Source organism: Sminthopsis crassicaudata, chromosome 1 (genome assembly GCF_048593235.1).
Source record: "Sminthopsis crassicaudata isolate SCR6 chromosome 1, ASM4859323v1, whole genome shotgun sequence".
Classification (NCBI taxonomy): Eukaryota; Metazoa; Chordata; class Mammalia; order Dasyuromorphia; family Dasyuridae; genus Sminthopsis; species Sminthopsis crassicaudata.
The window spans coordinates 233,419,148-233,491,236 of record NC_133617.1 but is presented as its reverse complement, the minus strand read 5'-3'; the positions used below and the strand labels follow the sequence as shown (position 1 = coordinate 233,491,236).

Sequence of the window (72,089 nt, the reverse complement as noted above, 5' to 3'; positions counted from 1 at the left end):
ATGAAAAATTAGATCAAAAAAGAAAAAAAAAACACGAGAAAGAAAAAAAACAACAAGCAAACAAACACTACCACCACCAAAAAGAAGGGAAAACTATGCTGTGATCTCACATTCAGTCTCCACATTTCTTTCTCTGGAGGTGGATGGCTCTCTCCATCACAAGTCCATTGTGTCTTGAATCACCTCATTGTTGAAAACAGCCATGTCCATCACAATTGATCACATAATCTCATTGTTGCCATGTACAATGTTCTACAGCTTCTACTCACTTCACTTGGCATCAGTTCATATCAGTCTTTCTAAGCTTTTCTGAAATCAGCCTACTTGTCATTTCTTATAAAATAATAATATTCCCTTACATTTATATAGCATAATTTATTCAGCCATTCACCAACTGATTACCACTACAAAAAGGGGGCTGCTACAAACATTTTTTGTACATGTGGGTCCTTTTCCTTTTTTATGATCTCTTTGGGATACAGACTCAGACTGCTGGATCAAAGGATATGCACAGTTTGATAATTTTTTGAGCATAGTTCCAGATTGCTCTTCAGAATGGTTGGATCCATTCACAACTCCACCAACAATGTATCAGTGTCACAGTTTTTTTACATCCCCTCTAACATTTATCATTATCTTTTCCTGTTATCTTAGCCAATCTGAAAGGTGTGATATGGCACTTCAGAATTGTTTTAATATGCATTTCTCTGATCAATAGTGATTTAGAACATTTTTAAATATGATGATTAATAGTTTTAATTTCTTCATCTAAAAATTGTCTGTTTATGTCCTTTAACCATTTATCAATTGGAGAATGGCTTGATTTCTTATAAATTTGTGACTCCAAGCATTTTCACTGACCTCATGCCTGCAAGTCTCTCCCTCCCTCCTGGCTTTCCTGGCTTCCTTCAAAGATCCAGCTAAAATCCTACTCTCTACAGGAAGTCTTTCTGATCCCTCTTGATCCTAGTGCTTTCCCTCTGTTTAGTTTTTCTAATTTATTTTGTCTATGGTTTATTTGTACATAGATACCTTAATGTTGTCTTTTCCATTAAACTGTGAGCTCCTTGAGAGCAAGAACTATTTTTTATATATCTTTGTATTCCTAGCACTTAGCACAGTCTCTGGTGCATATCTAGTACTTTATAAATATTTGTTTACTGATTGTTTTTGTTCCTCCTGATGAATTTTATTATTTTTTCTAGTTTTATAAATTAATCCTTTGAAAGTTTGATTGAATAAGTAAATTAATTAGTTGCCTTGCCATTTTTATTACCTATCTACCCATGATCAATGAATATTTCTCCAGTTATTTAAATCAATTATTTTTTTCCCTTAAGCATATTTTATGGCAGGTAGGTGGCACAGTGGATAGAGCCTTGGGCCCTAGAGTAAGGCAGATCTGAATTCAAATCCAGCCTCAGTAACTTAATAGCTGTGTAACCCTGAGCAAGTCACTTAACAGTGCTTAACTCAATTTCCTCATCTATAAAATGAGCCAGGGAAGGAAATGGCAAACCATTCCTGTATCTTTGCCCAAAAAAACCCCACAAAAAAACACCAAAAAAACCCCCTCCAAATGAGGTCACAAAGAGTTGGACACAACTGGACAAAAACAATTCACATAGTTCTGCTATACATCTTGATAGGTAAACTCTTAGGTAATTTATATATCCCCTGATTCAAAACAGATGTTTAGTAAGTGTTTTTTGGAAAGGAAGAGGCAAAAAGGATACAGGAGAGGAAAAGTCTTCATTTTTCTTTTTGGACAAACTTTTTTTTTCCTATTTTGCTATGGTTCATAGATTCTATCATCTGAAAATGCAAACAAAATCTTTTTGCTCTGGTTCTTAACATCTTGCTTCCCACAGACTTGTATAATATTTATTTTGTATTTTGACCATATAGTTTATTGGGGCTTTCTGAAGGGAAGACCAATTAATAAACTTTATTACAGAAAATGAATACATTCCAAAAGGTCCCTAGATACAATTTTTGACAAGAATATAAACCTGGGAGAGATATTTTAACAACAATTGCTATATTAAGCTCAGGGTTTTGGGGGTCTGTTTGTTTTCCCCTAAAAATCAGACCTCATTGAGAGAAAAGTAAGAGAAAAGGAGTTAGATGAGAGAAGCAAAATGGGAAAAGAGTATTAGAGACCAAAGTATTAGAAGCATGGGCTGACATTGCAAAAAACAGTCAGACCAAGCTTCATCCCAAGACAAAGCATTACAAAACATTGCAACAGTCCTAATGGGGTTAGTCCCTCTGATAAGCAAATGTTTTTCCTTAATGCCTAAATTAGCTTCAATTTTGAAGAAATCTAATTATCAAGTGCTCATCCCAATAGCCACTGCTTAAATTCTGCCTTCTCTTTGAAATTCATTATCCTATTGGTCTTTAGAACCCCTCAACACACTTTCTAAAATAAGCGGTTCACAGTGAGCTTCACAAAATATAGGTTTGGAATAAGTGGGAAACTTAAGTCAAGTGAAAGTTCCATAGTGATGCCCTTTATTAGAATGTTCTGTCCCAAAAGGCTTGTAGATTACAATCAAAAAATGATAACTCTAGGATGAGAGGAATATTCAGAATAGGATTAAAGGATTCAGAGCTGGAAGGGGCAAGTCATCTGGTTCATCACCCTCACTCTGCAGCCCTGATGGCCACAGGGGGAACTTGTTGATACAGGATGCATGGGTGAAGAATAAACAAGACTGAAGCACAAAGCAGGGCAAGGCAGGCCTTGGCTAGCCTTCAAACCTGATCAGATGTGAAACCAGACGTGTCAATATGTCCCCTTGTGTCAAGCTAGGCCCAAGTCCCAGGCCCCATTTCCAAAAGACTGCCTTTGGATACTATGTTCTACTCTTGATACTTGCACCTTGGGATGAGTTTAAGTCAAGTATGTAAATAGAATTGTGATACATGGGGGAATAGTCCTATCCTTTCTTAGTCCTAGATGTTACCTCTGGAGCTCAATATCTATGAGAAGGAAAAAAAACAAAAATGAGGGAAGGTTGCAAAGAGAGAAAATGAAGGGCTGAAGAATATGACTCTAACCATGCACTCAATTCCCTGAATGACCCTGGGTTACAGAAAAAAAAAACAGGCTATACAAGTATGCTCTGACTGACATTGTTTTATTGAAATGTTTTGTTTAAGACACTTTCTTGTTATGGGCCAGAACTTGAAACAAGATGATAAGTCAGTGGAATTGATAGAGACAATGATTATTTAGCATGGTATTTAACAGTTCTCTAGTTCAGTACACGTACTTAATACTTACTAGAGTTCTACAAGATTCACACCTTTAAGAGAGCATATATAAGCTAGGAGCCTCAACCAGGATTCAGTTGGGGAGATTCAGAAGCCAGAGTTCAAGCTCTAGGAACCAAGACTACAAGAGGGCCTCTAAGAAAGCTAACCGGGCCACAGGAAAGGAGACAAGACTTTGAAGGAGATGATAAAGGATTTGGACTTTGATATCTGGCTGCATTTGGGGTGATTACTCAACTGAAATTAAATGCCCTAGGACTTTAGTGCCCTAAACCACAAGAATCCCACCTATTTCCAGGCATTGACATTATCTATCACCATCCTCAAAACACTTAAATATATATATATATATATATATATATATATATATATAGTTATATTATATATATATATATTATATATTTATATTTATATATATATATGTAATATATATAAATATATATATTTATACTTAAATATTATATATATATATATATATATACATACATACATATAGGCCATTTCCTTACCCAACACTAACACTAACCTCTGAATCAACTTTTATTTTCCTCATATTTTTAGTAATTAAAAGGGGAAAATATTCTAATTGAGGGAAGAATGTGTTATATGGACTCCCTTACAGATCTTAAGTGCCTTGGTATAGATGGGGAAAGGTACATCACAACTCCCACTTAGTGGCCGTAATTGCCCTATCTAGAAGTAATAACTGACTGGTGACTTCCTCCCAGAATCCAGCAGGCTTGAGAAGAAGTCAGTGAAAAAACTCTAGGAGATGACTATGAACCACTACATAGAAATCCCAATCCCTCTATTTTTGTCCGCCTGCATTTTTGATTTCCTTCACAGACTAATTGTACACTATTTCAAAGTCCGATTCTTTTTGTACAGCAAAAAAACTGCTGGAACATATATACACATATTGTATTTAACTTATAATTTAACATATTTAACATGTATTGGTCAACCTGCCATCTGGGGTGGGGGGGAAGGAGGGGGAAAATGAGAACAAAAGGTTTGGCAATTGTCAATGTTGTAAAATTACCCATGCACATATCTTGTAAATAAAAAGCTATATTTTTAATACCTTTAATAATACCTTTATTTAATAATACCTTTAAAAAAGGTATATTTTAGTACACATAGCAAATGAATACCCAATTTGATCAGAGAAGGGGTAAAAAAGTCAAAACCTATTCAGTGAAACTAATCTAAAATCTCATTACCTGTTTTTCAATACTTCTGAAACCTGTAACTCATAGGCAGGAGAATGGTCACTTTTTCACCCATCCACTCCATCCAAGTAAACGCAGATTTGCACACCATCTTAATACTATTCATATAACAACTATTTAAATGGCAGAGTAGCTTAAAGCAGATACTCCCTTGAACTCCTTCACTGCTCAGGTTTGATTTGGTTTTAAATTAAAGAGGAATGGGAAGGGAAGAAATGGTTTTCTTTATTCTTTCTTTCTTTCCTTCTTTCCTTTCAGATTAAAAAATATATATTTATTTATATAATATTTTCCCCCAATCACATTTAAAACATTTTTTTTATATTTGTTCTTAAAACTTTTGAGTTCCAGATTCTCTCCTTTTCCCCACCCCAGCCCTCATTAAGAAACTGCAAGTGAAGTCAAACAAAAAATATTTCCAGAAAAAGTCACATTGTGAAGAAAACATAGATTGGCCACCCTGAAAAAAGTAAAGAAGAGAGAGGGAGGGAGAAAGAGAGAAAGAGAGAGAGAGAGAGAGAGAGAGAGAGAGAGAGAGAGAGAGAGAGAGAGAGAGAGTGTGTGGGAGGGACAGAAGGAGGAGAGAGAAAATGCTTCATTCTGTATTCAGACAGACACAATCACAATCAGTTCTTTCTCTGAGTATGATTAGGATTTTTCATCATAAGTCCTTCAGAGTAGTGTAGATCATTGTGCTGCTGAAAATAGCAAAATCACTCAGCACTGATCATCCCAGAACATTGCCATTACTTTGTTCAGAGTACATTTCACTTTGCTTGAGTGTATGGAACAGTTTCCAGGTTTTTCTGAGAGCATCCTGCTCATCATTTCCCATGAACGATAGTATTCCATCACAATCACATACCACAATTTTTTCAGCCATTCCCCAATTAATGAGCATCTCCTCAATTTCCATTTTTTGCCTTGAGGGCTACTGATAGATAGATAGATAGATAGATAGATAGATAGATAGATAGATAGATAGATAGATAGATTTTCCTGAGGCAATTGGGGTCACACAGTTAAGAAGTATTAAGTGTCTGAGGTCAGATTTGATCTCAGTCCTCCTGACTTCAGGGCTGGTGCTCTATCCACTATGCCATTTAATCGTCCCTTATAAATACTTTTGTACACATAAGTCCTTTTCCTTCTTTTAAAATCTCTTTGGGGATTCATGCTTAGTAGTGATTGTTAGGACAAAGGATATGCATGAAGTTGTAGCCTTTTGGTCATGGATCATATATTTTGATCTATTTATCTACTGGGGCATGGTGGCCCTTATTTTTTTTTTTTTTTCTTACAAATTTGACTTCCTTCTCTCAGTTTGAGAAATGAGGCCTTACCAGAGAAACTTGCTTCAAAATTCTTTTTACAATTACTATTGCTAACTGTATTCCTTCCATTTATTCTATTTTCTCTCCCTCCTTTTACCCTGTCCCTACTCAGAAGTGTTGTGCTACTAACCACTCCCTCCCCCAATATGCTTTCTCTTTTATTACCATTCCCCTTGTATTCTATTCCCCTTCTTTCCTGCAGGGTAAGAGATATATATATATATATATATTGAATATGTATGTTATTTCCTTTTTTTGAACCAATTCTGATGAGAATAAGGTTAACTTACCCTCTCTTTTCCCTCTTCCCCTCCACTGTAAAAGCTTTTTCTTGCCTCTCTTTATGACAGATAATTTACCCCATTCTACTTCTCTTTTCCTTTTTTCTCCCTCTCCTTTTCCTTTCTCCCAGGAGAAATGGTTTTCAAAAGCATAATGCTTTTTATTTTGCTTCAAAAGACATTCAGCATTCTAAACATTAAAAAAAATAAACACAAAATATCCCAGATTGTATTTAAGAACACACTTTTTATTCTTTTTTCTTGCATCACTGCCATGGCTTTCTATTTGACTGAAATAAGACAGAACTCTATAATTTGAATTTAAAACTATTGCCCTTCAACTAAAAAAGAAAACTAAAAATCCAGACACTTTTCTCATGGCAGGTGACCACCCCAGACACCTAAGAACAGAAGCTGGTTGCAATTTCATTACATATACAGAAAGACAGCATTTAACTTAAATGGACACCCACTATACTGTATCTGCACTCTATCCTCACAGTGTAAGCTTTGGGTTGCAGCCTCATGGAAGTGGTAGATGAGCCTGATGTCCTTGTTAAGTCTGGATGCCAAGAATGTGTCGAGGGATGTGGGATTTTTTTGTTATTTTTACAAACCATAGTTATGTATAGAATTATAAACCAAAATTTTCTAGCCAATAACCATTTAATTAAACACAACTTTACAAAATTAAAAGCCTGAAAACAACAAAAAGCACACAAAATGAGAATACAAGAATCCTTTTTCATTTTTAAAAATGTTTGGAAATATGGACAGCTTTGATACAGTTTCTGGGTGCTCTGAGATACCCACGGCCACTTCATGTAAACTAAACACAATGTCTTTCTAGAAGCACTTTTGAGAAGCTGTGATCAGAAGCCAATCAAACCTAATATGGGCAACCACAGTATCACAGAGAGGTGCTTCATTTAAAGCATCCTCATCTTCCTCTCTTCCTTGTCTTCCACATCTTCCTTCTCTACCTTTTCCCAAGCAACATCAGTAATCTTCTTTGCCTCATCAAACCTCTCTTTCAATTTATAATCCATGACATTCTTCTCATATTTCTCCTTCAGTTTGGCTGCATCATTATTATTTTACTCAATAGTACCTTATTTTTACAACTACACATAAAGATAGTTTTCAATATTCATTTTTGTAAGATTTTGAATTCCAAATTTTTTCTACCTTTCTCCCTTCCTTTCCTTCTCCCCAAAAAAGCAAGCAATATGATATAGTTTATGATGAGGTAAAATAGGGACCAGGAATGGTAAATATGAAATAGATTCAGGAGAGCAATTGTTTGTATAATTGATTATGTAAAAATGCCATAATAGAGATTCAGTTCTCAGGAGCAACCATGTCAAGACATCTATACAAGTACAAAGGAGTACTATTTATTATGTGAATTAACAAGAAGTTATCAAGGAAAGGGGATTTAACAACTAACAAGGGGAATTTTCTAATTTGCTAAATCCCAGGTAGCTATCCAGGAGCTCATCAGATTATATGTATAAAATCATTTAAAATATATTTTCATGTTAGCTATATTGAGAAAGAAAAATCAGAACAAAAGGGAAAAACCATGAGAAAAAAACAAACAAACCAAAAAAGTTGAAAATATATACTTTGATCTGTATTCAATCTCCATGACTGTCTTTCTGGATGCAGATGGCATTTTCCATCCCAAATCTGTTGAAATTGTCTTGGATCACTGTATTGCTGAGAAGAACTAAGTCTCTGCCTTATTATTATAAGGTTACTTCTCATTGTTACTCAGATTGTTTCACATTTTGCCAAGCTTCTTTGCCAAATGTCCAGTGGTTTGAGCAAGGTTTATAGACTTGATCTTGGGATGAAATTCTGAACAGAACAGGAAGAAAGAAGTCAGATGGTGGCTGTTTAAGTGCATTAGGATCCTTCTTTTTGCCACTTTTCGCTGATCCATAGTTTTTCATTTCTTGATCATATCATACCTTATTATCTTTTGCCATTTCATCAAACTTGAATTTCTCTTTCCCTGGCATAACATTCCACCTCCTGGATCACATTTTAGAAAACTCTACAAAGTTAACAGGAACCTCTGAATTCTTCTTATGTTCTTCTTTGAAAGTCTGCACAAAGCCATGTGGAGCAAACATCTTGCCCTTTGTTTTTTGGGGTCACCTTTAGCCATATGAACTCTATATGGTTCACTAGTTTGACCATCTAGTTTTGCTTATGGCTAGGCTATAACCTTTGACTTTCGGCTTCCAACTCAACTCTTGATCTTTTGTTTCTTTTGTTTCTGCTTCTGACTTTCTGGACTTTGATACCATGCACTGACATCTCATCCTACAACTTCTCTCAGATCTGGGCTCTCCTCATCCTGGTATATTTTTTTATCTTTGCTATCTTCTCATCCCTCTAAGATACTAGTCTTCTTCTCTCTTAGTAAGTTACTTCCAGGTACTTCCATTCCAGGTACATTCATAGATGAGTCTTCCTGAGTACAAATCTGACCTTAATCACTTAACCCAGTTTGCCTTGTTTCCTCACCTGTCAAAAGAGTCAGAGAAGGAAATGGCCAACCATTCTAGTATGGTTGCCAAGAAAACCCCAAATGGGGTCAGAAAGAATTGAGGTACTGAACAACAACAAACCTACATTCTGGGGGGTCCGGGGCAGCCAATTTTATTTCCCTATAGGTTCTGCTTCTGACATTCTGACTTTTGCCTCCCAACCTCAATTTTTTAGCTTCCTTTAATGCTATTTTCCTCTTCTCTTATTACAATGTCTTCCTTTTCCCCCATAATGCTTTGCCTTATCTATTTATCTGGCTGACCTCAATCTCATCATTTCATTCTTTTCCCTTAACTAATTTGACCTCTTGGCTTCCAGTCTTGTGAATGATATTGGTCTTGGTTACCCAAGATCTTGTTTTTACCTTGACCTATACTATTTTTTTCTATCTATCATTTTCATTTTCATCCTCAATGTAGGAACATTGATAGTTGGAAGGTAAAAAGGGATATTATTTTCTGATTGTCTTAGTTCTTGAACTTAGGCCTTTTCCTGGAGGGAAAACTTTTAAGAAGCAAATTACAAAAGAGACCCACATTTAAGCAGGTATGTCAATATACTTGTGAAATTGCCTTAGGAAGAAATGGAGAGGAATCAGGTGTCCAGGTAATTTGCAAGAATAGCCAGTTAGACAAGTAATATTAAACAAAGCAGAGGGAAGTCAAAACCAAAGGTTGAAGAGGATGATGTCTCAACTAATTTTCTTCTCACTGGTCTAGATTTAACCAGGCAGTCACCTGGCTTTTTCCTCCTTTCTCCTGTCATTTCATTGCTTGTTACTAGGGTCAGGACAAAGCATTTGTATACCTTAAGGAAGCTTTCAAAATTCATTATGTATCACCATACTCTGGAGGCCTCGAGTCTTTATTAAACAGTGGTCCTCAAACTTTTTAAATAGGGGGCCAGTTCACTGTCCCTCAGACTGTGGGAGGGCCAGATTATAGTAAAAACAAAAACTTACACTCTGTCTCCTCCCCTCAGCCTATTTGCCATAAACCTGCATAAACGTCCTCACTGGGCCGCATCTGGCCTGTGGCCCATAGTTTGAGAACCCCTGAAGGACATATAATTTAGCATCAGTACATACCCATATACTATGGAAAATTTGATTTTCTGAAATTAAACTTAAGTGCATTTAAATAAAACAGAATTAAAAATAGACTCATTGTCACCCCTTTGTCTACCTTTAGTCTCAGCCCTGCTTGTTCACTTTAGACTGGAGAACAGAGTTTTTATAACTGAAATACAACAAAAGCAGTAATAGGGGGATGTTATGGGTCAGAACTCTGTACTTGAAATAGGATTCTTACAAGGGGTTATCAGTGGAATTGATAAGATAATGGTTATTAGTTTAGCATGGTGATTAATAGTTCTCTAGTTCAGTATGATTGATTTAATCTTACAACAAATAATGATTCCCTAGTGATTGGCTTATACTCAGCATGATGAATGGATTTAATTGTAATAGAGTATTTAAGAAGGTCAAAGTCAGATCTGGAGAGGACTAGGAGACAGGCTGGAGCACAAGCCCTCGGACTGAGACAGACTCAAGACAGAGACTGTCATGGTGGTCCTCTCCCCCCCCAAACCAAGACTTATTCGGGAGGACCTGGGCTAGCCCAGGCCCCAGGCAAGGAAACTAGATTGTGAAAGAGATAATAAAGATTTTAACACCTGCACTCTGCTGAACTGAAGGCTGGTCCAGAGACCTCTAGAAAAACAACCAGAACACTACAAGGGGAAGGACAGGTAAAAAGTAAGGAGACATGAAATTGATGTTTATATTCAAAATATGTGTGTATTATATCTGTGCATATGCATATATCCATACAGATATGTATTCTGGATCTTTAATCTAGACTCTTATCTTCCATTGATATGAATGATTAAAGGGTTAATATTTTTAAGGATGAATTATTCTTTCCCTTTACAACTGTAAGTACATCAAGGCATATCTCTATCATCCCTTAGGCCTGAAGGTTAAGTTTTGCTGTAGTCTGTTTACCTTTAAAACAAGATTAGAATGTTATTCAGAGATATACAAAGTCACATAAATATAAATGTTCTTTCCCTTTAAGAATGTGTTAATTCAGTTAAGCTTATATTGATGCTTGAGACTTGGACTAAAGGTAACACATTTAAAAAAATTGCCTGAACTAAAAAAACTGTTTAGACAAACTGCTATGCTCACATCTAATATATATATATATATATATATATATATATATATATATATATATATAATTTTCTTTTTAATCAGTGGAATTCCTGCCATTTTCAGGAGTTACCTGTTATTTGATCTAACCTGGATTTTTAACACTTTAAAATTTAATTTACAATTTTCTAAGGACTATTTTATAGGGTGTCCCAAAAATGCAAGTATTGTTTTAGTTCTAATAGCTTTTGCTATATCCTGTATAAAATTTTGCTCAGAACCCCTACAGAATGGGTTAACCACCAAACATGGAAACAGCTCCTAATGTGGGTTTTTAATCCTTCCCTGGTAGCCTTTTCAGATGATACTTAATTAAATTTCCGGGCTTTATTCTTGTGGCTATAAATAAACTTAGAAAATTTTACTTCCAAACCTTTTCCTGTGGCTACATTAGATGACCAGACTTATCACAACCCGAAGATACACTAAGTGTGGATATGACACCCTGAGCGCTGAGATGCTTAGTTTTTGGAGGTCGTTGGTTTTGACCCATTTTGTCTATTTGGGAGAACAGACCGGGACTAACTTCTGATCCGTGCTTGTGATGCAGAATATGGAGTTGTTCATGTTCATATTTCTGAGTGACATTTCCACCGCTTCCTCCGTTCTCGGCCCCCCCCCCCCCCCCCGCCCCCAGCTTAAGTCTTTCTCTTCACTTTCCGCCCCGACTTTCCCAGCACTTTCCCCCTCAGTCGCTCGCCCATCCCCGGTCTCCGGGACTTGCCCCCTGGCTCCCTAAGCTCTCCCCCGGCAGGGTTAACACCCTCCGAACGGGAGTTGCTCAAGGTCACAGCCGCGTATTGTTGTCGGGAGGCCGGGAAAGGGACTGTAGCACGACCTTTTTATTATTTAGGAGTGACCCCGAGTTGACAGCCTTCAGCGGAGGGCTTTAACTGGGGTCGGTTTCTGCTGCTCCCCGCCCCCCGCTTCTCCAAGCCGCTCCTCCCCCATCCCTCCGGTCAGCTCTAGGCTCCTGCCTGCTCCTCTGGAAGGTTCCTCGGTGGAAGGCGGGGGCGGCTCCCCGTAAAGCCGGGGAGGAGCCGGCGGCGACCGCAGCAGCAGACAAGGGGGGCGGTGACGGGTGGCCCCAGTTACGTCTCCTCCTCGGCTCTGCCCGCCCCGCTCCAGCAGGCGGAAACGGCCCCTCTCCTCGGCAGGAGCCGCTGTTCAAGCGCCGGCCGCCGGCCCCTCGCTGCTGCGCGCCTCCCTGCTCCAGCTCCCGGGCTCCGGAGCTCTCCATCCTCCGGGACCCGGCGCACGATCGGCAGCGCGCGGCGCCGCGGCGGCCGGCCATGGACCTGGAGATGCTGTCCCGGGAGTTTTCCCTGTACCTGGAGCACCAAGTCCGAGTCGGGTTTCTGGGCTCGGGCGTGGGTCTGTCCCTGGTGCTGGGCTTCAGCGTCGCCTACGCCTGCTACTACCTGAGCAGCATTGCCAAGGTGAGGTGGGGGCGGGGAGCCACGGGGGAGGGGGCGGCTGGCACGCGGGGGGCCGGGGGCCGGGGCCAGGCAGCGGAGCGGGGGGCTCGGCACTGGACGGGCCGGGAAAACTTGGACGTTCCACACCGGGACGGAGGGACTCCCGAGGGAGGCTACCTGGTGTGAAAAAGACGGGAAGATGCCCGCGTCTCCAAACTCCCGGGACGCGCGCGGGAGCCGGAGCAAATGCGGGAAGAGCCCTCCCTCCGCGCCCCATCCCCTAAGTTGCCCACATCGGAGCCCTCGGGGGCTAAGAAGCAGCAAGCTTAGCCTCCTTCCCGAGAATGCCTGACCCCGGCTGACCGCAGAGCCGCCCCGCTGGCTGCCAGCCGGGCTGTCACCGGCCGCTTTAATTATGCAGGAGCGGAGCCACGGCTCCGGGTGCTTCTCCGAAACTTAGGGGAGTTTGCCGCGGCTTCCGCTGCTCCGCTTAGCGGGGCCGTTTCAGAGGTAAACTTGCAAGTTCCAGCCTCCGCGAGTTCTGTGCTCCAGGCCTCGGAACGAAGGCAGACAAAGAGAGCCCGGCTGTGCGGGAGCGCCGAGTACGGACGGCGCGGCTGGTTAACCTCTCGTTGATGTTGCCCTTTCCCAGAAACCCCAATTGGTGACGGGGGGTGAGAGCCTGAGCCGCTTTCTTCAGCACCATTGCCCCGTAGTGACGGAAACCTACTATCCCACCATCTGGTGCTGGGAGAGCCGCGGGCAGACTTTACTGAGACCTTTCATCACTTCGAAGCCCCAGGTGCAGTACAGAAAGTAAGTACATTTACCGGGGGTTTTCCTCCGTAGCCATCCTTGCAGGAAGGGACCCCACCCCCTCCAATGCCGGGGCTTCCGTGTTCAGTAAATATAGTGTGTGGGATAGAGGTGTGTGAATGAAAGGTACCCGGGCCCAGAAATAGGGGCCACAAATCAAATGGTTTCCGCCATTCTACTAACATTTCGATTTTACACCGAATAGACGATTTCCGGAATTAAAGAAGTGTTTTTGTACCTGTTTTCCAAGAAGTGATTCAGCTGTCCCAGAGTACCTAAGTCCTTTGGTGATTTGCACCATAGAAACAGAAAGACAGGCGGTTAATGATGCCAAAAAATGATGCAAAAGGTGCTATTCACTGTGGGCTCTGAGATATGAGCCTCACTATGCTAGTGGATGAATGGATTCTGATAGTAATGACCTTCAGGCATTAAAGACAGTCCAGAATGTAGCGGTAACCAAGAGACAGAGATGGTGCCTATTATTAATTTCCCTGAGTCATCTAGTCCTTCTGGAGTTCCTTTTGTTGCCTGGAACTTGGACTGTTTGGGAGTACAGCATGAGTTCATTGATGCTTTCTGATAGATACTTAAAAATATTTTAAAAGTGGTATCTGATACTCCATACTGATGGGAGATAACAAGGTTAAGCCGAAAGCATCCTTAGGACCAGGAACCAGAGTCTGAATTATATTTTCCTAATTCACTGACCTCCTAGATGAACTTAATGGAGTTGGAAATAATACTAGCTATTCGTCCATTTCATAATGATGGGGAAATAAGATATTAGTTATTATTATAATTATTATTCCATAGCATCTTTTTTATTCTGGCTGCTGAAGATAACTCAAAACCAAACGTTATTAATTATTATAATAACTTTGTATTGAAAGCAAGTGGCTTTTATGTGGCTTCTGCAGAAGTGCAGAAAAGCATAACCATTTTTAAATGAACTAGTAATATTAATCATAAGATTAAGATACTCTATAACATTAATTTAAGCGAAGAGGCAATAGTTACAAGTATAAAGACTACAAAAGAGAATCATTTTTTGTCTTTTGAATTTGTTTTAAAGTGAGCTTATTAAAACAGCAGATGGAGGACAGATTTCACTGGACTGGTTTGATAATAATAAGAGTACGTGTTACTTGGATGCTAGCACCAGGCCGACCGTCTTATTGCTGCCGGGGCTCACAGGAACAAGCAAAGAATCTTACATCCTTCATATGATCCAATTCAGTGAAGAACTGGGATACAGGTACCATTAAGTGTTTTATTCTAGCTAAATGAAGTAGATGAAATAACACGATGATGATTGATGCATATTTCATAGACAGGCATAATTAAAACAGTACTTTATACAAGATGCTTTCCTCCCTACCTGTAAGGTTATTTACTTTAGAGTTGCCTGATAGAGGAGCAGGAGTAGATGATTGGCACTGTAGGGAACCACATTACCGCCCTTTGAGAACACAGCTGAATTCCTAATGTTTCATTAAATGCTTGGTTTAGAAAGGCACAACTTCTTTCTCAAGAGTGGGACCATATACCAAGTATGTAAAAACACTTAAAACATTAGAATTTGTTCCAAGGTCATTCTTATTGTTTCAGAGATAATTCACCTCTTTTATGTCTGACCAAAGGTTGTGGGCTTATGGCAAGTGCTACTGCAGCATTTTTTTTAGTAGCTACACTTAACCCAGTTTCCAGGCATGATTTTATTGTGTCTTGCCTTTAAGATGCCTTGGCAACAGCAAATTTTAAGTCCTGTTTCTATTTATCTCTGCCTCCTAGAGCAAAAATATTCAGTGAATTAAGTTGAAAGGGACTTGTGGAGGTGTGGTTAAGTCATTTCAGCACATTCAAATTCACAAATTTAATCCTTGTCAAGGCTAACTTTAAAAAGGAAGGATTTGGATCTCTTCTATGAGAATATAGTATATATGTAATATAGTGCATATTAATAATTTATATAATATATAATTGAGCAATGCTTTATCCACCTCAAAACAATTATACTAGGCAAAAAAAAGGATGAACTTGTCAATAAAAATCCCCACACTAGGGGATTCATAAACTAGAAAAAGAAAATTCTTCATTTAAGTTGTATCAACTGGTTGCTTGATTTTTTTGGGTAGGGATAGAGACTGGACTTGTGATTTCATTGACCTAGAGTATATCTGAGTAAGATTAGTGCTTTCTTTGCTACTGATAATACTTGAGCATTGCCTCTCCAAGTACTCAAGTGAGTCCTCAAGGGTTATATCTGTATATAAGGGACTTAGGGGCAGCTAGATGGCAAAATGGATAGAGTACTGGGCCTTGGAATCAAGACGAATCATCTTCTTGAGCTTAAATCTGGTCTCAGACGCTTACTAGCTGTGTGACCCTGGGCAAGTCACCTAATCCTGTTTGCCTCAGTTTACTTAACTGTAAAATGATCTGGAGAAGAAAATGGCAAACCACTCCTGCATTTTTGCCAAGAAAACCTCAAAAAGACTTCTTGAAGAGTCAGGTACAACTCATCAACAACAACAACAGAGCTCAGAAGCAGCTTTTGAATCCAGTGCTTTCTAGCTTTAAAGTCAGCTTTCCGTTGACTATGCTTATGCTACCTTGTACTTTTTGACATATAAAATATATCTTGTGCACCAGATAACATTCTTAGAATCTGTATTAGTTTTAAATACCAGAATTATAGTGGAAGGGAAATCTTTGGTTTTGATTGCAGCATCAATTTATTCATCTTTAATCAATCAGACTGAGCTGTAATGGTGTGTCTAAGGCTTTGTTAAACTTTAGACTTGGACAGAAAGCACTAATAAAGCTTTTTGTAAATGATGAAATTGCTACCTCTGGCTAGGCCTGAATCAATTTAAAATCTATTTTTAAAAAAAGTCTTTTGAGACTGGACCCAAGCCCTGAGTTGTCACTAGGCAAAGCTTCCTTCTGTCACCTAAAGTCTCACAGATCTTTGTCAGGACCCCGAGGCTAAAAATATTGCCTTGGGCTTCCAAAGAGTTAGAAAGATTCTAGCTTGCTTATGTCTTATGTTTATATTTCCAGTCACCAAATACTTATTGAGCACTTACAATGTGCAGTGATCTGGACTAGGCACTATGGGGGAAATTTAAATATACAAAGATATAAGGAAGAGCCCCAGGTCTTAAGAAGCTTATAATTTGGCATGTAAAATAGGGGAAATTGAAATAAGCTGGACTCTACTTCCTGTAGCTCTAGACTATCCAGAAGCTATTTTTAGATTAAGAGACTTTGGATCTTCATCTGAATCAGTACTTAGACCTTTACCATCAAGCTTACTCAGTGGCCTTTAGTTATAACCTCACCTATTAGCTGTGAGGAATCTCAGAATCAAGATCAGAGTCAGGTAAATAATAAAAATGCTACCTGGGTTTCAAAGGTCACTGAGTTAAAAATAGCTTGGAGATTTGGGAGATGGTAATCTGAAGCTCTTACATAATAATAGTAACTAATAATGATGATGATGATGGTAATATAGTGCTTTAAAGTTTTTAAATTATTTCTCTCATTTGAGCCTCATAACAACTATGTGATGATATAAGTGTTGTTATTACCCCCACTTTATCTAGAGTCATATATAATAAGTTTCTGAATCAGGATTTGAAGTTAGGTCTTCCTGATCCCCGGTTCAGCACTTGATATTACACTGCACTTACTTAGGAGACAAACTAGTTCCAGGCCTCTGACTTGTTGAAATTGAGGAACTAGGTATTATTGTTACCTGTAGAAAACTCCCTATGTTATTATTTTAGCAAGCTGCCTGGGATATTAAGAGATCATGTCATTTGTCTGGGGTGGAGCAGTCTATAGAGGTCAGAAGTAGAATCTGAATGCATTTTATCCAAATTCTGAGACTAGCTCTCTATTTTCTGTGTTCCTGACAGCTCATCTCATTGCCAGGTGTTACTGGGCTGTATTCTATATAGCAGAATACAATTAAGGCACTCCCTGACCTAAAGTTTAGAATTTAAGGAAATTGATGAATTCGGTTGTCATTACAGCACTATTTGATTCATTACTATTTAGATGTAATTTAAGTATTAAAAATAATTTAGCTCTTAGCTTGTGGAATAAAAGTCTAGATTTAAAAAAGATAGAATTTTTCTTTTTTAGTTAACAAATTTCCTATACCTAAACTAAACACAAAAACTAATGCCTATTATTTTCAAGCTTATTGTATTTGAATCCTCTTTAGCTTCAACTTTTAATGCTAAATTTCTATGATCCTATGAATTCTACTAATTTAAAACTTTTAACAAGTAAACTTGGCTTGAATTTTTCATACTAATAATGAAATAAGGGTTTATTAAAATTGATTTTAAAATGATGTGTAGAATTTCTGGCCTATATAAGAGAGAACAGCTGTTTTGAATCTCTTTAGAAATAGCAATTTAGATTACAAATAGTTGATATCTAGGTTAGCTATAAATCCAACTTCACTATTCCATCTATCTCTACAAATTATTATATGGAATTGCTTCCCATAATTTTCCATAAATACTGCAGAGAGAACTTTTAACTTTCTGCAAGAAGTGGAGCTGAACCTTCTTTGAGATCTTTTAATATTTAAAGGATGCCTTTTCATTTATTATTTCTTGCTCTATGACTGACCTATGTGGTTTTTTTCAGTCATAGATTTCCTTAATGATGGCTCTTATGCTACTCTTTATATACAGGTTATTCTTGTCATTCAGTTGTTCAGTTTTGTCTGAGCAATCATGACCCCCTGGACCATACTGTCTATGAGGTCTTCCTGGCAAAAATCCTGAAGTGGTTTGCCACTTCCTTCTCCAGCCAGAGTTATTCTTAGAAAATAATAGAAACATATTTCCAAAGAATCTATATTGAATTCTTTTAATCTAACTCATATTAATATATATACTTTTAAATAACATAGTTACTTTGAAAATACTTTTCAAAATAGGGAAGAAAGGAAATTCTTAAAGCATCTGAATGCTAGACTGCTGCTGTTCTTAATTTAGCAATTTATTTAGCTACTTGGATGTGTGATCTCATGAGTGAAGGTACTACCACTTGTACAAGTCACAGTCTCTTCACACTTTATCATCCTGTGTGATTCTTATCTGCATCTTTTTCTAAGTCATCCATAGAATATCTACCAGTTGTGCTATAGGCCTTTCTTTGTTTCTTTTAATATCTTAATGGTGTCAGTTAGACTCTATTGCTTTTCATTCTTGTTACATGACCAGTCCACTTCCTTTGTCTTTAATGATGTCTCACATCACATTGTGGATGTAAATTTGCTGCTGTTCATATCTGCCCTTCTTTCAATCACTCTTAAGAACATTCATTAATCTTTGAGATTCTAGCCCTCAGTTATTTCAAGAATTTGAAGGACTCTCATGAAAGAGAGAGTAAATTTGTTCTGTTCTGCGCCAGAGAGAAGGAACAAAAACAGTGTGTATAAGTTTCAGAAAAGCAGATTTAGGCTTCATGTAGACAGAAACTTTCAGCTATTCCAAAGTGGAGCTGCCTCAGGACATAGTGAGTTGTAAGGCAGTCTGGGTTAGTATATAGAGCACAGGATCTAGAGTAAGGAAGACCTCAGTTAAATCCTACCTCACACTAGTTATTTGACCTGTGACAAAACATTTAATTTCTTTTGGCTTCGGATTCCTCATCTGTAAAATGAGAGCACTGGACACTATGATCTTTTAGGTCCCTTCCAGCTCTAAACTTGTGTTTTGTTATCTTTCATTAACATTCTTCAAGTAAAGTGCTGGGTGGCCATTTGCTTGGGATGTCGTAGAAGATATTCTCAATTAGTTGGCTTGAGATTCTGTAATCTTAGTTGAATTGAGCACTGAGGCCTTCATTGGTAATTTTAAAAGTTTCAATAAATTATTGAGAATGGAATTTGGATCGCAGGAGTTGGGCACCTGAATACTACTGTTAGACTGGGAATACAAAAAAAGGTTAAAAAAAACCCATGGTACTTGCCATTATAATTATTATTATATATAATTATATATTACATATTTATGTATAATTATACTATATAAACATATTAGATATATTATATAAGCATAATATATAATATTAGATATATAATATACAAAGATATTATAAATATATAATGATTATATATAACTTCTAATATAATAAGAGAGACAATAGTTAGGCTATAGAGATGCAAAAAACCAGGCTTATATAAGACACGTACAATGTATAGATTCTCAAAAGCTAAGCAAAACAGTTAAAACCCTGATAGTTTCAACCAAGTTAGAAAGGATTTAAATATAATGCTAATGATAAACTGTGTTTGCTGTCTGAGGATCAACCTAAGTACAATTCACCACCAGTAAGTTGATTCCCAGGTAGTGAATTCCTCGGCGACCCATCAGAAATAAAATATAAAATGACCAACAGTGTTATGTACTTTCCCAGTGATAGAGGCAGAAGGGAAAATAGAGGATGCTGAGATTTATATTGTATAATCTACAAACCTTGGTACTTTGTAACTGAAATGTGTCTGTCTAACAATTAACAAGCCGATAGACTACTGGAGAAACTAAAGTACATCCATAACTGGCATTATGTCTGAAGAACAAAGAAATGAAACCAGAATCAGAAAACATAAAGAATTTGGAGTAAATGGAAGGATGGCTCATAGGTTGGTGAGTCCCTTTCTTGTCCCATCACTGTTCAGGCCTTTGCTAAACCCCAATTCTGGCACCATCTGCCTTTTCTGCTCCTACTCACACATTGCTAGAGAAAGACATCCAACCATGCTGCCTGAATCACTACGAATATTAATTTGTATTTCTAATAATCTATTATTATTATCTAATCTCAGGTGGACCCTTAGTGCAACAGGATAATAATTCTACTTCTCCTTTATCTTCTCCTTAGGACTTTCATACCACTTCTTCCTCCCTCTTCCCAAGAGCTGAGGACCTCACCTCATACTTTATTAAGAAAAAAAGGCTATTTGTCATTACTTCTCTCATCTTCTCTACATCCCACAATCAATTCCCCTCATCCCTATATGGACAAAAATCCCAAAAATGAAAAGGAATTGAATCAATCTAAATAATTGCCAAAGTACTTAGAAAGTACTTGAGGCAGGACTTGTTCCATCTTGAAATTTAATAATCCCAGTGCCTAGTGAGCATTTAATATGGGTTCATTGAACTGAATTTTTAAAAAGGGATTAAAACTGTCATTTCATCTAGACTCGGTTTTTTGAGAGGGAAATGTCTGAATTGAGGTGAATCCTTTGTAAGGATTCCATGTCACATAAAGTCAACTTGCTATCTGCTCCCTAGCAGAACAATCTGCTTAAAGAATTATAATCAATCCCTGAAAAAAAAAAAAACAAATAGTTGATTTTAGAATATGTAGTTTATCTGAGTCTTCGACTTCCTTCTGCTTTTTTCCTTTTGGCCATTTTCTGGTAGACAGAATAATTATAATTATAGATGAATTCAAATCAGTTAAGATTCCTGCACTGAAAACAGAGTTGGCAGAAAAATAGGTTGAAGCTAGTCGATAAACTAAAGTTTCAGGTATCATGAAGGCCACTGATTAATTGCCACTATCTCCCAATACTATAGATTTTCTGTTATCACAGACTATCTATAGTATAAATTATTTGACTAATCTATCTTTGTTTCCCCAACTGAGACGATGTGGTTCTTTTGAACTCCATCAAAGGGATTATCAATCTATTAATGTGGAGGACAGATAGTCCTCCTTTTTATACATAGTTATACATAGTTACCTATGTATAAAAGTTTGCAACATACTTATCTCATGGAGTTAGATAACTTGGACTACATGTTTTGGGAAAAGCTACATACTATTATGTTTATTTTAATTGTCTAGCTTTCTGACAAAATAAAATAAGAAATGTTCACCTGCTCTCAAGACTGATGATCAAAGTAATCTGACTCCAGTTTACCTTACTAAATTTATCTGTCATTGCTACCCTTTTTGTAGTCTCACTTTAGTGAGATTGGTCTGCTCAGTATTCCTCTAGCATGCTTTATACATTGCTACTTTTCTGGGTGGTTGCTGTTTTTATGCTGTTCTCTTTAACTTAGAGTGCCATCCATTTCTTTTCTTCTTCATCCTTCAAGACATTCTTGCTTCAAATATCTGTCCAGCTCATAGATCTCTCTTCCTTCTTTAAACTCACATTATTTCTTAACAATAAGACCTATCCAGAAGGGCTAGATCCCTTTTCAAAGCATATGCTGATAATTCCATGATGACTGAGGTTGTCATACCATAGCATCTTAAAAGTAGAGGACTTCATGTTTTATATATGTTTTGTACATCATCTAGTTCACTGAGGCTTTTTTGAGTGCCCACAATAAAAAACTATCTTTCAGAAAAGAATTAAAACCTAAAATGACATGTGAACAGACAACTAAATTCAAGATGAATTTAAATAAGGACAAGAATAATGGTTTTCCTTTAATTAGAGCTTTTAGATGGCCCCAGGTTCCTTCTAAGTTTGAGATCACGTGACTTTTAATGGATTTGTGTCAGTTTTTGTGTTTTTACTTAAACCTTAAAAGTTACATAAGAATTAGTCTTTATTATTTTTTGCTTTATATTCTTTAATTAAAATTTTTTTTCTGGTGCATATATCTTGTCACCACTTCCACTCCCCACAGTATAATTACTGTAATCTCCTTGATGATTGAGACCATGTCCTATATTTATTTGTACTCCTGTCACAATGTAGAAGGCCTTTGTTGAAGGCTGAGTGTCATCATATTTCCAACTCTGGAAGAAATGGTAAAGCGTTGAGCTTGTTTGGTAGCCTGGTTCTTCTCCTACAAGAGATTTTAATCCATTCCTGAAATATAAAAGAAAATCCTGTTTGTAACCATTACTGCACTTCAATCCTTTTTTCCAGTCAACTTTTGTCTTGTCCCACTTTCAGATAGTGGTATTGACACCATGGCAGTGGGTAAATTCCTTATTTAAAGCTTTTTCACTCTTAAGAATCTTTTTAAAGAGTATAGCTGTGACAAATGGCATTTCATAGATATATAGGGTTTACCATTTATAATATTATTTCTTCAAAATAGCAATGAAGTAGATATTTGAAGCGTTGTTGTCTTAATTTTACAGTTGTCTTAAAACTGAGCTCTGGAGGGGTTAAGGGACTTATTCAAAGTTACAAAGCTAAGTCAGGTCTTCTGGATTCCAAATTTAGCATAGTTAGATTTGGCCACATTGCACCAAAAACCTCACAAAAGAAAAAATTGCTTTGTAACTTGGAGAGTTTTCTGCAGTTATACAGTAATTGATTTATATCCAGGTGAAGTTTGTTTCCCCATATATTTGTAGTATAATTAGATTCCCTTAAATTAATCAACATAAATCTGATTCTTCTGACCATTTGTCTTAATGTTTGTTTCTTAGATTCTAAAATATTTATGTTGTTTCCATCTGAGTCCTACCCCAGTTTTCCTTATCAGATTTAATTATAGGGCTTTCAAAAGCATATGCTGGTAATTTCTTGATGACTTGTCATACCATAGCACCTTAAAAGTAGGGGACTTCATTTTTTATATATGTTTTGTACACCATCTAGTTCACAGAGGCTTTTTTTGAGTTCCCACAATAACAGACTATCTTTCAGAAAAGAATTAAAACTTAAAATGACTTAGATGGGTTAGAGATGTGAACAGACAAATAAATGCAAGATGAATTTAAATAAGGACAAGGGTAGGGTGGTTAATTTCAAGAGAAGTAAACCATACCTACAAGATGGGCTTTCACATGAGTGTAATGGAGGAGAAACATAACTTTTTCATATAACACTTAAAATAAAATAGCATGATGCTGGGTCATGCAGTGAACAGAGTGCTGGGTCTAGAACTGGAAAGACCTGAAATAGAATCCAATATCAAGACTTATTAAATATCCTACTAATTGGTGGAAACAAATCCCTTAACCTCAATTTTTACAACTGTAAAGGGAGATAGTTATAGAACCTACCCTTGGTATAAGGATCAAATGAGTCAATATTTAGCATAGTGTCTGGCACATTTTAGATGCTATGAATATACTTATTTTCTTTCATACTGGGATCCAAAAAATAGTCCGTAGAAAGCATAAACTTTTCCATATTCCTAGATATTTAAGATCTTTACTAGAAAATTTAGTTTTGGACAGTTTTTTAAAGGGCCTAAATTTGTAGGGCAGGTGATAACTGTGGTAGGAATTCAGAACAGATTGGGCTTATAATAGAAAAGACTTGGTTATCCCCAGTACTTCTCTCTGTCAGGTCACACTATATCAGGGATGACTATAGAAATCCTGATGAACCAAAGAGTAGAAGGGCAGTTATATTGTCATGTACAACTTCCCATATTTTTGTTTTGCGATAGTGTGCATCTCATTAGGAAACCTACTGATAAATCACAGGAAGAGGATGTTTGTTGGACTGTGGAGAGTTGCAGTTACATAATAGAAGTCAAAGTGGCCCTTGAAGAAAGTAGCTGATTTCCAGGCATGGAATTTTCAGGCCTTCTAGGGCTGTAAGGATGCGGTTCCTGAAAAACAAGAGAAGGGAATTGTAAGGGTCCTTTAAATGAGCGGCGCCACAGTGCCACAGGAGATTGAGTGGCCCAGAAGTAATCTCTGTGGATATAGGACTTCCCTGTGGGTGGGATCTTGGCCATATTGAGATAGCTTCGTAATGGGTGACAACTCTCTCGCTGGTTGGGGGTGTGTGTGACCTCACAGGCCCTTTAGAAGCCTACTGCAGACAGCAGTCGCTCTCTTTAACCTGGCTCCCTAACTTGGGGTAGCTGAGCCAAGCAGATGGATAGCCCAGAGAGGTAAGGAGTTTGGTAGTGAACACGTGGGTCTTCTGACCAGGTGTTCACTAGGGAGTTATGGGAAAGTCAGGGCATTATGTGAGTAAGTATAATAAAGGCTTTTAAGATTACATGTGGCTGTTATTGAGTGTGTTACTGGTTATTAAACTATATATTCAAGAGATCGTGGCCAGAGACCTTTGAAGGCCTCAGAGGAGGCGAGCCTGATAGAGTTGAGACGACAAAGGTCAGTGGGCAAAGGTACTCTGTTGAGCCTAGGACAGACTGGTAATTGTAACTACCAGGAGAGCATGTTACAAATGGCGCCTGAACATGGGGCATCAGAAATTATCAGGTTTTGAAAATATTTAATATTCAGAATTAAGATTCTGAAAGATCTGGTAGAAACGCCACTTAGGAGGGAAGGCAGACAATATGGACCCAGGTAACTCTGGGATCAGGCTCAAGGATACAGCTGAACATAATGCTTATATAAAGAGGTTAAAGAGCCATATGGAAGATCTTTTAACAAAGGTAACCACTGAAGAACAGCAGGAAGCTTGTAATCAAGCTCTGAGAAGGCTACCCCCACACCCATTAAATATAGCTCTGAGAAGGAGAAACCTAGAGCTAATGTGTTTGTATGACAGTATAGAGTATAAAATGCAACAACTAGAAGTAGAGTTGAAAATAGAATGGCAAACAATTAAAAAAGAGTTGCTGGAATTGCAGGTTAAACTACAGGTTGAGATAGAGAAAGAAGAAAAAGCTAGGTTACTACACAAACCAGTGGCTGAAGCTAAGGAGGGAAATAAAAGAACCACATGGACTTCAGTTGGAGAAATTCTTCTTAGCATTTTGTTGGTTTACCTCGTGCATTATTGTTTTAAGGAATTTATTGATTACTCTTCCAGTGAGAAGAAGTTTAGTTCTTTTTATGTGCAAAGCAGCAGGTTGGATTTTAAATCAGCCTTTGGGGAATTTTCCAATTCCTCTTCCTCAGCCCCACCTTCCTGGGCCCATTCCATTGGCTTCTTATAATCCTATTAGTAAAATCATTACTGCACAGACTATATCCCCAAGATCTTCTCTTCTAAACAAGAGAAGGGAATTTTGGGATATGCACAAGATGTGGCAGTACATATATGTGATTGCAATTTTTAAATTTTGATTTTACATTTTTAAACACTTTTGATTTTACATCTTTAAAGTGTTTTGATTTTACATTACTATTTTGATTTTATATTTTTAAGTTATTTTGGTTTTACATTTTTAAATTCTTTACATTTTACCTTAGCAATGCACTTCGTGCATACACAGAAAGTGCAGCTAAGTGACAGACTGACTAACTTTTGTCTGACTTTTGTTCATCTTTTTGACAACAACTTTGTTTCCACTCTGATGTGGAAAGGCCTGGATGGCATTTGGAAAGGCCCAAGTTGGGCCCTGGGTATATTCCTTTCATTCTAGGTGCAGATCTAGCAGCAGAGTTCATCCCTACAAGAGACATTTATAACCTGGGAATCCAAGAGAAGAACCAGACAACAGCCCAGAGGGACCAGCCAGATGTCTGCAGCCCTCCAGATGCTGATGGCAGCAATGTCCCTCCTGACCGTGACACCAGAGACAGCAGACAGTTCCAGTGTTACAGCTGAAATGGACTGTTTTGGGTGATATGCAACATACTGTAAATGGACAGTGGGCCTGCTTGCTCCTCCCATGGCTACTTGCCATATGGTGGCCTGGGGAGAGGCTTTGCCCTATGCTTTCTATTGAAGGACTATGCTTTTAAATTAGTGGGTGAAAAACCAACGCACCCACCTGCCATTGTTATTGAGACAATGTTACTGGACATGACTTTGCTTATGTGCACCTGTGAAACTAGAATTGCTCTAGGATTGTGCAAAGTGCAATAGAGAATTGTGATAAGCCAGAATTGCTCTAGGATTGTGATAAATGTAACTAGAATTGTGACATCCTATCTCACTGATATTTAATTGTTAACTAGAATTGTGATGTTTTTACCTTGTAGACTTCCCACCTCAGTGTTGACATCTTACCTCATTAGCATCCAACCTCTTTGGCTTATTATCTCGAGTATGACTTTAATGAATGGGTTGAACACTTGGCCACTGTTGAGCCTGGTTCTCATTGTCATACTTCTGTTTACTGATATGCTGCTTTGTACTTCCTTGGGCATAACACTCTGTCATCTCATGGATCAAGTGAACTATAGCTGGTGCTAAAAGTTTAGCTTGATGAGATGTACGGTTCTTACAAAACAAGAGAAGGGAATTGTAAGGGTCCTTTAAATGGGCGGCGCCACAGTGCCACAGGAGATTGAGTGGCCCAGAAGTATTCTCTGTGGATATAGGACTGCCCTGTGGGTGGGATCCTGTCCATATTGAGATAGCTTCGTAATGGGTGACGACTCTCTCACTGATTGGCTGTGTGTGTGACCTCACAGGCCCTTTACAAGCCCACTGCAGACAGCAAGTCTCTCTCTTTAACCTGGCTCCCTAACCTGGGGTAGCCGAGCCAGGCTGATGGATAGCCGAGAGGTAAGGAGTTTGGTAGTGAACATGTGGGTCTTCTGACCAGGTGTTCATATGGGAACTGACAAGTCAGGGCATCAAATCAGGGCATTATATGGGTAGGTATAATAAAGGCTTTTAAGATTATACATGGCTATTATTGAGTATGTTACTGGTTATTAAACTATATATTCAAGAGATCGTGGCCAGAGACCTTTGAAGGCCTCAGAGGAGGCGAGCTGGGTAGAGTTGACGCTCCAATGGTCAGTGGTCAAAGGTACTCTGGTGGGCCTAGGACAGACTGGTGATTGTAACTGCCAAGAGGGCATGTTACATAGGGCCACACCATTTTAATTGACAAAACAGTTGAAGGCAGGATAGTTAAATTTCTTACTCATTGCTACTTTAAATATTGGAGAGAATCATGGAGAAATGATGTCAGCTACCAGTTTAGATTGGCTGGTTTAGACTTTGAAGTCAGCTAAATCAACTCAAGATCTCTGCTGAAAATTAGATAATGAATTCTGATCAAAGACAGCAAGATAAAAGTGCAGGGTTCCTTTGTTATATGCATAGTATTGGTTCCTTAGATTTTTTTTTAAATATATATATGGTATAACAGTACAAAATAATTACTGAAATTGATATGGCACTTAAAAGCATAAAGCGATTTACATAAATCATTTCATTTGATCCTCACAGCAACATGAATGCAACAGTTAAAATAGGCTGAAATTAATTGATTTATCCAAGGTTGGGAAATATAGCTAATATTTGAGATGGGATTAAGAACTCTCACAGCCATTATTCTATTCAATCCTACATTAGTGCTGAAAAGTTTGAAGAAATAAGCAAGAGAGGGGAATGATTCAGAGTAGTATTCATAGGATTGTAGATTTAGTGTAAATGGACCTTAGAGGCCATTTTGTTCAATACTCTTGTTTCACAGATGAGGAAACAGATGAAGAGAGATTAAGGGACTTGTCCAAAGCCACACTGGTACTGAGAGATAGTACAAAATTTGAACTCAGGCTCTTTGACTCCATATCCATCATTCTTTCCACTATCTGTACCTTTCTACCTTCCTTGTAGCAAAGTGCTGTCAGCTATAAATTGCCTGAAGCTGAGGAGAGAAGTATTTGTTAGTAGGCAGAGACAAAAGCAACAAAATATTTAGACTAGTTTGTAGGTTAGGGCAGATTGTCCAGGTGAATCAGTATTAAGCCTCCCTCTCACTCATCACCTCCACAAATCTGCTTATATTTTGTTTGTAAAATGAATTTTTGATAAAATTTTTAATGTTTTTAATTTTTAATAATTAAAATTTTTTAAATGATGGTTTGATCATCTAATTTAAAAGATATGTTCCTTGATGGAATGATTTTGGTTTTAAGCAAGAATATGTGTAACTAAAAGATTCCTTACAAATAAAATTCTAACCTAAGTTATAAGTCAGAAAGCAATCAAGTGTCAGGTCTCATTTTATCTATGCTGATATGAAGCTGAAAAATAATGAGATGGCCAGAGAAATACATGGTAATACAAGCTGATAACACATGGAAAACCCATCTCTGACAAAAAGCAGAAAAAGGAGGGGGTGTTCCTTTGTTTTGTTTTGTTTTGTTTTGTTTTGTTCTGTTTTCCTTTTCATGGGGAACCTTGAGAGAAAACCACTGTGTGCATACACATAAGCAGGAGATATTTTGCTGAACAGACAAGCATTTTATTGTTCTCACAATAAGTACTTTTTTGTTACTTGAAGCTGAAAATTCAATCTCTCATTTACAATGGATTTTTTAAGTATTCACACAAAAATATGTATTATGCTCTACATAAAAATATGGGAAGAAATTAGTAAAAATCTATTCTTATAGTAGGAATACTAAACACATTTTAGGTATATATATCATGTATTTATTTTGTGATATTTATTATTTTGTGATCTGACATTCAATTAGATGAAACTTTTGAAGTTACATAAATTACATACTATTACATAAGGGAAAGAAGAAATCATTTTCCATTTATTTCATTATACTTTTAATGGCTTTTAAAATAAGGTTAATTAAGATGCACTTTGTGATCCAAAAAAGTTTGAAATAATGAAAATTACTTTCTTGATTTTTTAGATGTGTGGTTTTTAACAACAGAGGAGTGTCGGGTGAGAATCTTCTGGTAAGAATGACTTTAAATAAAAAAGTCAAATTTTTTTTTCTAAGTAGCATTTCAGTTTTTAAAGCTTAGAATTTTCTTAAAAGCATGTTCTATTTTGAGATGCGTAGCTATTTTTTTCAAAAGTATGGTTCAATAGTTCCTCTTCTAGCCTTTGAATAGAAAATGACTTTGTATCAAGATTGAGTGTTAAATGTACCTATCTAAACCCACGTTTCTATAGAACTTATTATTTAGAAAATATTTGAATACCCATATCTAAATGTGAAAATACCTTTCTTCTTCCAAGTGAAAAGAATATTTGAAGAGTTAAGAGACCTGTAATTTAGTCCCAGGTTTGCCAAACTCATTTTGGGCAAAACAGGTAATTTCCCTGGACCTCACTTTTCTCATCTGTAGAATAAAAGAGTCAAACTAGATGATGTTTTACCTTTTCCTGCTTTATCTTTCCCTTATGGCCCAGAATGATAGTTTTATACTCAAATCATGCAGCTGCTTGTGGCAGATCTGGACTGAAACCTAGATTTCCTGCTACACTGACCCTTTTTTTGGATTGGACTGTCTGATTTGACCATTCCCCATGAGGAACCTCCTCAATGACATGGCACCTTCTCTGAAAGGTTGAAGAGTTGCCTGAAGTATTGAGAAGTTAAGAGACATGTCCAAAGTCATTTTTTGGTTCTGTTTTTAATACCTGTTGTTTTTCCTGCACATCATACTACTAACTCTGAAGAATAGAATGTTTTCTGGAATGGGAAAACTTTATCACAGGCGTAGATCAAAGGTGTCAAATCCACACATTGCAAGCAATCTGCAAAAATCTGACTGGAATCAGATCAAAATAGTATTGGGAAATATCATATGATGTAACGTAGATAATGTTAATTTGTGGTTTTCTGAGTCAATATGTGGCTTATAGGGATCTATTTCCATGAGACACCACTAGTAATTGGATGTGTGTCCAGAATATGAAAGTCTTCTCCAACATCCTTGATGAATGATTGCCTAGTCTCTGATTAAATATCATCAATGATGGGAAGATGTCCATTACCTCATGAGGTAGCCTAGTCCATTTTTGGACCACTTTGATTGTCAGGAAATCCTTTCTTACACTCTGATATTCAGATGTCCCTGTGATTTAAGAATCTAGATATTTCTTTCAGTAGAAGAGAGAGATCTTGACCCATCCAGTCCTGGTCATTATGTTTGATTCTATAGTGGTTCAATAAGAATTTATTGAGTGTTTATAGTATTCCAAGCCAACCCCTATAGTAGGTAATGGGGATAAACATATAAAGAAGAAAATAACTTCTACTTTTAATGAGTTTATTGTCCTATAAATCTTTTAACCAGAATTCTGGATTCCATAATCTGGATCAAGGGTTCTTAACCTGGAGACTTGGAATTTCATTTTTTTAATCTTTTGATAACTGTTTCATTATAATTGGTTTCTATCATAATCCCATATTATTGTTATCTTATACATTTAAAAACATTATTCTGAGAAGAAATCCAGACTGCCAAGGGGCTCCATGACACAAAAGGATTCCACAAAGGGATCCAGCCCTGGATCTTTTGATAGAGCATCGATTCTAGTGGAGCAACAGGAGCCAGTATTAGTTATCCCTAGCTTTTCCTTTCTTTGTAGGTAATATGCTGCAACTTACTCATCAGTTATGTTTCTCTTTCTTACCAATTAGATGATTTTCATCTTTAATTCTTCTGATACTGCATCATATCCAGTACATTGCCTCCATAAAAAATGAAGATAATATATATATATATGTACATATACACACATATATAATATGTATCCCTATATATTCATTATCTCATTTTATTTTCACAACAATCCTGGGATGTAGGAGCTGTGATTATTTTCATTTTACAGATGAGGAAACTAAAGCAGAAGATTAAGTGCCCTGCCCAGGATCACACACCTAATAAGTATGTGAGGCTGAATTAGCACTCAGGTCTTTCTGACCCCAGATCTAGTGTTCTAGCTACTGTATCATGTACCTGCTTTAGATTGCTTGTTACAAAAATCTGTTATAAGTTTATTCAAATTTCAAATATCTAGCTAGTTCTATAACCTGTTCCTCTTTCTATGAATATCATATACTTATTACATATATAGATGGGTATATATAGATAAATAGATTACATATATATAATCATATAACAATCTATTACATTAAATAGATTTAAATCCATGCCTCCTAAAAATAATTTGAGCAAAATAGCCTTGTGGAACAAAATCAAAACCTGCTCATGTATCTTTTACTTATGCTAAAGAAAAATAGAAATACGATTATACTTTTCTACTTGATGCTAGGTTCTACACCATTTTCAGTCAGTAATTTTAGGCTCACACTAAAATGGTTTTTTTGTTTTTTTCATAGAGAATTTTACTTATCTATGTGAAAGATACTGCCTCTTTCATAGATATTGTGGTTGCTGAAAGGGTTAGAAAAAAGTGTTTGCATAAGTAACTGACAAAGTCAGTTTGATTTAAAAAAAAAAACACTTTCATAAAAGTGGTTGGGGAGAGAAGATCTGTTCTGAGGATCTGAAACTGTTCTGAGTCTGTTCTGAGACTCAAATACTACATTTTGGAAGGCAGAGCTCCAGCTGATTTAAAGATGGCTAAATGCATTGTGGTCCATCAGCTATGTGACTATTTTCAGCAGTTAGAAGGTTGTAATTGAGAAACTATAAAATAAATTACTTTGGGGGAAATATAGAATGATTCTATGGTTATAATAATATATATTATATTAAGTATTAAATATCAACATATATAATTATTAAATATTAATATGTATAATATAAGTATTATTATTATTATACTGGTGGAGTCACATCTGAGAGAAAAGTGGACTTCTTGAGTCTCGTATCCCAGGTTAGAACTAGCTCATTGCTCAGGAAGACGTCCTGCTCTCAGAAGCTAGCAAAGGAGACAGGAGAGTGCAGAAGGTGGAGATGAAAGAAATAGAATGCAGAAGCTGAGCTGAGCTAGCAGGCAGGCCCTACAACTGTCTTCCTGAGAACTCTACTCAGTGTAAGGGAGGTGTTGCTACTAGTTGATGGAAGAAAGACTGACCAAGCTAAGAGAACTAACTGAAGCCAGAGAAGGTGCTGGGAAATGATTGAAAGAGCCAGCCCCACTGCTATAGGTAGCTCTATCTGGGCCTGAGAGGAGAAAATCCTCCGGGGTTCTTGTCTTGTCTTTTCCTCCAAATGAAGATAGGGAGGAGGGGCAGATTTTGCAGCTGTTCTGACCAGTTCTGCTCTCGTTTGCTGAGAAGGCTTTTTCTCCACACCTTGGGACGGGCCGTGTGCTGTTTGCCACTGCTTCGGGCACAGCCTTGTAGAGGAGCTGTGAGCAGGAGGAGGCGAGCAGATAAGCAGAGAAGCTTTGCCCACAAGGTGACGGATGGCACAGGCTGTGCTCCAGAGATCAAGCATATCAAGGCCTACCATGCAGAATTACAACATGCCCTTGGCACACGAGCTTCCCTAATCATGTTCTCTGCTAGCCTTCTCTGGGGACTCTGTGTACACTGGAGATAGAGTGCGATCCAGGTTTATGAGCAGACTGCTTTATTTTGATTATCACTGGTTTTGCCTTCTAATTTAGTAAATGTTTCACAATTTCACAAAAGTCAGTGTTATAAATGTGACCAACTTTGTATAAATAGGATCAATAAATCAATGAAGACATACAGTGTCCTTTGTGGAGTAGGAGTGTGGTTCCCTTTTCCTGCCTCCCCCCGTGCAGGGTTACCCATAAAATATTGTCAGACTCGTCAAGGAGCATTGGGGTGCCCTTCTGGAAATCCCAGGCCTGTCAGGCGTGAATGCAGGCTGAGCAAGCCGGTGGAGGAAAAGTGGCCCTGCCACAGACCCTGTGGCCGGTGTGCATATGATGTCTTTCCCAAGTAAGCTCCTTGAGAGCGTGGAATGTTTTATTTGTCACTTAGTAGATGCTTGAATTGAATTCCATCTGGAATAATAAGCTCAGGGCTTTTCATCATCCTGATTGTTTACCACTGCTTGCTCTCTAATTTATCAAGGCTCTTGCTAAAAATGGGGCTCCTGAACACCTTACTTCAGATGGACTCTGAATGGGCTCCTTTCAAATCTTTACTGCCATAACTCTTTTAATAGAGCCTAAGAAAGATTACATTACTTTTTGGCTGCCCTATTGGTGCAGTAGGGTATTAATGGCCTAAAATCCAATCTGTCTTACAAAGTATTAAAAATACTTTCTTGTTACCATGTGATATCTTTAAACTATTTCTCTAATTGAGCCTGTGATTCTTCTCTTCTACTGTCAAATTTTTGGAAAGAATAATCTGTATTTCTTGTCTTACACTTCACTGTGGCTTCCATTCCTGCTATAATTGTGAAACAGCTCTCTTCTTCATTTACCTTCCCGTCACTAAATCCAATGCTCTTCATTCCATCCACATCTTTTTTGCCTTTTCTGGTATTTGTCAATGGGGCTCACCATCCTTAGTAATGTCTCTGTGGTCCCTGTGTTGTACTCTTAAAGCTTTCCTCCTTGTTCTCTGTCTTTCTTGCTAGATCTATAATTTTTAGTACTTTATCTTTTTCAAATTATCTTGTATTTGCTTGTATTATATATATAGTTAGTTTTTAGTATTTTATTTTTCTCATATATTGCATTTGCTTGTATTATATATGTTGTAGAATGTAATCTCTTGGATGTTAAGGACTGCTTAGTTTTTGTCTTTGTATTCCCAGTGAATAATACATAAGACACTTAATAAGTGGAAGGTAAAAAAAAAAAAAAACAAACCACTGAATTTAGAGCTAAAAGAGCTGACCCAGTTCTGCCATTTATTATGACCTTTGATACTTCACTTAGACTACTCCATTGATCTTAATTTCCTTATTTGTAATATTAAGGGGAGGGTTGAACTAGATAATTTGGAAGGTCCTTTCTGGTTCTCAATCTATGATCTTAAATTTATATCTTGTTTGTTACGTTAAATCTATCTTATTCTTAGTCTTTATGTGGATGTTTCCCAGGGTTTTGTGCTGCTTTTTTTCCCCTTTACAGTGTCTTTTCTGTGATTTCATTAAATTTTCTTAAACTTCATTTTTTCACTTTATGTAAGTGATTCCAAAATCTATATTTTTTCTCCCCAACTTCTCCCCAGATTTCCACTTCCCCATTTCTATTTGCCTTCTCTAACTCTGGTTCCAATTCAGTATTTTGAAAATGGAGCTCATCTGATGAAAATTGTCTCTCTCACATTAGCATCAATTCCCCAAGATTCTAGGTTTATAACAATTGGAGCCATCTTTAGATCTTCCCTCCTCATCCCCACACATCCAGTCAGTTGCCAGGTCTTATCAACTTCCACATTATTCTCATATCCAATTCCTTCTTTCTTTCTCTTTATCCAGAAATTTAAATTTCTCAATAACTTAAATGGTAATAGCTTAAATTTGTGCTAGCTCAGGGAGAATATAGCATTTTGAGGGAATAAAATATTCATATAGCTGGAATAAACTGATTCCTGTGCCACCTAATTTACTAAATTAGCTTTTCTACCATACTGAATATCAAATATCCTATTACTTTGCGTTATCATTCTCCAAGGGTCTTTTTGTCTATTAGTTTAGAGTTTTATTTTTGTACAAGATCTGTATAGCAGTAAGAGATATTAGAGGTTATCCATAAATAACTCAAAATTTTAAAGCTAAGCTTTTTTTTAAATAAATAGACTCACATGTTGGAAAAATGCTGAATAAGTTGTCCCCCCCTTTTTTTTTTAAACATAAATCCTGCTGACAAATTCAGTGGCCATTATGAATGAGCATAAAAGCAGATATTGTTCTGTTCGCATTTTTTCCCTGACTTCAAGCCAAAAATGTTCTAGCTGGTTTTTATCTTAATCATTTGGATTGTATTATACATAGACAGTCAAGTTGGTATCTGCCCTTCAGGGACTTTCCTCCCCTATTTAGGTTCTTATAAATGTGACAGTAGAATCATTGTGTGGTTGAATTTTAATTGGAGCCATCCCGGGGAGTTTCACCTCACCAAACTGCAGGGAAGTAGCTTGTGAAGCCTTGTCTACCTTTTAGTCAATAGAAGAGTGATAGTTTTCTTTAAAAAAAAAAAAAAAAAAGCACACTACTGGCACTAATAGGTATACTCTACAAAGTTAATTTTAGAGATTTAAGTGAAAGTCTTACAACAAGAGTTTTCTTTTGGGATTAGATGGTGAAACTGTTAGCCAAAGATATGTATACCCCATTCATGCACTGATTTTTTGCATATCTTGAGGAAGCTTTTCTGCTATGAACAGAGTCCTTATTAAATTCAGATTCAACATATGAAAAGATTACTTGATTTAGTGTATTATGTGTGAACATAATCAGCTTTACATGTTTTAACATTATAAGAATCTACTGTGATGTGAAGCAGAGAGGGTTCTAATATTTCTGTAGGGCAAAAGAAATTTTCAGTTGGTATAGGAGGATTACTTTAACAAAAGAATTGTCCCAGAATACCACTTTTCTTTCAGGACTCAGTGCCAGAAGGAATTAAAAAATTTACAAGAAATTCTTCTCTTTAAAACTACCTAATAATAAACTTTACAGGGCACCTATTTTGTATTCCTGGAATGCTTTTCATAAGGAAGTGTTTTATGCTTATTTTTATGTAGTTTCTGTGAAAGTATAGTTTGCTTTCTTATTCCTAGACTGAAACTGGTGTCATAGATGACTGAAAAGAAATTTAAAGGGACTATATGGTCAAGTAAACAAGCATCTATTAAGTGCCTACTATAGGCTAAAATTTACTGTGAATTTTAAACTATTTTCCTCACAGACAAAAACAAAAAATATAGGCCACTGGTGGAAATAATTAGTCTTGTTAAAAAACAACCACAATTATTTTTACCTTTGCAAAGTATACTCCATACATATGCAAATGAAAAATTACCATAATCAACAGCCAGCATGTTTAAACACAAAGAAATTGTTATTTCTATTTTGTAATATATGTATATTTTGTAAAAAATTATATTTATTATATTCTATGAAACTAATTTTTATTTATATTTTAGTTTATAGTGCAAATCTTTTTGTTTTCTTTATTTATGACTGCTTACAGACACCAAGGACTTATTGTTGTGCTAATACTGAAGATTTGGAGACCGTTATTCATCATGTACACAGCCTATATCCCGCAGCCCCATTTCTGGCAGCAGGGGTATCTATGGGAGGGTAAGATTAATTTTTTTTGTAAGCTCTTTATTTGAACTATAATATGAATTATGTCTCATGTTCAGAGTAATGTATATACAGAAACATTTTTCAAAATTTGATTTCCCTTAACTCCATTTGGTTAATTCATCCCTTCATTCATTCAGTTACATTCATTGTGCCTTCTGTGTGCACTGGGACCTGTGAAACCAATCCATTTACAATGGTCCCTGCACTAAAATGGACATATGGATTACACAGGCCCGACTTGCATCCCTGTTTCATTTCCCATGGGATTGACTTCTGTTACTCAGCTGCTACCCCTTTTTGGACTCAGCATCTAACCCAGTACTCCTCCCGTGATAAACATTTCTGAAATCAAAAGGAAACTCTTGGGTTTAAGGTTTGTTGTGGAGCTAAATGCCACAAGTCCACAATGGAAGTGAGAAAAGAATAGAGCTTCTCTAGTTCTCTCACGACTTCTTCAGATGCCCTCCTCCTAAATTGGACTTTTCCATTACATTGGTTGGTATTCTTGTGTTGTGCTGTGCTTTCATGCTCTCATTTCTACCCTCCAAATTTTGGGCATTTTCACTCTTTTATTTTTAAATGCTGTCATGCATGGAGTTTCAAGTTATGTTTGGATTTAGGAGCATTTATGTTTATATTGTTAAAATATTACTAATATCTCTGTTTTCATTATCCCAGGGAGAGTTAAGGAAAACTAAAAAAAGTGCTCTTGTTTCATGTGTTTACATCTTCATAATATTGATATCACCATTTAATCAATTTTTAATTTTTTAGAGAAGAGCTTAGGAAAACTAAAATTGCTTCCCAGTATTGATTATGGTTCAGGATCAAAGGTCATAACCTAGTTTCATGAACTTCTGAAATTGAACACACATTTTTCTTAATTTAACAATTCCATCTATATCTTTGTTTCGATTTTTAAAACACCAAGTGCTGTATTTATCAACTAATGCATAATCTTTATAAATTACAGATTCACTCAACTATATAGTAGATAAGTTCTTTAACTAGCATATAATAAATATAATGTTCAGAATTCAATTCAACATTAGCTTATTTTAAAGAATAAAAAATTTCCTTCCTCAGTAAAGGAAAAAAGGGGAGGGGGAAATCTTACATTAACATGGAAAGTCTGTCTTGACCTACAAAAAGAAGAGGCTGAATCAGATGAAAAGTTGGACAAAGTCTCTAAATTGTGCTTAATCAACAGTGTTTAACTTGGGCTTTTTTCCCTTTTACTCCAAAATGTGAACTTTAAAGGAAAGGATGCCGGCTGAAAGTTGTTTCTTTAATCATATAAGTGTCTAACTTATTATTGTAGGACAGATCCTTACATAAACAGGCCTAGATTCTCTATTCATATGCTTCAGAGAAATGCCTATTCATGTCACAATGAATCTGCAGTGCCTGAAGGCAGGACTTGACCATTAGCCTTTGCAGCTGGTTGAATATTAATGTCTTGTAATGGGTCTGAAGAAAATGCTCTTTCTTGTTGCCTAGCATTGTGACACATTCCCATGTGGGCTCACCAAACAGGGATACACTTTTTCATCTGAATGCTTCAGCCAAAAGCGCCACTCTTTGAGCATCTCCAGGCCCAATACAAACACTAGTTGTTGCTCCCAGCTTGGGCTGTTACCTAAGCCTGCTATTGCCAATACCTTGTGTGAACCATAGAACCTGTGGGATCCATGTAGGAGCTGAGAAAACCGATCATGTGCTTTTGCACTGGATTAGTCAGCAAGCATTTACCTGCGTCCTTGCCCTGAGCAGAGCTCTGCCAGTGTGGGGTGACACATGGGATTGTGACACACTCAGGGATTTGGTCTGTTAAAGAAAGGGGTTAGACTAGGTGAACTTGAGTTCTCTTTCAGCTTTGAATCTACAATCCTGTATAAAGGGGATAGACTGAACCATTTCAGCAAAGGTTAGCTGAGTTTCTGAATGAGTTCTTCCCCAGAAAGCAGTGTTATCAAAATCCACCCTGTGAAGAATTGATGAAACACCAACTTGTTACCTCCATTTATATCAAGGAAGCAACAAATTATGTAAAACTGGTCTTTCTTGATTTTATGTGTGTGTGTGTGTGTGTGTGTGTGTGTGTAATATATATTATATATAATAAAAATGTAATTTATATGTAAAACAATATATAATAAATATATACAATGTACATTTTATATATTATATTTTTATATAACAAATATGTATTAAATTTGCATAATATGTAATAAATATAGAATTTATATATAAATAAAAATAATATTTTATAAGCATATATAATCAAGAAATATCATACATAATTTGTTGCTTTCTTGACTATAGTATTGAATCACACATCATTCTGGACTTCAGTTTTGAGATCCATTTTTTTCAGTATCTTATGAACAAAACTTGAACTTCACCTAACTTAGAACTACCAGACAGATTGTCTAGGACCAACCCCAATGAAGAACCTTGCAACAGCCCTAATAATGAATAATACTATGTACAAGCATTTTTTTTCCGAAGCGGTAATGATTTCATTTTGGGGAATTTCTGGAATAGAACAACACTTAGTTTTTTTGTTTTGTTTTTTTTTTTTTATTGTTGTTGTTGTTTTGTGAGGCAGTTGAGGTTAAGTGACTTGCCCAGGATCCACTGCTAGAGAGTGTTAAGTGTCTGAGGCCAGACTTGGAACTCAGTTCCTCCTGACTTCAGGGCTGGTGCTCTATTTATTGCACCAACTACCTGCCCCCCAATACTTACTATTAAGAATCATTATCAAAGTATTACTTTTTAAATTACAGCTTTTTATTTTCAAAACATATGCAATGAGTAATTTTTCAACATTGATCCTTGAAAAATTTTGTGTTCTAAATTTTTCCCTCCCTTCCCCCCACCACTCTCCTAGATGGCAAGTTATCCAAAATATGTTAAACAAAAACATTACTTTTTTGAGAGTCATTGAAAATTTCCACTGATGCTAAATGAAATGAGCAGAACCAGGAGATCACTGTACAAGGCAAAAGAAGACTATAAAAAGATCAATTCTGATGGACATGGCTCTTTTCAACAATGAGATGATTCAGACCGGTTCCAATGATCTTGTGATGAAGAGAGCCATCTACACCCAGAGAGAGAACTATGAAAAATTAGTGTAGTTCACAACATAGTATTTTCATTCTTTTTGGATATTATTTGCTTGCATTTTATTTCATTTCTCATTTTTTTCCTTTTTGATTTGATTTTTCTTATGCAGCATGATCATTGTATGCCCATATTAGATTTAACATATAGTTTTCCATTTTTATGGATTATTTGACATTTAGGGGACGGGAGGGGAGAAGGGTGGAAAAAATCGGAACACAAGGTTTTGCAAGGGTTAATATTGAAAAATTATCCATGCATATGTTTTGAAAATTAAAAAGTTCCAATTTTAAAAATTAAATACTCAGATTAAAGCTGGAAAAAAAAAAAAAAGAAAATGTCTTGTATTTATCCTATGATTAAGTCATTTGTGTTGAAAGAATGGTGGGAAGATAAAATATCTACTCGCTATCCATTTCTTCTGATTCAGGATCTGGGCTATTCAGGAAACGAAGTAATGAAAAGTAAAATATAATGTAAAACAAGATTTAGAATTCAATATTTTCTGCCCTTTTGCTGAAGATTATATACCAGTTTGTTTGTTTGTTTTTTGGCATAACACATCAATGTGATTAAACTATATGTTGCGTTTTGGGAATTGAATGTCTGAGAGTGATGAGGAATTGATGTAAATGCATAGTGTTGGTGTTTCCCAAGAAAGGCATTGTCTACTCTGGGCATTTCGTTCTTGTATCCCCATGTGTGTCACAAGCCCTTTTCCTAGATAAGTCAATCTTAGTGGCAGCCGTTATTCCCTACTCCCTCTGTCATACCAGCCACTCTCCCCAAGAAAATTAGGAATTATTTTAATGCTCCATCTTGCTATTAGGCCCAGTTCCTCTGGGACTGTGCCTCTTAATAAATCTTGGTCTCTATAGTAGCAGGTGTAATCCCCATTCTTTACCCAACCAATTCCTCCAGAGATTTCATTCAGCATAGGTCATGGTTAGGAGGGAGCCTGACCTTTCATCTCGGTTCTACTGGCCATTCCATCTTTTCTGCTCTGGCTAAGAGAAATGTACCTATTTTTTGACTCTTCATGGAAGGATGCCCAACAACGTGGAGTGTGATGCATTGTTTTCCCTCTCTGATTTTGCACAGTGAAAATGAGACTCAAATACTATCTACATTCCCCTCTTATACTCTGAAACCACAAAATCAGCATCAGTGCAATAGAGCTTATGCTTGAAATACAATCTTAGTGCTCTCTCGCTCTCTCTCTCTCTCTCTCTCTCTCTCTCTCTCTCTCTCTCTCTCTCTCTCTCTTTCTTTGTTTCTCTCTCTTGCTCTCACTATCTCTGTCCCTCCCTCCTTCTCTCTCTCTCTCTCTCTCTCTCTCTCTCTCTCTCTCTCTCTCTCTCTCTCTCTCTCGGTACACACACACACACACACACACACACACACACACACACACACACACACACACACATCTCCCCTATTAATTGCTGGATGTAATAAAGAATCTTATACCCATATAAATATTTACATTAACAGGACAGATTCTTTATTCATCTATTCCAGAAGAAGTATGTATGCAGGGGAAACAACACTGAAAGAAATCAAAATTCTAATCAATTCAGTAATTTGTGGGAACCAATTGTGAAGCATGTCTCCCTCTTCTTAAAAGAGAAGCAATTAACCAGGAGTATAAACCAAGTCTTAGGTGTTTAGATGTGGCAGTATGTTGATTTTTTTTCCTTTAAACTATTTCTTTGTTATTAGGGGGAAGGAAAAGGAATAAGCATTTACGTAGCACCTACTACATACCAGACACTGTGCTAAGTGCTTTATAATATCCATCTCATTTCTCACAAAGGAGGGGAGGAACTCACTGAGAAGTGACAATAATAGACTTTAAAATTAAAAAAAAAAATTTAAAGAGAAAAGAAATGCTCCAGAGAAATAAAATGTGTTTCTCGTACTGCATCTGTAGTACTTTTAGTCAGTGAATTTATAGATGAATTCCATAATTGGATTATAAATGTAGGTAGCCTTTTTCTCAGCACCTATTTTTCTAAATCAAATCCTTGCTTCAAATTTTGCAGGATAAGCATATACATTTAAATGAATCATCCAGCTTTGTCATCATCACCCTAATTTCCCCAGATCAATGTCTTTGATAAATAATTAATATCAAATAACAAATAATAATAGCAAGTAATAAATAATATCAAAAATATATTTATTGAGTATAATATTGGTATACTCAGTATTGAACAGATCAATCTGACAGTACATGTAAGGTATAGGTAAGTTTACAAAGATACACCACTCAGCACATTATGTGACACTGCCTCCCTAATGCAATTATTGTATTATGCCATTTGCTCTGATCAAGATTGTGATTATATGGATGTAAGGAAATATAATATTTTCTAAGTGGTGATTCTGCTTTTCCAAGATGGAAAATTTCAAAATTTACTTTTAGATTTCTCAACTCCTTTAGATTTTCCTAGAACGGCTGTAACATCTTCAGTGATGTAGAGTCAAAAAATTGTTCTTTGTGCTAAAATTTAATTTCATTTAAGTGAGTTATTTATAATATGTGTGCCATTTGTTCTTTGATTTTAGTATGCTTCTTTTAAATTATCTGGGTAAAATTGGCACCAAAACTCCTTTGATGGCAGCTGCGACGTTTTCTGTTGGCTGGAATACTTTTGCTTGTGCAGAGTCATTGGAGAAACCACTTAACTGGCTGCTTTTTAACTACTATTTGACCACCTGTCTCCAGTCTTCTGTTAACAAGTGAGTCATCTCTTCACACTTTTTTAAAAAGGAAAAAAAAACATTCTGTTATGATGTTGTAAGAGTCTTGTTCTAATTTTCAGGATAAGTGTCTTAAAGTCACTTCCTGCTACTAAGTTAGGTGTTAGGTATTTATATAGGTTTGATAATTTTCTTCCTTGAGCACTTAAATAGCAACTTGGACTCTGGAATATGGAAGCCACTCAAACATAGTAAACTTTGAGACATTTACTGGTAAAAAAAAATTTTTTTTGTCATTTTTTAATAGTACTCAAAACCTGTTTTTTTTTTTTTCATCTTATGCTTTTTTCTTCCAAAATACATACATATATACATATATGTTTCCTACTAAGTTTAATTTTGATTTATATTTTAAGCCAAATGAGCACAATCTGTTTTCTAAAGGATCATAAAAATTTTGTTCTTTAAATCACACAATGTTAGAACTAGAAGAATCTTAGAAATCATTATGTCCAAATTTTTTTATTTTGCAGATAGAGAAAACAAGACTCAGAGACTTTTAGCTTCAACACAAAATAAAGCCAATTATCATTATTAAGTGAAGTATTCATTGAAAACTATAATCACCTAAAAATTTGAGCATTGTTATTAGAATAAGCTTCTTATATTACTGAATCTTTGAAAAGCTGGATAAAAGCTTTTGTTTTGTTTTGTTTTGTTGTAGTTAGTACTAATGATTAGTTAGATAACTCACATATAACACATCTAGCCAGAAGTGATTTGAAAGTTTATTGGTTAGGAAGATGAATGTATTTATTTTAAAATGTATTTATTCTCCAGTGAGGCTATCATCATATTCATGTGAATCTGGTCTTTTAACAGTCTGGGTAGTATTATTCCTGGCTTCTATTCTTTTCTTTTCTATCAATTAATACATGTAGATTGGTAACATTCTACAGTCTGCTTAAGCCCATTATATATTCTTAGCTCTTTAAATTATTTCAGTTTTTCAGATTCATAATATAAATGTTCTTAGCTCATAATTATATCATTAAGTGAGATGTATGCAAAAAGTTGAATTCTGTTTTCATCTTTGGTAATTCTTTGTTATATTCTGTAGGTTTAAAATGTTAACATTTTCTTGCTCAGCCAGTTTATATAGTGTTCTAGTTGAGAAAGAAGGTGGGAATGGTCTTTATTTTTTCTTTTGCCATTATTTGTTTCTAGGCATCGACATATGTTTGTGAAACAAATTGACATGGATCATGTCATGAAGGTATGAAAAATCTTATGTCAATTTTATTTATTGTTTTGATTTTAAAAATTAGGTGTCATTTATTTGATTTCTGTTTCTTCAGGCAAAATCCATCAGAGAGTTTGATAAACGATTCACTTCAGTTATGTTTGGATACCGTTCCATTGATGATTATTACACTGATGCCAGTCCAAATCGTAGATTGAAGTCAGTAGGAATTCCTGTGCTTTGCCTAAATTCTGTGGATGATGTATTCTCTCCCCGTCATGGTGAGTTTAATTTCTTTTAAAATATATCTAGACAAAAATGAACTATCTTCAAAATATTCTTAGTTTAAAAAAATAAGTAGGAACATTGTGATAAATAGGAACAGATAGACCCAATAAAGCATATCAGTGTTGGTTATTAAATTTTTCTTTTAGTTATCATCATTTTGTTAAGCCTCTCTTGTGTTCAGCATTAAGTGGTCAAAGGAAAGATAGGGTCTTTGATGTTTTTTTGTCTATTTGCATTTTTATTGCATTTCTTCCTTGAAAAAAAATCACCACTGTTCTTTGAGCTGACTGTATTGTACTTGTACAGTACATTGGCACTTTCGTAAGGTTTTTTACCTTAAGGAAGGAATCCCAAGAAGGATAACATTAAATACCTTTTAAATGTTAGAAGGTCATACACTTAAACTATAAAAATAAGATTAGAAGGAAACATTCCAGTTGGTTTTTTTCCATGAGAACAGCATAAGAAGTAATTCTGCCAAAGGTTTTTTTTTTTTTTAAATATATAACATTATTAAGGTAAACAATTTTGAAAGGATTAGAAACTAATCAGTATAATGACTGACTACAATTCTAGAGTAACGATATAGCATGCTACTTATGTACTGAGTCAAGATAAAAGATTCAGAGAGGAGAATGAGATATTTATGTGTGAACATGAATGACACACACACATATGTAATATGCATGTGTACATAGTACGTGGCCAATGTGAATTTTTTTTTTTACTTGACTACATGTTAGTTTTGTATTTCTTTCCCAATTTGGGGAGAAGGAAAGGGGCAGGAAGATAAGGCAATTTTTGCCAACTGAAAAAAAAAGTTAATTTTTTAAAAAGGAAAAGTTAATATAGTGCTTATCTTTCTTAAAGTCCCCTTACCCCTTGTCCAGGTATGTTTTTTTCATATAATTATTTGGAATTACCCTATTGATTCCAAGAAATTTTAGTTTTTTCAATAGGAAAATTTGTCTTACTACTAATTGTGGATATACATATATATATATATATATATGTATAGGAGAGAGAGAGAAAGAAGCATTTAATTAGTTTGAACTTTAAATGAAGTCAGATTTTTTAAAAAATAGTAAGATTTTATATATAAATATATGTGTGTGTGATTAAATTTTACAGCAACTATTTAGCCTCAGAAATATAATCTTTGCTGGGCTAATTTTTATATATATATACATGTATATATATATGTATGTATGTATGTATATCCTTAACTATATGATTTATGCTAAGAATAATTGACTTTAAATTAGTATAAGCCAGCAGTCGAGTTAATAATAGGTTACATTTATATAAAATTTGAAGGGTTTGAAAGCCTTTTGCTCACAACTACACTAAGAAGCCTAGAACAAATTAAACTTAATTACGGCCATTTTATACCTGAGGCAACCATAATGTTGTCATAGTGTCAAGAATAATAGAATAGGTTAAAAAAATCTATTTAGATTTTATACCTGAGGCAACCATAATGTTGTCATAGTGTCAAGAATAATAGAATAGGTTAAAAAAAATCTATTTAGAATTTAACTTCCTAAGTTCAAATCTGAGCTGGGTTAACTTACTAACTTGGTGAGGAGAGCAGGGGGTTCACTCTGCTAGAGTTTTGCCCTCAATTGTAAAATGTGACATAATTTCTACATTTGCTTCTAAGTCCTGTTAGGTCCTAAGGGATGTAAATGACTAGTTTGTGGTTATATAACCAGCCAGTGCCAGGGATACCTCCGTATTTAGTGCTCTTGGTACAGTGTCCACATAATACATTAACGCTCTCCAAAAGAAAGAGTTGACAATCATGATTAGTCCGTGATTGCTCATTTTGTCCCTGAGAGTTCCTAAATCTTTTAAAGTTTATCTTTACAATATTGTAATGTATCAATTGTTTCATTCTGTATTAGTCATACCCGTTTCCCCAGGTTTCTCTGAAACCATTCTCTTCATCATTTTTTATAGCACAGCAGTTTTCTATCACTTTAGTATACCATAACTTATTCAGCCATTCAGTTGATGGGATTTTAATTTTTGCTATCCTAAAAAGCTATAAATATTTGTGAACACCCTTAGAATTTATATTGCCTAGAACTAATCTTTCCCTTAATCTACCCTCCCTTTAATTTCCCCTTCTCTCTTCACTCCTTTTCCTTTTTCACTTTTGAAATATATTACCACATTCAATTCTGTATTCTTCCCTCCTTTGACCAGGTCAGATGAGAATGATATTCAAGAGTCACCCATTCCTTTCTTCCTTGTTTGTATAGACTTAGGTTTGTGCATCCCATTTATGTGAGAATTTCCCCTAACTTTCCTTTCCCTTCCAAACTCCCAGTATATTCCTCTTCCCCTCCCTTTCTATTATGTTTTTTTAAAATCATCATGGTCTTCTAATTCATTTACCTCTGTGACTCTTGACAATGATAGTGTGTATAAGGGACACAGTTATCATCTACCCTTATTGGAATATAAAGCAGATTATCTTTCTTTAGTCTCTTATAAATAATTGCTTTTTTATTTTTAATTCTAATTAAAATTTCTATTTTTTAGAATTTCTTTTTTAATTTCTATGTTAACACTTCAGAGCTTCTAAATAGCTCTGGATTTTTCATTAGAAATGCCAGATCATAGCAGTGTCACTACTGGATCTGTATTCCAAAAAGAGGAAAAGATCCATATGTGCAAAAATGTGGCAACTGGTTTTGTGGTAGCAAGGTATTAAAGTTGATTAGAATTTGGCTGAATAAGTTTTGGTTTTTGAATGTAATGAAATATTATTGTTCTATAAGAAATGATGAATAGGCTGGTTTCAGAAAAGCCTGGAAAGACATTGAGAAATTTACATGCTGAATAAAATGAGCAGAATCAAGGGAACCTTGTGTACAGTAACAAAAAAAAATTGTGATGATGAACTATGACAGACTTAGCTCTTCTCAGTAATACAGTGATCCAAGACAATTCTAATAGATTTGGGATTGAAAATGCCATATGCATCCAGAGATAGAAGCATGGACTGAATATAGATTGAAGCATACCATTTTCATCTTTTTGTTTGTTTGTTTTTCTTTGTCATTTTTCCCTTTTGTTCTGATTTTTCTTTCACAATATGACTAATATGGAAATGTTTAAGATGATTATACATTATACCCTAAAAAGAAAAGAAATGCCAAATCAGCTCCAGTCAGTCAACTAGATGCTTCTGCTGGTTAGTTTGGAATTCCTATTCTCATTATTTTACAGGCTTCAAATTGGACTAGAAACTAGAAATAAGATCCTTCTATGTTCCTGAGGTTCAAGCCATACAATTAATGCTTGCTTTTGGGCTCACTCGGTCTTTGTTCCATAGGTTAGGGCCCATGGGAATAGGGTTACTCTATTCTACCCCTACACAAAGGTCCTTTCCTTATTTGACAAAGCTGCCAGTTGGTACCTGTTCCTGCATCTCACATGAGTCACCCTGGTATAGATCTGGGGACTGGATGCTCCCTATCACTCCTACCTTGTAAATAGATCTCTGTGTCTCTCTCTCTGCTGACCTCGGCTGCAAAAGTGACTCACTTGTGATTTTTTTTCTTGAGATCCCAATCAAGATTTGGTCTGGTACATTTTCTAAATCTGTTTGTGGGAGTTTTTTGTTTTGTTTTATTCAGGAAGAAAGCTTGCTCTACTTATTTCAGCTACTCTACCATCTTGCCTTTGTTTCTCTATTTCTAACAAATTTTATTCTATTAGATTGGTTCAACATTCCATCCTGTAAGATATTTTTTTAATCCATCTTGTTAACTTTTTCTTCTAGCTTTAGATCACCTGTAAATTCAATAGTTAACTCATATATACCTTAGTCCAAATGATGTATAAAAATGTTAAACAGGGGCAACTAGATGGCACAGTGAGTACAGCACCAGCCCTGAAGTTAGGAGGAACTGAGTTCAAATCTGGCCTCAGACACTTAACATTTTCTAGCTATGCGACCCTGAGTAAGTTACTTAACAACCCAATTGCCTCAGCAAAAAAAAAAAAAAAAAAAAAAAAAAAAAAAATGTTAAACAACACAGGACCAAATTAACTCCTTAGACATTCCTTAAGCTGACATCAAACCAATGATGAGCACTCTTTGGGTCTGTCCATTAAACTAGTTCCAAATCATATCTCTAATCTTTTATGAAGAAAAATAGAACAAGACTTTGATAAATGTTTTGCTGGGATCTAGGTAAACTCTATCCTGATCTCCAGGTCTAGTGATAGTCAGAAAAGAAAAGAAGTTGTAAAATTTTGCCAGGAAACAATAAAGCTGATTGAACACCCATTCCTTTTTTAAAAAATTGGGAGATTGCCATACTCTTCCTTTTTTTCATCTATGTCCCATTCTTCCACTTTATCCAGGTCAGGATTCCCCTTTACCACCACCTTGTTCTTTTTTGTTTTCACATTGAAATCCTTTTTAAAAAATTTGTTTGAAGAACACTTCATTCTCCTATCTGATAAGCTGGAGAAATAAGAGGCATTTCTTGAGTACTTTTTCCCTCTCTTCTAGATGGCAGACCATTCCTCAGTTTTAGGATAGATAGCAGTCTCAATCAAGGCAGAAATACTTAGCTTTCATATTATATGTAGGTCACTGCAAAATTCACTGTTTTCTGTAACTCCTGCAGGTGAGGCTCTGAGCCCTTTTTATTTCTGGCTGGTAGCTAAGTCTCTTAAAAAATTGCTATGTCAAATTGTTTTGAGGTCACCCTCTCCTCACTTGTTTAGCACCTCGACAACTCTATCCAACTCTTTTTCAGTTTGAGCTCTAATTAGAGGCAATATAATTTGGGAATCAGGAGCTCTGGGTTTGGAACCCATTTCAGGCCATTATTGGCTGTGATCATTGGCAAGTCACTGAACTCCCTAAATTTCTTCATGCTGTATGCAGATAATAATACTTATACTGTCTACTTCTTAAAATTGTAGCAAGGAAAGTATTTTATGAATTTTAAAGCATTGTATTAAGTATGTGTTATTTGTTTTAATAGTTTATTTTAATGGTAATATATAATTGTATTGAATAAAAATGATAAAGGTACAAATTTTTCAAGGTATATGTGACCAATTGGGAAAAGTTGGTAATTTTTTTTTCCCCTTCCTCTTTCTTTTTTAGCTATTCCAATAGAAACAGCTAAACAAAATCCAAATGTTGCTCTGGTCCTTACATCGTATGGAGGCCATATTGGCTTTCTGGAGGGAATATGGCCAAGACAATCCACTTACATGGATCGAGTCTTCAAGCAGTTTGTACAAGCCATAGTTGAGCATGGACATGAACTCTCTAGCATGTAGTTCTTCAGGTGTATCTTGTCTGGACCACCATTTTAGCACAGTGGCAAGTTCTGACAAAGGCAGCTCAGCTTAGTGCACAAATTTTAACTAAATGTATATAAAGCAAATATGCCAGCAAGAGGATGAAGAGGTCCAGAATTATGTGCAAAAACTACTTTTTGAGGAAAAAACTACTTTGTAGCAGGAAATGAAGTATAGTATATTAGATTCATTTATGTAGATCTTATTTTTAATATGCCTTACCAAGAATGACCTTAAATAAAGTAGCACTCTACATTCATTAAATTGCACTTAACCAAAACCATTGTGTAAACAGATTTTAATTCCTCAGGGTTTTAATTTAGGTTAGTATTTTTTTTAGGTTACCCAATTTAAATGACTTGTTTCATAACATTTTAATAACTACTAAGATATTTTCAATGCTATTTGAAGTATGTTACATGTTGGCACATTCCTAAGGGTACTTATGTCTAATAATAAATGTGAAAATGAATTAAGAAGAAATGAAATGCAGTACATTGAATCTTTTGTGTCCTAGCTTTAAACAAAATTGCAACAGTATTAGACTGATTCTATACTTGTTATTTTACCCTATGAGAGTTATTAAATTAGGGCTGGTTTCAGTTTTATAATGATTATTATTTTTATTTACATGATTATTTTTAAATAGTGTATGTACAAATATCTATTAAAATAAATTCTTCCATTTTAAACCATTACTATGTGAGTTTCCTAATTATCCGACAAGAACAAAAGAAAAATAAAGTATTTCAGTGAGAACTGTGATGTATAAAGACTTAATTTTGGGGCAAATTGATATAAAAGTCCAAAATATTCTTTTTGTAGTTTTCTTATTCCCAAAACAATCTGCCCCTCATTTAAATATTTCTTCTTCTTGCCTCTTTTTTCACCCATTTGCAAAGGTATTTTATACATTTATCTTTATCACTAATTTCCCCCTTTAGAACTTTCCCACCCTCTACCTTCCTTATTATTATAGAGGGCAACACCATCTTCAGTCTCTTAAGCTTGCATCATAAGAGTCATTCTGCCTCCTCACTGTCTCTTAGCACTTCCCTAACAAATCCTGGTCTTCCAGTTATACCTCAAGAAATCACAAGTGAAAACTATATGAGAAATAAAGAGTTAATTGTGCCAGTTTTTCATGAAAAAAATAATAGAAAAAATTTTAATTCCCAAACCCCAAGGTTCCTTGAACCAAAATTTATATTTCTTAGGACAGACCACCCATATATAAGGGTATAATTCCCCACATGGACAGAGGGAAAAGAGGAAGAGGAGGAGAAAATGAAGAAGGGAGAGGAGGAAGAAGAAAAAGGACAAAAATCAACAGTCTGTGTTGTCAAAGCCTGTCAGTTTTGCTCTTCTGACATCACCACTGGTATGGATTCTCATCATCTTGTGCTTTGGACTATTGCCATAAACTCCAGTGACTGTTATCTCCAGCTTCAAGTTCAAAACTCTGTTTGGTATTCATAACCTAGCTAGGTTGTCATGAGAAGGTCAGAAGATGGATTTAGAGTGATTAAAACAATTTTAAAAAAAATTTTTAAATTAAAAAAAATCAACACATTAATCATATTTGAAAATGCATACCTAATTCTTGCACTTTGTAGTCTATTACTTTTTTGATATTTCTTCCTTCTTTCTTCTCCTCCTCCTCCCCCTTCTCCATTTTCTCCTCCTCCTCTGCTTCTTCTTCTGTCTGTGTGGGGAGTCATACCCTTACATGTGGGTGCTTTGTCCAGAGGAATATAAACTTTGATCTGTGGTACCTTGGGGTTTGGGGATTAAATTTTTTTCGATTTTTTTTTCATAAAAAAACTGGGACAATTCTGTAAGAAATGACCAACAGGATGATTTCAGAAAGGCCTGGAGAGACTTTCATGAACTGATGCTAAGTGAAATGAGCAGGACCAGGAGATCATTATACACTTCAACAACAATACTATATGATGACCAATTCTGATGGACGTGACCCTCTTCAACAATGAGATGAACCAAATCAGTTCCAATAGAGCAGTAATGAACTGAACCAGCTACACCCAGTGAAAGAATTCTGGGAGATGACTATGAACCACTACATAGAATTCCCAATCCCTCTATTTTTGTCCGCCTGCATTTTTTATTTCCTTTACAGGTTAATTGTACACTATTTCAAAGTCTGAATCTTTTTGTACAGCAAAATAACTGTAAGGACAAGTATACATATATTGTATTTAACATATACATTAACAAATTTAGCATTTATTGGTCTACCTGCCATCTGGGGGAGAGGGTGGGGGGGAACGAGGGGAAAAGTTGGAACAAAAGGTTTTGCAACTGTCAATGCTGAAAAATTACCCATGCATAATAAATCTTGTAAATAAAAAGCTATAATAAAAAAAATTAATTCATCTGGGGCAAAGTTATTCCAACTATTCAAAAAAAAAAAAAAAACCTGGGACAATTAACACGTAGTTTTCATTTATTATTTCTTGATATAATTCTGGAAAAAACAGACTTTGTTATAAAATCCATTGTGATTCAAAAGAAACTACTTGTCTATAACAGGTACCAGCCCAAACCTCACTTATTATTTGGGGTTTGATGGCTCAGTGAGCATAAATAACACTTGTTACTGTTCTGACCAGAAATTCTGAGGATTTTCCCCTCCTAGCTTGATTCTTTTATGAAGGCAAACTAGGCCAAATCTTATCTAGCCTTTAATTACTGAATGGGCATTGCCTCAGACAAACAAACTGGAAAAAGACCTCAGCTTAAAAAGGGTCCTCCTTGACCTTTGTCTTCCCACTGACTGTGTTGACTGGAAAATATGAGATTAATCACTTTGCACAGCTCTGGCTCAATTGCAAGTCAAGACATCGCTTTCCTGATATCACTGGTCCTATTCAAAAATGAAGGATGAACAATAATGAGAGATCTCTGATAGGCTAAGAGGGCTCCTCTATTCTAACTTTTAGCAGCTTCTACGGGATGGTTGTAGGGTAGCATTAACACCTGTCATCTAAAAACTGAAAGGAGGGACCATCACATATTCCATGTCTGAGTAGTTTCTTGAAGGGCATATTTGGAAAAATGTTGAAACCAGGTTGCAAAAGACTAAAATTTAAATAGAGGGTAATAAAGAAGTCACTGGAACTTATTAAGTAGAGGAGTGGTAGGAGCAGCTTCTACTTAAGGAAAATCACTTTGGCAGGAGGGTGAATTGAGGAAGTGCTGGAGGCAGGAAGACTAATTAGGAGGTTATTGTGAAAAACTAAATGAGAAGTAATGAAGTCATGAACTAAGGTGGTAATAATATAAACAAAGGGATCTGTTGTTAGAGAACAGAGATAGAAATGGCAAAATTTGGTAATGAAGAGTCAAGAACATTGTGGAGGTTACAAACTTGGAGAACTAAAAAAAATTGTGCCTTTGACAGAAATTTGATAGGAAATTTTTGAAAATGGGAAGGTTTAGGAATAAAAATAATGGGTGCTGTTTTGAAAATGTTGAGTTTGAGCTATCTAATGCAAGTTGCAAATTTGGAGGACTGGAAAAATAGTGTCTTTGACAGAAATAGAAAAGTTTTGAAAATTGGAGGGTTTAGGATAAAAATAATGGCTATATATGTAAATCTAAGGGGTCCCTGGCTTGTACATGATTGTTAAATCCTTGAACGCTGATTAGGTTACTGAGAGTTTAGAGGAAGAAGAAAAGGGCCTAGAAGAGAACCTTACATAATACTCCAATTTGGGAGCACGATAGGGATGAGCCAGCAAAAGTCAGATTAAAAGGAGCAGTTGCATAGGAAGAGAACCAGGAGAGAGAAGTTTCATGAAAACCAAGGGGAAAGTTCTGGGAGAAGGTATCCAAGGTAAATGTAGCTAAGTAGGTTGAGAATGATGAAGAAAAGACTATCAGATTTGGCAATGAAGAGATTTGGTAACTTTGAGGAGAATAGATTCAGCTGAGGGACGCCTTTGGAAACCAGATGCACAGAGGAAATAAGAACACTGTGTGGGCAGCTTTTCCTAGGAGTTTGCTGAGAAACAGAGAAACAGGATGATGAATTGAGAAGGGTAGAATGAAGGTTTTTAAGGGTGAAAACCTGGACATGTTGGAAAACTAAAGGGAGGGAAACGTTGAAGATTTAAGGTGGGGGATGATTGCAGTTGCAATCTGTAGGAAACGATAGAAAAGGGATGCCATAATACACACATACATATACACACAGGGGTTGACCTTGGCTTGGAGAAGACCCTTTTTTTGTCAGAAACTGGAGGAAAAGAATGAGAGAATGGGAGCTATCAAGGAGTTTTGAGGTGAAGAGAATGGTAATAAATATTTATTGCCGAAGAAAAAAAGGGAGTTCACATCAGATACCTTCAATTATCTCAGTAAAGTTAAGAGGCAAATTCCTCTGTTAATTGGGGTAAGAAGAAGGTGTGGGAAATTTAAAGAGGGAGTGACATAGGGAATTAATTGGGGGAAAGAGAAGGATTGCCTTTCTGCAGTGAGGACCCAGTTGTCAGCATAGTTGTGAGACTTCCTCCAATTTTGTTTGCCCAAGGTGAGCAGTGGAGAAGGAAGATAGTAGAAGTAACTCAATGCTGAGGTTTCACAAGAAATAATTGGCAAGAAACTGGAAACTGAGTGGATGTCCATCAATTGGAGAATGGCTGAATAAATTGTGGTATATGAATGTTATGGAATATTATTGTTCTGTAAGAAATAACCCACAGGATGAATACAGAGAGACTTGGAGAGATTTACATGAACTGATGCTGACTGAAATGAGCAGGACCAAGAGATCATTATACACTTCAACAACAATACTATATGGTGGCCCTCTTCAACAATGAGATGAACCAAATTGAACCAGTTACACCCAGCGAAAGAACTCTGGGAGATGACTATGAACCACTACATAGAATTCCCAATCCCTCTATTTCTGTCTGCCTGCATTTTTTATTTCCTTCACAGGCTAATTGTACATTATCTCAAAGTCCTATTCTTTTTGTACAGCAAAATAACTGTCTGGATATGTATACATATATTGTATTTAACTTATATTTTAACATATTTAACATGTATTGGTCAACCTGCCATCTGGGGGAGGAGGGGAAAAGTTGGAACAAAAGGTTTTGCAATTGTCAATGCTGAAAAATTACCTATGCATATATCTTGTAAATAAAAAGCTATAATTTTAAAAAAGAAATAATTGACAATAGGACACCATAAGATGAGCACTTCATAGTGAGGCAATTCATCGGAAAAATATCTGGGGCTTTTTTGTGGGCTGCAACCGCCAAAATGACAACAGTTAGCAAGTGCCAAAGCAAATGTGATTCTAGATGTTTAGAGACACGTAGGAGGTAATAGGCTTGCCGCAGTGTACCTTGTTTTGTGTTCACTATGGGGTGTATATTGGAAGGACATTAATAAGGAGAATGTCTGAAGCAGGTAAAAGCAAAAGTTGAAAAGCCCAGAAGTTATGTTATATAAGGATTTGGTTGATGGAATTAGGGATATTTGGCTTGGAAAGAGAAGGTTTTATGGAAAGTAATATCTATCTTCAAAAACTTAAAAGGATATCATATTGAAAAGATATTGAAGGATATGGGGGTCCTGAGGGCAGTATAAGAAACACTCAGAAGTTGCAGAAAGGCAGCAGCTTTTGGTTCCCTCCAAGGAAGGACATCTGAGAAGTCAGATGTCCTCACATACAAGAGGCTACTTTTTCAGACAAGCTGGATGACCACTTTTCTGGCAGGCTGAAAAGGGTGGGTTTTTTCCTGACAACACCATCCAACTCTCAGATCTGAAGCAAAGTTAAAAACAACAATAACAACCACCACTACCTTCAAAGCAGTGTGAGGTCTTGCTAAAGATACTGGATCTTTTAAATTTTTTTCTTATTTTACAGACAAACTCAGTAGGAATCTTTTCTCTACAAATGCTATGTTTCTACCCTGTGCAGAATGTTACTGCATTTGTCTTTTTTTACTGAGTTTTTGCTTTTAAATAAATATCTTGCTGTTAGGTGTTCATTGGAGCTTCTGTGGAAGACAAGTTTATCCTTTTTCAATGTACAATTATAAAGCTGTGAATTAGTCAACTGTATAATTCATCTCCATCCCCAACCTTGTGCCTCAGGAGACTTACTTCCAGCTGTCTTTTCAACCTTTTGAATGTGAAAATTGCTTTGAAGATTATGTAATGAAAGCTATATAGTAAATGTTTTAAAATCAAATTTAATAACCTTTATAGGAATTACTGCTCTCTTAACTAAAAAAAAGCATCAACTAAATAGTAGTTTAAGATTATAATTGCCTTACTTTTCAATAGTTGGAAACCTTGGTGAGTCAACATTAAGTAATTTGTTATTCAGTAGCATATCTTACCTTCCTGAGAAATTTTAAGTCATCCTTGCACTTGGTTACAACTTCCTTTTGTCTTCCAGTTTAGTTTATAGTAAGAGTACCAAGATTGATATGATTCATTTCCTCCAGCATTAAGTCCTCTTGTTGGTCAATGGACAAGGATCTCACATTTAAACAAGCAGCTAAGTTAAAGTTTACAGAGTATTGAAAATAGCATAATTCCTAGTACTCTTTCTCACTACTCCTAAAGAAGAAGAAAAGGAGCCTAAAAGCCATTTTATATTTTTATTTCATGTGTTGCTGTGGCCAAAGAATTCATCACCAGCAGCCAGCCTACTGGTAACAAGCTTTTCAGTATTTGCTGGGCTTTTAGGCTGCTCCTAGGACCATACTTTTTTGGACTTTTCTGATATAGGAGACCCTGTGGGGGCTTACAGTCTGCTAGCAAGGTTTTTGAGAATCCATAGTCACCTTCACACTATACTATAGCACCAGTGTAGTACTTGGCCTAAAAGTCTTAGTGGAGTTTTTAGCTACCAAAGTAATTGATATCTAGATACATACATATTGAACTATATATGAAGAAATAACTGAGCAATATCTATACATACATCTATATTTGTATGTATATATCAGATATGATTGTAACCTTTCTGTATGTATATAGATAGATAACATATATAGGACTTGACTAACAAATTATTTAATATTTGTTTTATTCACAACATAACATTCTCACTCTTTGTTGTTGTTTGGTTGCATTTTGTTGTCTTACTCATTTTATTTCCTTTTTGATCTGATTTTTCTTATGCAGCAAGATAATTGTATAAATATGTTTATATATATTGGATTTAACATATATTTTAACATGTATAACATACATTGGATTGTTTGCCATCTAGGGGAGAGGGTAAGGGGATGAAGGATAAAATTTGGAACACAAGGCTGTGCAAGGGTTAATGTTAAGAAATTATCCATCCATATATTTTGAAAATAAAAAGCTTAAATAAAAAATTTGTTTTATAAGAGTACAAAAAGCTTTGTTTAAAAAAAAGTTTTGAGTACACCTGGAACACTTATCAGCTCTAACCAAGAAGATTTTGAGCCAAACTGAGTTCATTTTGTATTTCACAAAGAATGTAGATCCATTTGTTTTTAGCTACAGAGATAAACCACATTTTGGATTTCTTCTATATGATTCTAGGACCAGGTTGCTGCCTTCTGAATTCATGGGACCCTGAGTGGGATTTTTTCTGTCTTGGTTGAAGCATTACAATCTCGTTTTCAAGAAAAGGATCAGGTCATTTTTCTAAACCATCAGGTTTCTTTCAACAAATTATGAAACTATTATTGGAAACATAATTGATACTTGACAGTTAGTTTTTATCTTCAGAGGAGAATATTCTAGAATTGTGTCATCTTTCTATAAATTAGGGATTAATACTAATACTCTGTGCAAAAAATTCTCCATTGCATTTGTATTGCTTAATAATTTGCTAATGGGCACTCACTATGGTCAGTGTTTCTAATAAAAATTTTGGAATCCCTGTTAATATAGTTTATTCCATTTCTTTACAACATATATAATATTTAGGATAGGAAAATATTTTCCCTTAGTTTTATACTTTTGTGTTTCTGAAATGAATAAAATTAAGAGCTATTAAAGAAACTACTTCAAAAAATATGATCAAATGATTTTTTAAAATCTGAAAATTAGATGAGACTTTTAAAGACTTACTCTAATAAAGAAAAAAGAGAAATATATAAGTTGATATTTATTGAATTCAAAATAACTAGAGAGGTAATTCATCTCATTAATTCAAAATGGTTTCCCATATAGCTTTGCTCAATGCACCATTAATGAGAAAAACATTTCTGAAGGAGTGTAATTGAAAATTACTGCTAAGATAATTTCATCCCTAGAATAACATTCAAACTTAATGGATTTATTAAAAAACACAGTAGGCATTCAATAAATACTTTCAATAGTCATTCTGAGAATTTAATCTAAAATGAATGACCTGGAAATAATAATTCCCAAAGCTATTTTGATTTAATATGAAAGTGTCACCAATCATTCATTTTAATGTGAGAAAAGAACATTTTAAATTGCTGGTAACCTTTTCTTTAAAACTAAGAGCTTATACTTGTGACCAAAAAAAAAAAAAAAAAAAATCAAAGCAAGTATAAGGTTCTACAATGCAGTATCAATACATTTTAAAATGGGACTCAATTGTTTACACCATTGGAACATTAATATTTTTCAGAGAAAAAACTTAAATGTTAAGAGAATCAGGAAGCAAAGAATATTTAGTAGAACATAAGGGTAAGGTTAAATAAATCAAACCCTGGAATGTAAAAAATGAAATAAATCTCTGTAAAAAAAATATGAGATAAGGTCTCATAGAAAGAATCGAAGGAAATGGGTGTGGTGGGTAGGCAGCCCACAAAGCAACAATAGTCAAGTTTTATCTTTTATTGATTTACTGTTGTATATATGAAAATACCAAAGTCATTAAAAACTTAACTGTTATATAGACAACACTTTCTTGTATTTATATTTATTTAAAATTTCATAAATAAAATTTATTTTTAAAAATCCTAACATTTTAATATTTATCTACTATGTTTTAAGGAAATGTTATCTAAGTGAACTTGCTCTTTCCTTGCCACATCCTTGTCCTCAGATTCAACCTCTGCCTTGACCTCTTCCTGCAACTACAAATTCAAACCATAAATTAAACGTACTTCTTATCTATCCTTTTGATAAATTATGTGAATAAATTATTTAGAAAAGAGCATATGTGTTGGGAAAGATATATGTATTTTAAAATAACTAATTGCTCTCTTGAAACCATAGTACATCATAAACACATTAAAGTACATACAGTATCTCAGATATCATAATTCAATAGACTAGCAGTAGAAAAATTGGTTTCTAATCCCACCTGCAAATAAATTAATTTCTCCTTGGGCTTCCACGAATTTCTTTAGCTGCAAAATGGTATTGATAACTTGCTTATTTCAAGACTCCAATTTAATTAGGAAAGGAGAAAATGCTTTGTAAATTATAAAAGTTCCCATTCAAAGGAAAGATATGATTTATTTTTTAGAAATTTGGTGGGACAAAATGTTGCCTCTGAAAATCACTGCATTCTTGATAAGCAATAATGTTGAAAAGTGATGGGGATTCCAAATACAATAATATAAAGTATACTTAAATTACACAGTAGCTATGTCAAGTGCAACGAGTCTGGAGTCAGAACAACCATAATTCAAATCCAGCCTGAGACTAGCTGCTTGATCCTTTTGTCAATTAACTGCTGTCTGCTTCAATTTCCATATCTGTAATATTGGGTTAGCAATAGCACCAATCTCTCAGAGTTATTGTGAGGTTAAAATGAGATAATAGATTTTTATTTAATAACTGTATAAATGCTAACTTATTATTACCATCATCCTTGCGTTGAGGTCCTGAGTTGTCAGAGAAAGCGTAAAGTACCAATAAGATTACTCCCTGCGGCAATCAGGGAAGGGCACTGATGGGGATCAAGTCAGCCTTACAGTCTCACCTTCCCTGGAAGTCCTGGATAGCCCCATCTTACTGTATCCAATCGGAAAGCCAAGTTAGGATGTCAAACCCCCAGATTAAATTTCCCTCCAAAAATCTGTCGAAAGCCTTCGCAGTCTTTGCTGAATTTCTTTTGAGTTAGCCCAATGGGCGCTCTACCTCCCCGTGTCGGGTCTCTTAGTTCCCTTTTCCTTGTTATAGCCAAGTAACTCTTTTAGGGTGCTGAACTCCTCTCCGGATTTAGCCTGCCAGTTAATGGCATGCTTCCAATTCATGGTATATTCCCTTTCTCCTAGTTAATTGTGAGTTCCATTGGGGAACTTACCATTTCCATTATTAATTGTTAAAGCCCCTTTCCTTAATTCTACAGCCCTCACCTTAATATCCTTCTAGTCCGTAGTTATTTCCCCTAAATTGACACTCACTATTATAACATATAGTTCTTATTTAAAATAACATTTAAGTTTTGCTACATATTTAAATGATGTTTTCCTCATAGAGAAAAACATCCGCTATTATTATTTTATTCACAGCATAAAATGTGATGCTATTTCAGTTATATAAATAAGGTAGAAAGTAAACTCTTTTGAGGGGTTATATATATCACTTTTGTATTTGTATCCCAATCAGACACATGAGGTCAGAGATTCAAAGCTAGATGGAATCCTTTTTCACAAACCAGGAAATTTAAGCCAGACAAGTCCACCCAAGTAGTAAACATTAAAGGAGAAATTTGAATCCAAATCCTTGACTGTGGAATCAATGCAATTTCCACTGCACTAACAGCAGGTACTTATAACAAATGCTATTGAACAATTAATAGTAATGGAACAAGTGCAGAGTTCCTTCCATTGCCTGTCTTGATTAGTTTCTGTAAACATAAGGGAACCTTCTCCTCCAAGGACTTCTATTCTCACAGGTAGCTTCTCTTCCTCACTGCATCTATGCAAGTGCACAAGTATCCTTTATTACAAGATGGCATTTCAGGGTACAGACTACCACCAGCTGAATTAGATTACAAGAATAAAGCTTCCACTTAATTTTTGTTGGCAAACACTTAAATCATTAAATAATCTTTTCCGGGTGTTTCCTGATTACACTCTTTTTTTTTTTTTTTTTTTTTTTTTTAAATCAGGAATCTTGCCTTGGGCTTTCAGCTCTTTTCTATCGTCCTTTCACCATTATAGGTATTCCCTCACCCTATGGAGTACTAGAGTTATTTTCTGTCTGGGCTCTCTCTTTATTATCACTTACCCTGGTTCTTTAATTGGTGTCCCCTGGAATCTAATTAGCTTTTCTATTGACACTCTTCATTTATTAGGGGTTAAGAAGGAAAAAAAATCCAATAGGTTATTAAGTAGCAAGATGGATTAAAGCAGTCATATATATATAGAATCAGGTTACCCTCTCATGGAAATGAATATCCCCAGCTTCTCTCTTCTCCATTATCTTGTACACAGATAAGGAATATAGTGATTGAGTACAGTATTGTATATAAAGTCATTTCAAACTCTCCCTCAGACATTGATTACTAGATGTGTGACCCTAGGCATCTTAGCTTTCTCTTCCTCATTTGTAAAGTGGAGAAAGCAATACCACCTGCTTCCCACAGTATAAGGCTCAAATAAGACATGTACATACATTATGTAATTACTTTTACTATTTTGAAATTAATCTTTAACTAATACATTTCAATTTTTAAAAATTATAAAATTTTATTTTTCCCAATTACATATAAAACAATTTTTTACATTTGTTTTTAATACTTTTGAGTTCCAGATTGTCTCCCTTCTTCCCTCTCCACCGAACTCCCCCCTTGAGAAAGCATATGTGAAATTATACAAAACATTTCCATAAAAGTCAAATTGTGAAAGAAAACTCAGATATCCCCACCACCACCAAAAAAAAACCCTCAAGAAAAATAAAATAAAAACATACTTCAATCTGTATTCAGACACAATAAGATTTTTCTCCAAATATGGAGAGCAAATATGGACTTCAGAATAGTCTTATATCATTGCATAGCTGAGAATAGCAATGTCATTCACAGCTGATCATCCCATAAAATTGCTATTACTTTGTACACAGCACATTTCACTTTGCATGAATTCATGGAAGACTTTCCAATTAACAATACTTTTATGTCAGGCTAATTACTCTAAGCTCTTCCACTACTCCTTATCCTAAATTCTCTTATTGGTCCAAACTCCTAGTTTCTATCAAAGTTTCAACCTCTTTCTAAAAAACCCTTTTAATTCTTCACAGCTCTAGCTTTATCATCAGGAATTATTAGCTTATCTTTTAAAAAATTATTTATATTTTATTTTCTCAATTAACATCTAAACAAAAACTTTTTAACATTCATTTAAAAGAATAATTTGAATTTCATATTCTTTTCCTTCATCTTTCCCTCCTTACTTTGGTAAAGCAAGCAACTTAATATAAATTATACATGTGTAGTCATGCAAAACATTTCCATATTTGCCATGCTGCAAAACTCAGACTAAAAAAAATCAAGAATAAAGTTTTTAAAAGTATGCTTCACAATCTGGAACTATGCCCAAAGGGCTATCAAATTGTGCTTTGATCCAGCAGTGTCTCTATTGGGCTTATATCCCAAAGAGATCATAAAAAAAGGAAAAGGACCCACATGTGCAGAAATGTTTGTGGCAGCCCTTTTTGTAGTGGCAAGAAACTGGAAACTGAGTGGATGCCCATCATTTGGAGAAAGTTATGATATATGAATTTTATGGAATATTATTGTTCCAAGAAACGATCAGTAGGATGATTTCGGAAATGCCTGGAGAAACTTACAGGAACCGATGCTAAGTGAAATGAGCAGAACCAGGAGATCATTGTACACAGCAACATGAAGATTATGTGATAATCAATTCTGATGGAGATGGCAGTCTTCAATAGTGAGGTGATTCAGGACAATTTCAATTAACTTGTGATTGAGAGAGCCATCTGCATCCAGAAACAGGATTGTGGGGACTGAATGTGGATCACAATATAATATTTTCATCTTTTTTGTTGTTTGTTTGCTTTTTGTTTTTTCTTTTTTTTCCCCTTGTTGATCTGATTTTTCTTGTCAGCATGATAAATGTGGAAATATGTATAGAAGAACTGAACATTCAACATATATTAGATTACTTGCTGTCTAGGAGAGAAGGGAGGGAGAAAAAAATTGGAACACAAGGTTTTGCAAGGGTGAATATTGAAAATTATCTTTGCACATATTTTGAAAATAAGCTATCATTTTTTAAAAAGTGTGCTTCAATCTCTTCAGATTGTATTAGTTCTTTCTCTGCAGGTGGACAATATTTTTCTTCATAAGTCTTTCAGAATTGAAAAAAATCTTTATTTAAATAATCTGCATTTGATAAGTGGGAAATTGTGAGGATAGAATGTTCTTTGTGGTTTATTTTTGTTTAAGCCATTTTTTTCTTTGTTATAAGGAATGGTTTCAAGGTGAGTTGAGGGAGTAAGATTTGGAAATGACTGTGACATAAAAATAAAAGGCATAAAATAAACCTTTAAAATAAATTGATTTCCTATCCTCCCCCAGAATCTTACAAAGCTGAATATGGTTAATATTCCTCTATAGTCAAGTAAATCACTTAAAATTTATCAAGATTATTAAATGTTTTCATCACAAACATATAACAAAATGATGAAAAAAAGACTCCTAGAAAAAGTCACAAGTGATTTTTTTTCTCCTTAAACATTCTACAGAAAGGTATAAATGCTGCATCATTCCTCAAAGCAGTAGACAAAAAGAATTTGTAAACCTAATGAAGTCCTTTGCAAGAAATTAATGGAATCAGTTAACTTCATCTGAGGCTTCTTCTGAAGATACCATTTTGTTTATCAGTTACCTTTTTATATTGTTTAGCTGTTTCACTCTTGTCCAACTTTTTGTGACCCCATCTGGGTTTTTCTTGGCAAAGAGACTGGATTGCTTAGCCATTTCCTATTCCAGAATATTTTACAGATGAAGGAACTGAGACAAACAGGCTCAGTGACTTGCCTAGCTAGTAGTAGTATCACACAGCTAGTATTTTGAACTCAGGTCTTCCTTATTCCAAGCCTAGCATTCTATCCACTATGTCAGTTATGTCAACCAAAATTATTAAAATGTAGCAAATCATTTGCACCAAAAATCTTTAATGGCTAGCAACAATACCAGGCAAATTTTAATCATTAACTTGTAACTATTCTATTCTATTCTACTTCTTCTTCTACTTCTATTTTCTTATTCTATTTATTTGTGGGTTTGACCTAGGGTCTCTAGACAAGGGAACTTAAAAAGGATTTTTCTATCTACAGCATATCAGGACAAGAACACACATGGACTTGGAAGCCAAAGGAAAGATTTCTTAATACTTTTTTTTTTTTTTAATGGGGCTTGTTTTGACGATTTGAATCTGTGACTTCACCAATGTCAGTACTTCTTCCAATAAAACTTTTTTTCCTCTTGTGTTGATAGGATAATGTTTTCGAAGTAATTATAGTTCTTATGAGAAAGCTCTGCAACATTCCAAGACAATCAGCAAAACAATAACCAGTATTTATATGGTACTTCAAGAATTGTAAAATACTTTGCAAAAATTATCTCATCTTATTCTTGTAACAACCATGAAAGGTAAGTTCTATCATTATTCCCATTATAAATTTGAGGAAACTGAGGCAAGCAGAAGCTAAATGACTTGCTGAGGGTCACAGCTAGTTAGTCTTGGAAACTGAATTTGAAATCCCTCCTCCTCACTTAAAATCCAGGGCTTTACCCAGAGTGCCATCTAGCAGCCAAAAATGGGAATAGAAGCATCTTAAGTACTTTAGGCACACAGAATCCCTGTGCCATTTAAGATTCCATTTTTCTTCCTGTTCTGTAATTTGTTTGATATAAATAATCACAGTATCATAAAAACAAAGTTATCTTTGTCTTTCAAGGTATTTTGCATGATTCTGATGTATACTGAGAAACAGCTTGATGGAGGAAGAGTCTTTAGCAAATCAACTAGGGTTTTTTTAGTCAACAAACAATAACCACGATAGAAATTACATTTTCTACACTTTAATTGTGTGACTAAAGGTGTGATTTCCTATAGAATAATATTTTAAAAGTCTTATTCCTTTCTCATACTTTTTAATAGCTTTTTATTTACAAGATATAAGCATGGGTAATTATTCAGCATTGACAATTGCAAAACCTTTTGTTCCAACTTTTCCCCTTCTTCCGCCCACCCCCTCCCCCAGATGGCAGGTAGACCAATAATATGTTAAAGTATATGTTAAATACAATATACGTATACTTGTCCATACAGTTATTTTGCTGTACAAAAAGAATCAGACTTTGAAATAGTGTACAATTAGCCTGTGAAGGAAACAAAAAATGCAGGCGGACAAAAATAGAGGGATTGGAAATTCTATGTAGTGGTTCACACTCATTTCCCCATTTCTCACACTCTAACAAGAACGTCCCTTAAGACAAGAAGAGAGAAAAAAAAAAAAAAAGAATCATTTATGTGGTAGATTACTATGTGCCATTCACTGCTAAATTCTGGAAATACAAAAGGAGACAAAAGACAGAATTTGTCCTCAAGGAGCTCACAATCTAATGCAAACATCCATATAAACAAGTTACATATAGAAATATTATTTCATTTGACCTTTAGACCATCCGTAGAAGGTAGGTGCCATTATTATCCCCATTTTGCAGATGAGGAGACTAAGACAATGTGCTCAGGGTTGTTAGGATTACTAGGTGAGAATTCAGGTTGTCTGGACAATTACAAGGTGAGAACTCAGGTTGACTTGACAGTTCTCTGGCTCAGATCTTTGGTTCAGGCCTTTAAAAGGAATTCTAAGAGGGGCAAGCTCATTGGTTGGAGTACTTCTTCCCAGAAGCCCTTGCATTATCCCACGCCCATTTTCTGGGAGGATAAAAGAGGACATCACTCCAGAGATAGGAGAAGTCTCTGTACTACATCAGGCTTGACGGGGCTCTCTGCAGGAAGGGAAGTCACTTCTGCTGAACAAGAGTTAACAGCAACTGCCTGGAGACAACAGTTCTGTACAGGAAGAAGAATCTGTCCGAGAGATTTGAGTTGACACAGCAGATCTCCTCCCAGAGAGCGATTGGGAGCTTCTGGAGACGACAGCACGCTACACAGGGTCCCATAGCTTTGTAAGTGAATGAGGCTACAAGTGAGCTCAGTTTTTGCTGACTCCTGAACCAGTGCTCTGAGATTCACTGTGCCACCAGATACCTCATAAAAATATAGAAATCTAGAAAACCCTCTCATAAAAGATTTCAACTGGAAAAGTTGGTATTTCCATCAATAAGTTTTTCATAACTGCCCGATTTAAATGTATTTATTCTATATTTTTCTACCCCATTCCTCCCGCACTTCACATTCTCCTCTCTTTGAACAGGCTTCTTCTGGTACTCTAGTCTGGTTCAGCAGTTCTCAGAACTGATTTCTTTAATGTCATTTCTACTTCCTCACATAATTAAGATCTGTGATAATAGAGTTCAAATGTATTGATTACACTGTTTTTGATGGAGAAAATAATTTCTAATAAAAAGACCAAAATTTTCTTGTTTTTCATCTTTCCAGTTTCATATTGAAATGGGAAATGTCTCCAAATATTTAAATAGAGATTTTGTTAAAAATGATTTTTACTGATAATTTTTACTTTTTATATCAATAGAATTTCTCCCAGCATCCTTTCTTCTCTCAGTGAATCATCCTATATAACATATATTTTTTTTAATTATAGCTTTTTATTTACAAGATATATGCTTGGGTAATTCTACAGCACTGTCAATTGCCAAGTCTTTTGTTCCAATTTTCTCCTCTCTTTCCCCTCACCCCTCTCTCCCAGATGGCAGGTTGACCAATACAAAACATTTAAAAAAAAAAAAAAAAAAAGAGAAAAAAGGGCAGCTAGGTGGTGCAATGGATAGAGTACCAGCCCTAAAGTCAGGAGGACCTGAGTTCAAATGTGATCCCAGACACTTACTACTTCCTAGCTGTGTGACTCCGGGCAAGTCACTTAACCACAATTGCCACAACAAAAAGAGAGGGGGGGGGGAGAGAAGGGGGAAATGTTGATTTTTAATTTAACTTGAAATTCCTCCTAGAATTTCTGTCTTTAATTCTTTATAACAGAAATTAGTGTTTTTGTTTTTGTTTTTTATGAGCACTGCAAGACAAGATGAATAAGCCTTCTATTAAGTTCTGTTTTTTGTAACCTCTGAATGCATGATAAAACTAAATCCATGATCTATTTTATTTGTCCCTCCAACAACAATCTTTAAGATATCTGTCCATTTGGCTGCATCTTTATTTCACCATATGCGATGGTCCAGTCTAGCTCCTCTGAAGGGCTCAGAATAAGTCCTTGTCAGGATAAGCAAAAGTCCTTGCCCCACGTTGTAGACGCCAATTGTAACGTGCTGTTGTCTCCAGAAGCTGCCGATCGCTCTCTGAGAGGAGATCTGCTGTGTCAACTCAAATCTCTTGGACAGATTCTTCTTCCTGTAGAGAACCGTTGCTCCAGACAGTTGCCATTAACTCTCGTCCAGAGAAGTGATTTCCCTTCCTGCAGAGAGCTGCCTCAAGTCTGGTCTAGAGCAGAGACTGACTTTTTCCTCCAGAGCTACCCTCTTTATCCTCCCAGAGAATGGGCGTGGGATAATGCAAGGGCTTCTGGGAAGAAGTACTCCAACCAATGAGCTTGCTCTTCCTAAGCATGCAAGCTCTTCCCCAGGAATTCACAAGTCAAACTCCCAGAAAAGGCTGGAACTAGAAAATTGTTAAGTACCAACTTAGCACTTAGTAAAAACCTAATATCTCATTATCTCATTAGCACTTAGTAAGAACCTAACATTTTAGTAAGAACCTTGGGGAAGTGTCGAGAGTTAACAGCAGATCTCCTCCCAGAGAGCTATCGGCAGCTTCTGGAGACAACAGCACGTTACAATTGGTGCCCAACGTGGGGCAAGGACTTTTGCTTATCCTGACAAGGACTTATTCTGAGCCCTTCAGAGGAGCTAGACTGGACCATTGCAATTTGGCATCTGAACAGGGACAGACACGATCCTGATTCCAGTGGAAAAGCCTCTGATCCAGATCTTAGTCTCTCTGACCCAGAACTGTGAGTAACAAGGAAACTTTGTTAAAGATTAAGTGAGCGTGCTAATAGATAAATAAGGAACTTAACTTGTTAAGGGCTAAACCAGCAATCTCTTATAGTGAAATGGGGCAAACGCCTTCTGTTCAAGGAAAATGCTTGGAGAGCATTATCAAGGTTATGAGAAGCCAAGGATTGATTATAATTTTGGCGGAGATTACTGAACTTTTAAAAACTGTGAAGGTCATATGTCCTTGTTTTTCTCTGGAAAAAGAATTGGATCTAGATGAATGGGAATTAGTAGGAAAGCAATTTACTACAATTGCCCTTATGACATTTTGCCCTTTGGTTCCAGACTAAACTCAATTTCCAAAGATACAATTCATACCTACAATTTAATCCAAATGGCTTTTAAAAATGCTATTCTAAAGGAAGAGAAGAGGGAGCAAAATGGGGAGGTGTCAACTAAACTAGGTGAAAAGAATGAATCAGATAACAATGAAGTTAAGTACAATTCTGAGCAACAGGAGCATTTCTCATCTACTCCCTCAATTAACCCTTCAGGGGTGGAGCAAGAAGGAGGAGGGGAAGAGGCAGAAACACAAACAGAATTTCCTGTGAAGCAGCCTAAGCCTATGACAAGATTAGAAAAAGCATTGGTTAAAGCTAAGAGAGAAGGACAGGATATAAGTGATTTTATACATGCATATCCTGTGATTGAAGAGATTGACTCTGTAGGTCAAAAAAGGAGAAGATATACCCCTTTAGATTGGAAATCCATAGCAAGGACATGCCTAGAACCTGGAGAAAATTTGTTATGGCTTGTGGAGTTTCATGAATTATGTAAAATCCAAAGATGCAATTTGGAAATAGGAGTTAACACAAAATTCACTTTTGAGCAATTAGCTGGTGAAGGTCAGTATGGAGAGAATTCAGAACAGATTAATTATACCATGACAATATATGAGCAAATTGCTAAGGCTGCAATAAAAGCTTGGGGTATCCTCCCTGGACAGAAAGATTGCGGAGAGGCTTTCACTAAAATAGAGCAAGGTCTCAATGAACCTTTTGCAGATTTTGTGGGACGTTTGCAAACTGCTGTCAAAAGAACTATTTAAGAAAATGTAGCTACAGAAATAATGACCAGACATCTGGCTAAGGAAAATGCCAATGAGATTTGCAAAAGAATTATATGGAGATTAGACAAAGATGCTCCTCTAGAGGAGATCATAAGACACTGTGCTACAGTGGGAACAAATGCTTTTTACACCCGGACAATGATGAACGTGGAAAGACAGGGTGCCTCTTGGCAAAGGACTTCTAGAGAAACTTGGCGATGTTTTCAATGTGGAAAAATTGGGCATCTAAGAGCTCAGTGTAGATATGGAGATACAGTGAGAAGACAGGGTGAGAGAAGACCTAAAACTCCATGTCCAAAATGTCACAAGGGTCTCCACTGGGCCTCCAAATGTAGATTGACCCAGGGAAATGAGAGGCAGGGCCCAGCTTCAGCCCCCCCAAGTGGGGCATGATGGCAGCCGAGGTTACATCCAGAGAATTTTAAGACATGATCAATCAGCCAAAAGGCAATCAGATGGAAGAAAGGGATTGAAATTAGGAAAAATAGAGTTGTGTGCAATAGAGACTACTGAGATACTCCCTGGAGAAGTGAAATCTGTTCCTGTTCAGCCTATGGATCCTTTGCCTCCAGGCACAGTAGGCTTGACCATTTCACCTTCTGAGAGTGCCTACAAAACAGTGTCCATCCATACACTGATGTTGGAAACTGGAGAACATGTAGCTAATATCCCAGTCACTAACACAGGTAGGCAACATGTGATTTATCAACCAGGAGAAGTAGTAGCATCAGGCTTATTGTTACATACCCCTAATAAGCAATCTGGTGATAGTCGCCTAGATTCTGACCCCAATGAACAAAATCCAGGAATATATTAGACAGCATCTGTGACAGCTGACTGACCTATGCTTACTATTTATATAAATGGAATACCATTTGAAGGATTGGTAGACACGGGTGCAGATCATACAGTTATTAGAGATGCCAATTGGCCCAGTCACTGGCCAAAGATTAAGGCAGACACCTACATGTCTGGGGTGGGAGGATCAATAACAGCAGAAGTTAGTGCTAGGCCTTTGATATGGATATTTGAAGGTGAAAGAGGAGTTTTTACTCCTTTTGTGGTTGAATCCCCATCAATCTGTGGGGAAGAGACATTTTACAGCAGATAGGATTACAAATAAGCACTTCGGCTTTTTAGGCAGGGCTGCTGTTGAAGGCCTACCTGCACTTTTACCGGTTCCTATTCAGTGGAAGACTGATTCACCAGTGTGGGTAGAACAGTGGCCCTTAAGAAGTGATAAAATTCAGGTCTTATTAGACATAGTGAACGAACAACTTGACCAAGGACACTTGTGGCCTTCTCTAAGTCCTTGGAATTCCCCAGTATTTGTGGTGAAAAAGAAATCTGGGAAATGGAGGATGTTAACTCATCTAAGAAGAGTAAATGAACAGATGGAAACTATGGGAACTCTTCAGCCTGGACTTCCATCTCCTACTCAATTGCCTAGAGAATGGTATCTTTGAGTTATAGACATTAAGGATTGTTTCTATTCTATCCCTCTAGATAAGGAGGATATGAAAATATTTGCCTTTTCAGTGTCCAGCGTTAATTTGGCTGAGCCTTATAAAAAGATATGAATGGACAGTTTTGCCACAGGGAATGAAAAACAGCCCTACTATGTGCCAAATGTATGTTGCTGCTGCTCTTGCTCCAGTAAGAAAAGCATTTCCAAAAGTAATATTGTTACATTATATGGATGATAATTTGGGATGTGTACCTGAGGAACAAATGTTAGAAGAATGTCTACAAAAGATCATGGAAACACTAAAGTACTACAAACTGCATATGGCTACAGAAAAAATTCAAAGACATGCTCCTTTTCAATATTTAGGATATGAAGTATATCCTAAGACACTCACAGTATAAAAGCTTTCTTTAAGAACAGGGAAGTTGAACACTTTAAATGATTTCCAAAAATTAATAGGAGATATCCAATGGATGCATCCAGTGTTAGGCTTAACTACCAATCAACTGCAACCTCTATATGACATTTTAAGGGGAGACAGTGCTTTAAATTCATCACACCAGCATACAAAAGAAACACAAGAGGCTTTGAGAGAAGTTGCACTGGCTTTATCCAATGTGGTTGAAACAGTCACTCAAAAACCCTTGGAAATATCAGTTTTTGCTACAAAATAGGCACCCACAACAGTCCTTCATCAAGGAGACAGTGTGATTGAGTGGGTGAACCTCCCAGCACAACCAGAACAAAGCCTTACTCCTTACCCAGTGCTTGTGGCTAGAATTTTATCAAAGGCAATTAAGAGAAAGGCAATTATCTGGAATAAGTCCTGAAAAAATATACACATTCTATACTAATGCACAAATTAATGTATGCTGTGAGACCATCCCAGAATGGCAAATTTTATTGGCCGCAGCTCCAAATTTTGCACATGGATCTCCATTAAAGATAACCCAGCTACTACATAATTGGCGATGGATTTTTGAAGAAAAGGTTTCTAAGGTTCCTCTTAAAGGACCAACAATCTTTACAGACGCCGCCAAAGAAAATATACTCTCATGATTTAACCATAAAGAGAGTGAGTAGTCAGGACTCCTTTTCAGTCCATTCAACAGAATGAATTATTTGCTATCATGCTAGCTCTTACTTATTACCCAGGAGACATAAATATAATTACTGATTCAACCTATTCAGTACGTGTAGTACAAAGAATTGCCACAGCCCAAATAAAATTTGCAGCCTCTAATATTTATCAGCTCTTTAAGGAACTTCAAGAGCAAGTGAGAAAAACATCCAGGCAAGATTTATATCTTGCACGTCCACTCACATAGTGGACTTCCAGGTCCTATTTTTGATGGAAATTCAAAGGCAGATAGCCTTCTAACCATGTTAGCCAGTACTCCTTTATTTCAGGAAGCACAAGAATCTCATTCTAAATATCATCAGGCTGCTCAAGCTTTACATTTACAATTTGGAATCACAAGAGAGGAAGCTAGGAGCATAGTAAAAATCTGTACAGCTTGTCTTCCTTTCCAGGCTCCTACACTCCCTCCAGGGAAAAATCCTCATGCTTTGAGACCCAATGAAATCTGGCAAATGGATGTGACCCACTATAAATCTTTTGGTCATCTGTCTTTCATCCACGTGGTAGTAGATACCTTTTCAGGATTCACTTTTGCAGTGCCAACAGCAAAAGAGACAGCCCGAGTGGTCACTGAATTCCTTATCCAAGCACTTGCAATTATGGGTGTGCCACAAGAAATAAAAACAGATAATGGACCTGCATATAGTTCTAAACATTTTGCGCACTTCTGTGCGCAGTATAAGATATTACACATTACTGGAATACCTTTTAATCTGCAAGGTCAGGCAATAGTAGAGAGAAGAAACAGAGACATTAAGACACTCCTCCAAAAACAAAAGAAAGGGGGAGCCAAGGGTAGCCCTAGGAACTTCTAAATTTAGTTCTCTATATCATTAATTTTCTAATTTTTGACAAAGATGTACTGGCTCCGGCAGACAGGTTTTATAACCCACCAGAAGGGCAGTGTCCAGTGTGAGCAGCTCCACTGTCCTTAGATAATCGCCAGGTGATATGGAGAGACCCAGAAAGTGGTGAATGGAAGGGACCAGATAGGTTAACTGCCTGAGGGAGAGGATTTGCTTGTATTTCTTCAGATGGAGAAGGAATCAGATGGGTGTCAACGAGTTGTATTTGCCTAACAAACAAAGGAGAAAATCTAAGAAACATCTGACCCTTCTCTTCCTCCTCCTCCAAAGTGACTCTGGTTTGTCTCACTCCACCCCCTAATCCCTCCTAGGATCTCCTGTATACACTAAATATTGAGCATGGAAAGGAAGGCAAGCTCTACAGGTTTTTACTATGCTCCTAGCTTCCTCTCTTGTTATTCTAAATTGTAAATGTAAAGCTCGAGCAGCCTGATGATATTTAGAATAAGATTCTTGGGTTTCTTGAAATAAAAGAGTATTGGTCAACATAGTTAGAAGGCTATCTTTGAATTACCATCAAAAATAGGACCTGGAAGTCCACTATGAGAGTGGACTTGCAAGAAATAAATCTTACCTGGATGTTTTCTTACTTGCTCTTGAAGTTCCTTAAAGAGCTGATATATATTGGAAGCTACAAATTTTATTTGGGTTGTGGCAATTCTTTGTACCACACCTACTGAATAGGCCAAATCAGATATTATATTTATATCTCATGGA

General features: G+C 36.0%; 1 protein-coding gene across 1 annotated transcript; it reads left to right on the top strand.

Annotated features, from left to right (window-relative positions):
- Window positions 1–11,574: 11,574 nt before the first annotated feature.
- ABHD3 (abhydrolase domain containing 3, phospholipase) lies at window positions 11,575–49,372 on the top strand. Its single transcript, XM_074276427.1, has 9 exons — window positions 11,575–12,345; window positions 12,977–13,140; window positions 14,216–14,398; window positions 28,651–28,696; window positions 35,850–35,962; window positions 41,672–41,845; window positions 43,034–43,082; window positions 43,165–43,330; window positions 48,478–49,372. Exons 1-9 carry the CDS (start codon window positions 12,199–12,201, stop codon window positions 48,654–48,656), a joined length of 1,221 nt encoding a protein of 406 aa, XP_074132528.1. The 5' UTR covers window positions 11,575–12,198; the 3' UTR covers window positions 48,657–49,372.
- Window positions 49,373–72,089: the final 22,717 nt, after the last annotated feature.

Coding starts and splice junctions, on each gene's coding strand:
- ABHD3 (XM_074276427.1), top strand. CDS start 12,199: ATGGACCTGGAGATGCTGTCCCGGGAGTTTTCCCTGTACCTGGAGCAC. Junction 14,399..28,650: donor AGTGAAGAACTGGGATACAG/GTACCATTAAGT, acceptor TTGATTTTTTAG/ATGTGTGGTTTTTAACAACA. Junction 28,697..35,849: donor TGTCGGGTGAGAATCTTCTG/GTAAGAATGACT, acceptor GACTGCTTACAG/ACACCAAGGACTTATTGTTG.